Genomic DNA, 72,089 nt, shown 5'->3' with positions numbered 1-72,089 from the left:
TCATTTCTCTCCCCTTTTCTGTGCATCGTATCTGTCGCTGTTCTTGGCACTTGCTTTTCTTTGGAGTCTCGTTTCGATTCAGCTCTTAACGCCGGTCTACCCTGTTGCAGCCCAATAGGCTGACCGCATACAGGAAGAGACCCAGCGAACGCGAAACAGGCTGTCAACTTTATAGAGGGTACGAATGAAGAACACTGCTTGTCGACGCACCACTACCAATGGCGATACCAGACTAGTAGTACCGCAGGAACATTGGCAAGCAGCCACTATTCGCTAGGCATCAGGATACAAAAATAATTTGTCACGATGCTCCCAAAGTCGCCTCGTGCAGCCATCTTTGTCTGAACGCCTGTCTGCTATCTTTCATTTGATAAATATCTTACTCAGAGAATCAGCCCCCGGTCCCCTTTTTGTGCCTCTGGGTCTTTCAGGCGCAGTAAGCTGGAAGACCATATCAACAAGGGTACACTTTAGCTAAACAACGACGCTTATACTAGCGAAGGGACAGGATAAGTAAGAGAGATCCTCGGAAAACCAGCGAACAATAGTGAAGAGCCGCTAGCTGGCGAGAAATATCAGAATAAGAAGGACCGCTTGAGTCGTCCTATTATATCCTATAAACATGTATCTTCGAGTTAACGGCAGGAAAAGTTTGAGTTGTAAGTAGCCACTTACATCTAGCAGAAACTAGAGAGGAAATATGTACGCTTCCCGGTTCAGCGGTATGTCTGAAGCTAAATATTTGGCGCGAGGTTTTTCCTGAAGACTTTACGCGAACATTCGAAAGTGAAATTTTTACTGCGAGTCTTAAATATACTTGACAATCGATTAAACAGTATGCGCAGAGTGAACTTAATTACTATATAAAAAAAATAAATAAATAAAAAGCTATACATAGCTGCTGTTTTATAACACGGGCATAAGACGAATATTTTAGTGAAATGGTTAAGCTAATAGACGACAAGGAGGAAAGAAGGCACTCATTTTTCGACACGTACACAACTCTCCCTCAGGAGTACTCTATGACAATGCTTCACTCCTACCGTTCTAACAGTGCCACTATCGACAGCTACGAATTTTCCTTCGAGCTGACTACAAGAAATCTTTTGAAAGGCTAGATTGAGCAAGGTACGACTCGACTAGGCACTTTGATGGGGTAAGCCCCATATATATATACACCCAGCTTTTAATTTGCCTATTTTATGTACGTGCTTGTTACTGGGCAGACCGATACCGGCTTGTTTGGTTACTTCTAATGCTGTAGCGACATAAACGCTTTTAAACGTATGCTACATGCTTTTCATCATTAAACACCGATTATATGCAGTACTACCTCAGGACAAGAGATAGATACAACTACGACATAAACATAATTATGTTAATAAGCCGAACAGTGTGTTCACAAAGGGTAAAGTGGCACGGGGCTATCGAATAAACTTGGAAAATACAACGAGAACCAATCGTGTAGTTCCTATGCGTCGAGGTGAAAGCCTGTGCAAGTCGAGCAAACATCTTTTCCCTTTCAGAATTTGTATGGGATATTTGAACATTAACCCAACAAAAAACAGAGCTCTACTGATCTTTGAATATTACAGAGATCGGTAGATTGGTTAATCTAAGCAATTATATAGTACGACACAAAAGCTTATTCACTATTTAGAAGACGAAGCACTTAATAGTTCGATTGCGTACATCGACTTGAGGTCATAAGGAGGGCAAATGGCGCGGGCATTAGTCTAGTTCAAGAAAACAGTACAGCGCCGTAGAAAATACGTACAAGTGTGGTCCGGTGTCCGTGAACGGAACGTAAGTATTAACCTTTTGAGAAAAGCAAAAACGAAATAAACATCTTCCAGATCCACTGGTCTTAAACTGTGCTTCCTTACGTAATAGGCTAGTTTGTAAGGTGTAAGTTAACAATGAAGTTCCCGATGTGACACGAGGAAAATTCAAAGATGGAGATCGCACAGGGATCTCTATAAAACTTCTATTCTGAACACTATTCTATTGAAGTCTGCCATTTTTTTGGTGATTTAATTTTTAAAGTAACCTCAATAACACTTTTAGAGATTTAAATAATGTCGATTGGTGGACAAATTTTTACTGTGTACGTTGCTGAGGTGCGCTTCTTTTGCTCAACAGATATCGAATAATTATACCACCAGTGATTGATTACGGGTTTTTCCGTTTAAGAGGGGGAAGTAACATAGTGCCGTTCTCCCAATTACAGACTGTGAATTGATGTTCCCATGGTAGGTAACGTATCCGCCTGCTATGATTAGGAATAGCTATGGCTTAGATTCAAACCCGGCCATAGATACACTTCGTTTCGTGCTGGGAACCAGCCGTATGATGGAATGTTGAATGGCGGTGTCGGACGTTGAATGGCTTTGAACCATTGCCCTTTGATTTATATACGAGAAGTTTCTGATAGATCTATATGTAAACGGACGTTTAATGCTTCAGAGAAACTCATGATATAATATATACAGAAAAGATCCTTAGTTGTTGTTTGATTTCAATAATATCTTTTTATTAATTACTACCACTTCCAGTACAGAGATATTTTCGACTTTGCTTTATAGATATTTGTTTATAAAAAAAAAAAAAAAAACAAAGACTTAAGATCTCCATCGAAATATATAACGACAGCTTTCTCTTCTGCCTTATCAATATTGACTGTACCTTCCGCTCATACAACGTCATCACAAATGCTATCGTAATTTTCAGCAGTGACGCAATTTAGGTCATCTGCTGTGCTATGGCTTGATTTGTAAGCGATAAGCCAGATACGCCTGTGTTTAGAAATTGGGCATATGCTGCAGAGTTCATTAATGATCAGCATATCAAAATAGATAAAGGATGTAATCGCAATATTATCATAGCACAAAAAAAAATGCTATAAAAATCTTCCAAAAATAAAGACAAGCCGAAAATAGCTAGTGGACAATGAAGGTCGTACGCGAAATGACCTTGAAAGTGGTAAATTCTGAAGTGCGTAACTTTAAACGAAATGGTCCTACGGAAAATAGAACGAAGTTCAACGACATAGGCAATAGGGATTGAAAAAACGCTACAGCAGGCCACATATCACATGCAATTGTCGGTTGGGTGGGATTATGGAGACTGCCCTAATCCAGTGCGGTTAAGAAGTATCTCTAACGAAACAAGGTAAAATAAAGAAGTCGCAAAAAAGGTGGTACTACTCCACTTTACAAGCTCCTAGAGAAAAACGGAGGTTTACTGAATCTGAAGGCATGAACGCAAGCCCAACTATGCCGAATCGAAGACAGTGACCCAGAAACGCTAACGCGAGAGAAATAAGCCGCTCTCGAAGAATATAAAAGTACATCTGGTTAAAATGACAGATGAGTTATTAACGACTAAATAGAAACGTCCAATACGATTTGCAGCGAAGCACCGTAGCAGATGAAGCACCGTATAGAAAGCAAGCACAGCGCTGGCATAGTTCCCGATTTGCGCGTTTAGGAATGATCTGGAAGCGGTGAAATTGCATGTAGCTGGGTTGAAAAGCTCGAGCAGAATAGACGTCGTTACAAGCTAGTAACCAATTACAACTACAATCCATTGGCCTTCATAAATTATTCAAGCAAAGTTTATCTGTAGCAAGATCGAGTAATGGCTGGAACAGCAGGAAATTTTAAACAATGATGATACATCATTGATTCTGAAAAAGCAGGCGAGAAATTATAATATCTTCATACTGTCATATATGACACATTGCATACACCTTTGTCAAACCTACCGAAACATATCACGGAGACGACCGGGACAGGAAATATCATAGGACTTCGATAGATCCCATCTAGATAGCAATGAATGTGACTAGATTTTTATTAAAGAAAAAACGGCTATCGGGAGTGTCGAGCCGAAAAACCTGGATTGACTTAAAAACTAAAGACAGGATTTCCTACAGCCATCTTATTCGGGCACTGCATATAGCAGACTTGCGAGGACAACAGGAAACAGACGAATATGTAGATATCAGATTGGACCAAAACCTCAGCTGGTTTTCGGAGCAAAGCTTGGATCTTGGGAATAACTGGGTCGACAAACGTTGGCCAGATACTGTGAGTGTGTAAAATGTTGGAGATGTTTAGAGTCTGGTGGAAGGGCATAGCGTTGCCCAGCGTTAGATACGAGAACTCATGGCAACAGCTTCAAGAATTACTAAAAAAATTTGACGAGAGAGACACGGCAAATTTAGTCCGTAGGTTATAGTTGATTCCATCCGAATTTTTGGACAGTAAATTGCCATTGCATACTTTCAGTTCAGAGATACATTATAAAAAAAAACCCTTTGATAAAGTAAGCGTAATGTCCTACCAACGATGACTCAGGGTGTTGCCGGACAGACCGTTAGAAGAGGATGGACATAGCAGCCGAAGATCACGAGGTTGAGGAACTTATTCAAATGTGAACGAATTCAGATTCAATTGTCGGTTAACGAAAAATTACGTCTGAAACAGCGCTACATAACTATTAAACGCCAGGTCTCGAAAATGGCTAAATATCGACGACATATATATATATATATATATCAGGAAAAGTAAACTTGATCAAGCATAGTAGTAACAGAAACCTGACCACGAAGACAGCGCTCATCTACGGCATCGACGGATTTCCGTGTGGTACTGACACGTACAGAGATGCAACACATCCGTCGACACTTTGGACCTAGCATACTATTATGCTGTAATCCAATGTGAGTGGGACTTACATATGATACATTTACACATACGTAAACGATGTCAAAGTCTACCTAATCGTCTAGGCGGCAGTTTTGTCCCCAACAGCAGCCACCATCATCATCATCATCAGACTTCGAATGGCGGCATCTCCGGCTGCTTTTCGGTTAGTAAATAAATCAATATGTTTATGGAAGGGGATACATTAGTAATGGATGATGTCCATTTGGCTATTATCAATTTAGCTGACTTGTACCTGCTGTTGCTGCTGCTGCTGCTAATCCTCCCGCCATTACCTTAAACAAAACACTGCGGCGGCACGGAAATATGTGCTCACTATGAGTTTGAGTGTTTGATTTAAATGCAATGAACAATATTCAACGGTAAGTATCAAAAAGCAGCTCTCCCTTATTTACATCTCCTTTAGGCGGCCCTGCAGTTTGTCGTACGAGTGACTTAGAATCGAGTGACCGCAATCGATATCTGTGGCCAGAAGAGAAGCAAACCAATATCTCTCATTCGAGTGAAAATTTCCTAAATATTGGAGAAGGGTCAAGAATGGGAAAAATGGAATTGGATCAGTTAAACGCCGCCAACGGGCGCTAAACACAGCTGAGTCGGTCTGGCGATAGCAGTAGCAGCCTAGGGCCCCGGAGCATCTAATTCAGTTTTGCTTTGTACTGATATCACCGACTGGCAAGTGAACCGTGGTCGGCTACTCCGAACGCGGCAAGACGCGACTCTGATTAGTCGCACATCGATTCGGGAATATAAAGTCTTACTAGAAGGAGCAACTGCAAGAAGAACGGTAGCTTTAACAATGGCTCTTGGTCAGCAAAAACTTCCACCAACTTGTGCGTACTTCCATCACTCGAACGCGCGAGAAGTTCTGCTATTGCCGTAGGGAATAAATTGAGTTGTGACTGGTACGCCAAACATTCAACGCTCAGCACGCGGCGCCAGCATGGAGATTTTAATTGCAATCGTGATAGACGTTTCCAGCGAGTGTAGGACCTACGCAGTAGAATCACTAGCGTCTGATATAGCAGAGAGCGCAAAAAACTTCAATGACTGATCTACTGAGTTAAAGACGATTGCTCTCCGTGACCAGTCACTTTTCTAGCTTTATCAAGTGCTGATTGCCGGATTTGCTGACAGAATCATTTTCTGGGGTGCAGCACACTCTTCTAGTGATGTCTACTACCGCTGTCTTAGGCAACGGTTTGCAGAATCGGTGGACGACCGTCTGCGGTCTATAGCAGCAGCAGCAGCAGCATCGAAGAGCGCTAACGTTGGATTGCGTAGTTGTTGGGTAGACGAAAAGGTACGCAGAAAATCAGTCGGTTGTTATATGAAACGCCTTGACGATCTATTAACAACTACGGCGGTCGACTTTCTAGCCAACTGGTATTAGCGCATCGTAGCCTAGTTGTTTATTATCTACAGACGGGACACGCCTTGGCCATTGTAATAATGGCAATCTTCGTTACTGCCTGTTGCAACCTTCGCGAGTACAACAGCGGAACAGCTACATACATAATACTGTGAGAAGCCAAAGCGTGCCGGCGCGTTTCTCGTCGCTGTCAAATGGCCAGACAACGAAGCGAAAATCAAGTTATGAGAAGCAGTTACTTTTTTAGAAATTGCCCAAACGCAAGAGGGAGCGAAGCATCACTGATTCCGCTGGCGACATCTGGCGGCATCTGCTGAGGTTTACACATATCTCACGAGGGGGCGCCACTGGCTTCACGGCCAGCAAACAGTACAATGTTGAATAGACAGGCTTGTCTGGCAGTGCGAACAAGATTACGTTTCTCATAAAACAAGAAGGGATAATAGTATATAGGTGCGTGACGTACGTGGTAAACAAGTGATGAGTAGAAGTGGCAAATGAGTATCAAATGTTTACTTGGTTATTGTTAAGGCCATTGCTATTGTCAGTTGTCACTGTTGCCGCTATTGTTGCGGAAATAAATTTTGCTTCAATTGAGTGAGGACACACACTCAACGTACGCGAATAAAAACAATCGAGTCTATTAGAATTGTCTACAACAGTATAACCTGTTCTTTATTTATCGTTCGTTTAGAAATTTTTCATTTTCATACCCTATACCCCATGTCTCGTCAGCATTCCCCTGTACTTGCTAGGTCTCGTCACCTATCGACGGCTACCGAGTTGAGACGGCTTCATTCGCTGTTTGTAGCACAATCTTGCGTTTTTTTAAGGACAAATTAGTGGGAACTTGGACAATATCTATGTGCCTCTTTGTGGGTTCATTGCTCGCAACAAACAGGCTTTGATGGCAGCGACAGCCGGGGGGTGGAGGTCAGCGACGCGCTAAATTGCGCCTATTCGCAGCCAAATTAAATCACATTTATCCTCGTCCTGAAAACCTCTCTTTCTTTCTCTTTTTGTATCTTTTCTTTTGTTCCTTATCCGATCTTTTCGTTCAGTCGGCTGCTCTCCCCTGCTGAGGTTTTTCACTCAGGATCGTTCCTATTTCAGACGACTATTGTGTCATCATCACCACTCAGCATCCACAAGCATCGCAACCATCACTACTGAAACCACACTGCTCTCGTACGAATCATTGCCAGAAAGAAGAATCCTTGGGGACTATTTCATTGTGGCTGCTGCCATCCTCTCAGGTCGTCCTGTTCCGCACGCAGACTCTACTTTGATTTGGGTGCCTTGTACGCGGGCTTTTTGCACATCGGCAGTAAGCTTTCGTTGCAGTTGCCGCTATTTTGAGGTGACTAGCAGGCTTAAGCTCAACCTTTCTTCACCTTCAAATCTTTCGTCTGCGAGACGCCCTTATTCCAACCGCAGTTTCAACCACGTTTGTTGAGGCTGCAGGGGAACAAGCAATGTGTCTCTCTATTGGCGTTCCGATAGGCTCTATTTTGTACTAGTAGCTAGCCAGCTTCAGTGCTCCACAGTTATGGGAGCACCCCGCACTAGGCCTCGCGCACCCGAGTGCTCACTTGCGTCATGTGGTCAGGGATTTTTGTTTATGCCCTTTAATCATATTTGTTCGTGACTACAGTCGCTTCACTGATGCTTAGGGACGTTTCGATTGCATCAGAATCATCATCGCTATCACCACCACCACCATCATCATGACGATCATCAGCGCGACTGGAGTCTCTATAATCGTCATTACTGCTTTATCTAATGTGAGCATGGTGGGAAGCGTTTCGTCTGTTGCATTGACTAGCGGCAGTGATGGCAGAAAAGTCGAGTTGCTTCACGGTTATGTATATGTGTGTTCGGATCGTTCGTGACTGATTCAGAAGTGAATAGTTATTGAAGATTTCTATTCAGAAAAGGAGGGCAATTATCGTTTGTGTTTATCGTTCCATATTGTTGTTCCGAAGTACATCGCTGTCATTTGCTGTAGTACAATAAAAGAGTGGTAAAAATGTTTGTGGATGGAAAATACCGCATTTTTCATTATTGTAAGAATAAGTTATTATATTATGCATCCTCCATTACGACTTCCTCCTGCCCTTTTACCAAACGGTGTACTCCGTCTCGTCAAAAGCAGCATGCTTCGTCTCGAAGAAGTTCTCTATGTTTTAATTTCCTTATTCTCGCCTTAGGTAAATCGGAAGTAAAGTGAGAATTTGGCGGTACTTGATCCGGAAATATGGAGGTGGCAACAAAATCTTCCATTCGAAGTTTAGGAGGGCAGCTTCGACGACGTTTGCCGAGAGTGACCTGACCTCGTTTCTCGTATCTTTTTCCTTAAATAATCATCAAACTCAAAGCGGGAATATCTTCTAAAACCCGGAAACAATTTTCAAACTTGCGGAACTACTCTTGAATGAACCGTAGTAACAGCATCATTAGCGTACATAAGGCAAATATCCCGGTAGCGTTATTTCGTTTCGACAAAATGCACAGTATAGAAGATGTCAAAAATGTATCTTTTCCATTTAAGAATATCCATCTTTAAAAAGTTTTTCCGAATCCAAATTGACAAAATATCGTAGTAGGGTGACAAGGGCGCTCATGGTGTGAGGAGAAGTGCAAACTTTTCTTTAAAAAAACGCGCAAAAGGAATTTTTCCCCACCTCATAGAACCGGTCCATAACACTATTGAAACCCAACGGGTATGAACTTCTGTTAGCAGTGCCTTATAGTTGATTCATGACGAGTCCATACAGTCAGCAGCGGGAGCATCCCTGCATCGTCTTCACTGACGAAACTCCCTTCACCGCCCGGTGCGAGACCGGCCCGTCGTGAGTCTGCTTTGTCTAAAAGTGCAAAAGGAGAGGCTCAGGATATTTTGCGCGTCCGAAGGCCGTTGCCGAAGCGAACACTTCGGCAAATTTCTCCCAGCAAACAAACTCCCGATCAGCTCAAACGCCCCAATAATCTAAACGCATCGCCCGTAGTCTCCTACTAGAGCCTCATTACCTGCCCGGCCTACGGTACTGATAAAGTACACTCATATCGATATGTCAATACAACTAAGCACACTAACATTCGCAGTAGGAGAGATGAATAGTAGGCCTCCGTGTATGGCATTCCGCCATTGTCGGTGATGTAAAATTGATGTTGTCCGTCGTAGTGGCTTGAATGATACCTTTCATTCAGTAACGCATAGAAAGAATAGCGATGCCCGCACCTCAACAGTCGGGCGGAGCCTCGATGGATACAGTGTTAACTGTTGTGCGACAGAAACCTCCTTCTGCTGTTTCGCAACTTCGTCGCGATCTGACATCACAGCTGAAGTAGTCAGAGGAGAGTGGCGCAATGTGTCTCTTGTATTTCTTTTCATTGCAGCTAGTTCTAAGCGCACGCTGTCGAATCTCTACTACCACTAGTAGCCATAGTCAGTAGTTCCGCTAACCAAGGCTCCTGCGTGCAGGAAGCCATAGGCTTGCTGAGTTTCAAAATCGAACGTCTAGCCGAGAAAGGTCAGGAGTAGAAAAACCAGCCAGTGAGAAGTTAGTGGCCAATCGGGAGCGCTATCCGGGAATCAAGTGCAGCAAAGATGTGAACCAGCTAGTTTGATGCACCCACTGCTAGTTGTTGGCATGGCTGATCATCGCTTATGGTGTCCTTGTCGCATTTGATTTTCCGCCCCCCCGCCGCAGCATCGCCACCCTAAAAATTCATCCTATTCGGCTCTCCGATTAAACCAAACCCTCACGTCTAGAGGAGGAATTCATTTAGACTAAGCTTTAATGGATCGATGTGGCCACGCTCCTCCATTGTCAACGCGCCTGACGACAGGGTCGCCGCAGGACTTGACTGTGGAAAAGCCCGTATGAATAGCAAGAGACAGCAATGATGACTGAGAGCATTGTGGGTCAGTAGGAGCGTGGGGGAGTCAAAGAAGACAAATTCCTCAGTTTTTATCTCGTGTTTTTGTCGATAGTAATACTAGCTGTAGAGGTGGCATTGTGCCTGTGGGCTACTAAGTGTAATCAAATTCACCATAGCGGACAATGCAGGTGGCGAGATATCTCGTTACCAATGGCTACCGTTGTAGCAGTGACATGTCTTTTGCCTGGCTATGATATATAGGTACGATGGTTAGTTGAAAATCGAAACAGAGGCTGAATAATTTGTTGCCGGTGTTGCCAGCATTTAGATAGGCAATTTTAAGTTAAAAGTTATCGTATTAATAATATATACTGGTGTATAATATAAAATATTACATTTGTGAAGTCCAAGTTCGTCTGATTGCGCAATCTGGCATGTTCAGAGTATGAGCACGCCAATTCCCGAAGCATTGGTAAAGGATTACACGCGTGTACTTTTATCAGCATAGACAGCTTCATTTTTAGGAGATAAAAAATGATTGCCAAATAACCGTGACTGATCTGATACTTCAACGTCAAATGCTTCAATCAGCGGAAAATGTATCCATAAGCTCCATGTTGAATTAAGGTTGTCATTTTTTTATTGATTTGGATCAATATCGGCCACGTTCAAATCACTTCTGCCAGCGTAAATTTTTAATGTAAAACCCGCTACGATTACCAAGCTTTCCACACGATCTTTTTCAAATTAAAAAAAATTCAAAAGCGACGTTTGATAAGCCGACTCAAGCGCTTGTGCTGACCAAATACGTATGGGTATAGATAGATATTGAATTAACAAATGAAAATCGATGCACTCGAAGTTTTTAGCATGACTACATATTCAACTGACAACTATTAATTAAAATATTTTCCTACGTTTTAAAAATCCATCGACCTGTGCCTCTCTGACCCACGTCCGCGCACAGATGTATATCTGATCTGTTTACTTAGAAAACAGGAAAAATACACTCTTCATCATTAGCTGTCGCGCCAGTACTTCCTGTTCAAGTTTCTTGATCAACTTAAACGTACGTCAACCTCAGTCGCCTCACCCCGTTGACCTAAGCGGCTTACCGATATCGACCTCCCCTAGCTGGGCTTCGGCTACCCTAGCCAGAAAGCCGGAACCCGTCGGAGTGTCGCCTTCAGTCGTGTGTCGCCATGCTTAGTTAGTTGGGTCGTCCACTTCTTTAGCCATAGCTTCTTGTCGCCCGTAATGCTTAGCGACGTTGTACCTAAGGTTTCTTGCGGGTCCTATATTTGCTCGTTGTTGTCGTTACAGCCATCTTCATCATTGTTACCCGTCACTATGGAGGTCATGATGCATGATACATTAACAGTAAACATCAATGCATAGACGTGCCTTCTTGAACAATCTATGGCTGTGTCCCTGTCGTAGTTCAGTAAACACGTTGTAAACTCATCCGTCACTGTGCTAAATACAATTTAGCACACCACAACTTTAATTGACCTACGTAAAGACAGTGGTGCATACGTATGAATAGATGTTTATTTGTATCTATTCATCGCGGAAGCAAATAGTTTATTACACGGCACTTGGTGCATTGCGTCGCATGCGGGTCCGCGATATAGCTTATAGTTTCTACTCAAAACTCACCGATCGTCGTCGTTGTCGCCGTCGTCATCGACGCGATTTGGTTCGAATCGGTCCGCGGCTTTGGCTCCCCGGGGGGTCGTCGATTGACGTCCGTATCGCCTACAACGATGACCTTGCTCCCGCCACCACGTCGCCACTAAGGGCATGGACATGATCATCGGCATCATCATCGCCAACAACAACATTACCGGCGTCGTAAAAAATCAGTGGCCCGGAGAACTCCTCCAGGGGGCGAACGGGGAGCGGAATGGGGCAAGTTAAATACATATACCGCAAACAAATAGACGCCGATAGAGAGATGATTATCGCGGAGACCTACGACGAAAAGCGATCCCGTCGGAATCGCGGCAGCGGAATGAACGCCATGCCATGAACGGGCCTCAATTCGGCCAACAACAGCAGCAGCAGCAGCCTCAAGCGTCGCGAATTAGAACTGCACAGCTGCACAACAGCGCAATAGCAGTATCATATCGAGTGAGGTCGAGAAGTATCGAAGCCCGTCCGAGGTCTGTGGGTGGCTGAAGACAGTGAGTGAAGAACACACTCAGCAAATATGAAAAGAGCATGACAGATAAGTAAGAGACTGTGTAGGAAAGTGTAACGCGCGTAAAAACGACCAGTGAAGTCCTCGACCAACGAGATGGACTGAGGATTTTGTCAGAACAGAAACAACAACGACGACCATGCCGCCGCCACCGCCTAAAACAGCAAAGAGAAGCGACGGTCGCTCGATTTCGCGCTGGTATTCAATGAATACACCCCTACTTGGTTCTGAATCGTAGCTAAGTACATCGATTATGAGTCTGTCCAAAGAGACAGCCTGATACACCGTAACACAAACAGCCCGTAACAAACAAACGGTTACAGAGAAATATCACGCGGTTGCTATCGCCTCCGCGGCTGCAATAGATGATGAGGTTGCTAACGACTTCACTAAATGACGGCGCCACCGGGACAGTGAAGTAGGCGGAACGATACCACCGGCGTAGTCATGAGCCAGCGAACGATTCTGCCTTCGCATCGAACATAGTTATCAACGGGCTGCAACAGAAGCAGCTGCGAGAATACCAACAGCAGCAAACTTGTACACGAATACTTAACTAAGCGAGGTCTTCACCGGATCCTTAGCCTGCTTAAGAGACCATGTCGTGTGCTTCTAACTTAACGCCTCAAGACATTTACAGCGAGATAAAGATAGATGATACGGTAAACTGTATAGAGCTGTAAACATTGGTGCCTAAGAACTAGTAACGTACTGAAGTTTAAATTTCAGCCTAAATGTCACATCACCGTAGAAGCTGATATATATAACAGTATATAAGCGTCGGCGTATTATCTAGAGTTGAGTGAGAAGTTTATAGTTAGGAGAAATAGGCTTCCAGTTAAACTCATCATTGAGAACTTAGCTTTTTGCGTAAAAATGACAGGTATGTCTTTGTCTCAAAAGTTTAAAAGTCGCTATTACCTGGTTTCGGCTATTCGCTTCGGAACTGCTGCCGATATGAATTTCTTCTTTTTCCGTTCTTTATTCCACGGTAATCTAGTTAGTCCGATAGTAGTTTCTGGCGTCGCTGCCTCACCCAACATGGCTGTTTTAGGCAGAAATCTCCATTTCTTCCGTAGCTCTTAAGCTGACCTACGAAGTGTTTCTACTCAGCAACGATGATACGAAACCATGCGTCAAGGGCTGTTCGAGTTATAGACGTGACCCCCCTCTCAGACAGATATCCCTAAAACACAATCTTCAAGAATCAGGAGAGTTTATAGAGCCGTAACCTTGAGTTGAGTTATTCGTTCGAGAGCGTCAGCTCACCACCGACCAAGCAAAAGAGCCCCATTGCATCTATGCGTGACTCTACGAGCAGCAACACGCACGCCTCTAAAAAACTCGTCGTCGTTTAGCTTCTCGTTCGATCTTTTCGGGCTCCTGTTCATCTTGGCTTTCCAAACGACGCGGTCAATATTTCTTTCGATTAAAGCGCGAAACGGGCGAATCGAGTTAAACACTGTATTAACCATAATGATTAAGACGAGACCAGCGTCTTGTTTGCCATTGTTTATTGACTTTTAGTCTGGCTCACTCGTCACCTGATAATCTTGGCTGAATCTAGGTTTCTGCAGCTCTACCTACCTGTCGGTCGGCAGTAGGTATAGTCTAGTTTTCGCTTGCTCTGGGCCTACTAAGGAGATTCGGTACGTTTGTAAACTACCCCATCATCAACGGTTGATTTCGCTAGCGACTGGAGTCGCGCCGCTAGCGTAGCTCCACCAGGGTCCAGTGAGTCAATGAATAAGCGCTATACACTGCCCCACTGCCGTCACGGCCGCGGCTAACGCCCATACACATTACGACAAAAGCCGATAGCAGTACCTATATGACTGGTAACCGCGATGACGGAGAAATACAAATGCACTGACAAATAGGCGACACACCGTCGAAGCCCAAAGTCAAAGTCATGAATGTCTATATATATATATATATATAAGTTCGTGTCTATATATTTCAGAATAGACATCCCGCGGAGTCGACCCTAGCTTCCATAGTATTAGAGTGCGTCCATACTAGCCACCTGCCAGAGAAATAGTGAGCAGGAATAATGGATGGATACGCGAATTCAAGATACACCCATGGTAATGGGTACGCATCGATACACAGACAAACGGAAAAGACAAACAGAACAACAACAAACAAACGAGAAACGTACGGGTGGATTTTATACACTTATTTGTTATTATGTGTGAGGAAGGAAGTTGAGAATATTTGGCCTGCTTTAAGCCTTATGCTACATAAGTAAACATACATCATCGATGTATTTCAGTAGGAGCAGTATTTTTCCTCTCGACCGTAAGTTTCCCGACCGACCTGCATTTTCATTTATATCAGGAGAACATTATTGACATAGCGTCTATTAGTATGATTTAGAAAAAATCGTACCTACTTTCGAAGCAATTATCCAGGCCAGTTAGGCTATTACGATCGCGGCTTACAAATTAGTCTTCTATCCAGTATACCTGGACCACACTTGATTATTTTAGAAATACAGGCTTCTCGGATCTGTAAGTTTAATTTGATAATAAATTGAGTTGGATACGGTATCAGTAGGAAAAAAGAATATAAACAAAAAATAGCATTACATTAACAATTTTTCTTTACTAGACAGCATTTGTTCTGAAATCTATAGACGAACAGTGGCGCTCTTGAGGTAGACATGTACTAACGATGACAATTACTCTGAGATGTGTATACCTGGCTAGTTGAGGAAAGTAGGCGCAGGTTCAAGACTTAGTACGTAGCTGAACCCCTTAACTTAAATGAATTTTATTCAAATATACCAGCCCCAAGGACGCATCGGTCTGAAGTGGCGGAGAACAATCGCATTTACGCTAATTAACATACAGTAACAGCAAAACCACCGTGGACATTGAATTGTGACGAAGAACCACTGATCCAAAATAGGAAGGGAGCCGAACGTTTGACAACTGATGGTGTTTACAGGGGGTACTGGAATGATGACTTTAAATACGAGTTAAATCCGGCTATGTTAACTTCATTCGCTTTTATTGTCTGAAATAGAACAAGACTGCTTGATAAGATCTGCTTCACGTCTTCAGTGAACCGAAATAGATTCTTCTGGATCTTTTGTTCCAGTCGGGTAATGTATTCGCAAATCGGGCAGTAAGACTTGAAGATGTAAGAAAATTACGGCTAGAAGCGGAACAAGTGCGAGTGATAAAGCGACAAAATTTCTTCAAAAGATTCCGTCTCATTTTCAGCCTCTCATAAAATCCATGTATTAGGAACGCTTCATTTCCAAACTATCCGCTAACAGAGCGGTGAGTTAACGGACACGCGGCCATTGTATTCGACAGAAATAAACAATTATTGTTCGGTTTTGGTGTCACTATGGGATTGGCGACGCTTGTCACATGCCTGTAGCAGAAATCTGGACTTTGTTTGCCCTTGTAACAGCTTCCGACGCGTTCACGAAGCGTATGGATTGAAGCAGCTAGCGCTGCTCGTCGTCGCAGCGATGTCGCTTTACATATATATATATATATACCATCGGGCGTTATCCGATAGAGAAAACTAGTTATAGGTCAGTAAACGCTGGAGGACTGAGCGTAGGTTGTGCATATGTACAGATCGCTCGTGTGCCTCTTCAGCTTTACAACTAACATTCGAAGCGAGGCGGCCAATTATCGCCACTGTCGTCAGCTGTCCTCGGATCCGTTGCGGCTCTCGTTATCATCGTTGTCAGTTTCAATAGATCCGAGCGGAAGGCATTTATTTTTGAAACTGTCCCAAATTATAGCATGTCGGACGAATAGGCTTTGCCATTCCGGGAGACCGCTACTGTTTGTTTGGACGGCACCAGTAACCGAACAGAGCGGATCTGTGACTGTATATAAGTTAGGTAAGGTGTTCATCCGTTGACGCTGTCACGGCTGAGCTGTGTAGAGAAATGCACGATTGTTATTGGGAGCCGCGGCGCGTCTTGAGAAGGGGGTCAGTCGTCAGCTTCGGAGAATGAAAATCACGAATATATGTGTTGCTCTTGATCAGATTGGAGTTAGAAGCACGGTGAAATAAGACCTAGAATCTAAACGGCAAAAAGGCGATCGGCGTAAAGGCTGACATCCATATAAGTATGCATTTGTTATCCCGGCAAAAATAGAATTAGAAAGAAGAAGAATGGAGAATAGAAGAAGTGGCCCTAGCTAGATGAATACATATGTAAACAGCTTATCAGTTTTTGCCTAGCGACCGTGACCCTCATCTATTTCTGAGCATTGGGAAAGAAATCTATATAGGACGGGAGTAGAGAATAAAAGTGAGAAAAATAAATTTCTACTTATTTTTGCACAGTCGTATTTATTTGGTCGACGTGAGGGAAACAGAGCTCGCCTTCGCGTCGGCATTCATCTTCGTTCCCCGGTCAATGCTTTGGGGACCTGTGTGTTTTTGAGAAGATTACGTTCGCTATTCTTTTGGCCTTTTTTTGGCTCGTTGAAACTAGGCCTTGCAGTAACTTGAAAGCAATTAAAATTAGATTACATTGTGGTCTCCGAACTTAAATCTACGAATAGGAAATCCTAGACTATACTGAAATAATGAATGCTCTTGGACAAAGAAGTCCAGCAGCATCAGCTTGCTATCTTTGCCGAACGATATCGCTTTCGACAATATAGCTCGACGCGCAGTGAAACCTATCAGCATTAGCTCACGTGTTAACTTACGAAAAGCACGATTTTAGAAAAGCGGTACGTTTTTCCAGGCGATACTCGTATCGTGGGCAAATGCACCTAGATCAATGTCAGCCAAGAAAGTTAAGAACGAGCCATTCCTAACCTAATTTTTTCTCTGCGTCCCCCGAGTATGTTAAGCCAGGGACTTGATCAGGCCGAATCACTGAACCCGACTGGTCTACCAGCTTCGACTTTGCGCTGACGCTCTTGAAAATCATTGTTGTCGTTGACACATGATTTTTGGCTAGCGAACGATAGCCTAGTAACGACAAGCCACCATCGTTCGCTTGTACAAGTAGCAGCAGTTAGTCACTTTATGTTTCCGCGTGGATGAAAAAAGCCGTGCGTGATGTGCGACATACGTGGACATCTAGAGATGACACAACCCGACGCGCGGCCCGTCAGAATCTACGGGCAGCCCTCGGGAGCTCGCTGGGGTGGCCGACACGACGGCGTTTGGTGTGCCCGTGGCGAGTAAAAACGGATCATCCGCATTGTTGTGATGGCTCAAGCGTCCTGCTACTGCTACTGCTACTGCTGCTGCAGAACTGAGTCTGTGCATGGACCTATGGGGACCTGTACATGCACGCTGTTGTAGTTGAGGAAAGAGCAGCGAGATCTGTCGGACTGGTTGACGATTGCGCTTTGTACTACCACACGACCTCGAACAAACAGAAGCACTCATCTGCACTCTCCTACCTACTCGATTGGGCTGCTGCTTCGGATCGCTAGCAGTGGAGTTCTTTCCGTCCGTGGGGGTCTGCCTGAATCTGTCAGATGTAGAGGACAAGCCTGCTTGTCCGTCTACTAGTCAGCAACACCAGACACCGTCTGCGAATGCCACGGGAAACAAGCGAGGGATAATTTCCAACCAACTAGCTGCTGTGCTCGGATATCAGAGCGACAGAGGCAAGCGCTGATCGTGCTCCTCTACGCGATTTCTTCTTGATACGTGGAGATAGATAGTCACACAACTGTCATGTCTCGTGCATATGTGTTGTATGAACTGTAAGCAGGTAGAGACAAGAAAAGTTGCATCTGACGGGCTCACTCCTAGCAGCAGCTCGGTGAATATGAGGCGCTGTGACGAACATACCGTCAGTGCGAGCATTTACGCCCGTTCAAAAAGTACCGTCACCGTACAGTTCGATGTAATGGTTCTAAAGGCAACGATCCGAAAAACCCTGTATTGTGGGTAGATAGGTAGCTAGCTAACTTGACTAGTTAGACCGTTCTACTCATTTTTGGCCGTCTAGTGCTAGCCGACCAACAAAGTAACGCCAAATATATCGGTACAGGTTAAAGCTTACAGACTCTTTCAGTTGCTCAGGTGTAACCGAAATGACACAACGTCTGAGCGAGCGTGTACTGAGGAAACGCCTTACAAACCAGACAAAGACATCAACGCGAGTTGAACAGGCTGATAAGGAGTTAGGACAAAATAGGAGGAACAACGTGCTTGAATACGAACATCTAACGCGGGACTGGTTAGCAAATGTTAAATCCTGAGAAATTTGCATTTTCAATTTGTAATCTACTTGTCATAGACGCTCAAAGCTTTATGTAGGAAATACTGGGGTGTAACGTCTTCGAATACCTTTAGAAAAATCAGTTCAAATCTTCACAAGATCATCTTTCCTTATCCCATGAGTACTTGCTCTGAACTGGATACACCCCATGCTCTGCGATCTTCCCTTCTAAACATTGCTATGCCAGCACATAGAATCGAATATTTCAGCTTACTTCAAAAAAGCACAACGGGAAAAACACGAAGTACAAACGAAGTTAGGGTCCCAGCCGCCTACCCGCTAGTCAAGCTGGTGGCTACATATTCTTCGTACAGCCCAAGCTAGGTGGTAACAAACAGCTTTAGTACTGGCTTATTCATTGATCAGACGAGCACAGTTGATTAACTTACAAATCTTTGAAAGATTTATTAGCAAGCCATTGGAATTCTCTGCCCAAACAACCGAAACAGACATAACTAGCTTTCCGTTCGTACTACAAAGACTAATAGCCGACCCCCTTCATTTCGGCCCTAAAAGCTGCTACTTAGTTCGACGTTGTTTCGACCTTCTTATTGGAATTCAGATGGAGGAGGCGTTTTCCCAGGAAGGATATTTCTACCTGAACGCGTTGGCGGACTTCGTAGATTGATCAAAGCACAGCCCGTTTTACCAGGTATGTTCTGTTGGTCTGTATTAGGGCTAAAGAACTAAGTGTCTGTACAGGACACAAATAGGGGCTTAGTTGTGCAAGCCACCTAAAGCAGTGTAGGAAAGAAGTTATGCGCGCAAAGAAAAGCCGACATCCAATAGACGTCTTGGTTGGCTATTCTCCTTTTTTCACCGAGAAGTGGGCCAACCGCACTCAAAGAGGTGCCTGTGCACTTTCGGCCAACAAGGAAAAACCTGTTTCGATTTATCCAAGTAGATTTTGCTAAGCACGAGGCCACAAAACGATAGTAGTTGTGGGGCGAAAGGCGAGAGCCTGAGCCTAACACCTCAATTTCGACCTCAAAATGGTCGCATCGTAGACGGTAAATACACCACTTCGAAACAATAGAGCAGTCTACTACGGGGGTGTGTTTGCCATCGAACAGGAAGTGGAAATACGAAGCGTGTCGCCAGCCAGCTTAAGCGAGTTACTTCAAGCCGTGTTCGGTGTTTGCGTTCGATATTAGAGCTCTGTTCATTGGTAGGTCATTTTTGCGTAGCGGCAGGGCTAATCAAAAGCCGTGTTCTTTATGGCGGCGCTTGTTCATCAGCCGCTATGCAGTCTTTCTCTGATGTCAACCTTTTCTAGTTCCCGGTAACATTCAGACTTAGCATTTCTTTTTGCTGGCCGAGAGGGTTCTCGGTCGGTCTATCAGGCCGGCGTCGGTTCCTGCTTGAAGTAGCAAAACCAGGTGAACATGTCCTTCCTCTTTGATCGGGTCTGTCTATGATGAACAACTGTTTTTGGATGTTATCTCCTTCGTTTCAACGCAATAGACGTTTCGTGTTGGCAGAAGATTTTTTCTCCTAGCACCGTGGCCTCCAGGGATCGAAAGGCGCTATAGGCTTTTTTTGTTATTCCATGTGCAAACACAACTAGGGTGTGTACTGTCCGGATAGCACTACCCCACTATGCTGGAGGCTATCTATCTAAAAATCCAACTTGCATTTGCTTTCTTGGACTTCCCTGTTCACGTCGGTCCTAGGAGACATAGACTTGCTTGTCTTCTAACACCTGACCACCACATAACTCGGAATAGACGACGTCCTTGAAATCTAATAGTCCGTGTGAGCTGTTTGAAGACGAGACGTATGAAAGTGCAAATTCATTTGTATTATATATCTCAAGGAACACAATTGTACTGTAGACGTGAAACAATACAAATCTGAAACGCTGACCGAACGATTATCAAATTAACATTGAAAATAACTGCCGGTAGAAAATAGACGATATCGGGAATTAAGAAATGTTTAGGCTTAGGAACTACAGTAAGCAAGATCTGAAGACTACCCAAAAATGAAGGTTTACTAATGGATGATAACATTCTATCTTCTACTGCCATCGTTTCGCATCCAATCTCAGATACATGGTAGTTAGTTAGCAAGGAACGCGAGCTTAGACCTTATACAGTAGCGAATCTACGACCACAGTCGTGTTGTACATACTTTCCTTGATTTGTCATTTATTGAATCGCGTGCAACATGCGCTTGTAGCATTGGGTGTGGATAGCCAACAAAAGTGAGAGTTTCTAACCGGTTGCAACCTTAACTAGTTGACCCGTTTCCAACCTTAGATGTCTCCCCCAAAAGTATTCTCAGCTGCAAATAGCTGATTACTGTCGAAAGCCGAGTGAAGTGGCCAGCCTAGACCCAGAACCATCTTGTCCCATGGTGACTTTCATAGCGTAACTTTTCTAGTTAGCGCTGGCTCCATTGTCGGTTTCCGTGTTCCTGCGAATCAATAACAATGGCCCTGGTCTGTCGCATTTCGATAATAACAAGCTTCGACAACAACAACAGCAGCAGCAACAGCAGCAGCAACCGATCAAGCCTCAGGCCCAAGGACACTTTTACTGATACTCTTTATCTCAACGCGGGCTGTCATTCCCATTCACACACGCACTGAGCCTATGTACCCCTTATGGCTCCGTATGATAGAGGAGTCTATACGCAGTACTTGTACAATGTGTATTCTACGGATCCCAGTGAAAGCTCTCACAGCAGCCATATGCCTAGCTAGCTATCTGTAGCTGCGAGAAGGCCACACTTAGCCGCTTCTGACCTAATAGGACACGCTGTTGTTGGCTCCTGTAGGCAAGAGGACAACTACGAAGGACAGGAGGTCTAGACAAAGCTGAGATCGAGATGTGACTGACGATTGCTAACTCATAGGAGACCCTATGGCTATATTCCACGATCTGGCATCTTTCATAACAGGATCGGTGGCATACTTCGCTTGCACTCCGCTCTGAATATATACATCTGCCGGCATCCTTTCGTCGACCGTGACTCAACAGAGATGGGAGTAAACCGTGCTCGTAGTTGGGAGGCTCGCGTGTCAGTCAGCGGTTCAACCACATCGTAACTGAACTTCTTTCTCGCTATTCTTCTGTTGATAGAAATGCAGAAGCTGTTCCTGCGGACTAGCCCAGCCTGCACATTCAGTAAAGGAAAACAAGGACCACGAAGGAAGTTGGCAGGCACACAGCCGGCTGTCGAGGCAATTGCTCCAGCAATCTTCTTCGTGCTTACGGCTTGCCGAGGTACTTAACTTGCTATCCCAACTATAGCTACTAAAGAAATGATTCTTGTTTCGGCCATTATTTTGTTGATGACTTGGTTTCTACAAGTAGCACATTGTTACATTTCTCGGCATTGCTTTAATCGCCAGTGAGCAGGCATCTATCTCTTCGTAGAGATGAACGATTATGGTTTTTGCCTGTTTGTTTCACGCTACTGTTTAACTAACCAGCCTCACTATCATTAGCCTTGCATCGCACAAAGTTAGTGCGTTGTACTGAACGATATCTTAGGCCCAACCTGAAATGTTCGCGTAAGTTACCGAAACTATGTCGGAATAAATCGTATTTCTACATCACAAGATCGTATGTGAAATTTGTCATTCAATGGTTACCCAACAATGGGCATAGTTAGTCATCACACTGAAACAATACTGCATGTCCAAGAATTAGAAATGCAGGTCAACTCATTAGAAAATAAGAAATGAAAAATTAATAATGATTATTATGATAATTAATAATAAAAAATAAGAGAGATTTCATTGAACCATACACCTTTGTCCCATTTCAAATGCTTCCAACTATCATGTTGACATGCTGCAGAATAGATGGACTATTTAAAGGGAAATGATCGTAGTCTGTAGAAGTGTAACTACCACGAAAATGTCACAGTGAGTTCTCTAACTGACCCTTCACTATAATAGAGCTTCGCTGATGTACGGTACATCCATTCTCAATAAATACGTGCTAGTATTTGAAAATTGTTCACGTTTCTCATGCCTTTAAGTGTCTGCGGTTCGCTCGATTGACTCCTGTACGAACGACTGCTATATCCATCCCGTACTCAGCCAAAACCTCAAAGAGTCTCTCTCTTTAGGGCCATGACACCACCCCAGCCGCGTCAATTGGTCACTCTGAGATTTAAGGGCGCACGTTTAAACATTATTAGAAGGCTAAATGCTAAATAGATTTATTGCGGGCCATTAGAACGTCTATTACCTCGCTTGGCTTTGGCCTTAGTTGTTAAGCAAATATGGCCGTTCCGTTGCGCTGAGTCAGTCTAGGGAGCTCTACCCAAGAAAGGACCTTGGTCATCTCTGCCCGTTGTTGCTAGTTATCGTGCATTATATCCGTGTATAACCCTCTAAACCCTTTGAATTGCGTGTCCCCATGCGCCCATCGGGAAACGGGACATGGCCAGTTTAAGCTGTGTATCCTAAGTCTGTTCGATAAATGCTCGATTTGCTTTCCCGCTCGCGTTCATATTGAGTGAAGAAACCTTGGAGAAATGAAGGCAAGGACAAAATAAACGACTGATATAACTAGGCGATCAAGAGGCAATAGAAAGTGAGTACATGGAGTGTTGCTCCGTCGCACCGTATGTATTGCCTACGTTGAAGAACAAGCGAGAGCGAACAAAGGTCTACCGAAGGATCTGCCGAGATCTGGAGAATCCGGGAATTGAACTAATAATGCTCAACTGCCAACAAGCCAAGCGGCCAAACATGTAAAACCCCTTCGAATCGTTGTTACCTGTATACCAACTAGTGTCAAACGAGGCTGGGCGATAGATTTAATTCTTATCGGGACCTAAGGAAAAATAGGAAAGCGTATGAGAGACTTTGGCGGACAAGCCAATCAATGCTGGTGTCTACTCCGCATGGGAAACAACAACTGCTGGGGCGTAGCCCAGTTCTCTGGTGCAGAATCGAATCATTTGGCTTCACTTAGAGGAAGGCGACGGCGGTGACCAACTCCAGCTTAACGGAAAGCTCTATTTGTGCCTAGGCAACTGCTGTTGAGTGCTACTGGCCTTCGTCCCCGTAGCAATTAAGCGTGCGGGTCGGGCTTCGGGTCAAGTCGGGTCGAGTGGTCAGATGAGAACTGGACGGTGGAGTACAAGTGAAATTGAGCTCTATATGCAGGACAAAATTAGGGCAGTGACAGTCCGGCGAAACTGCTGTTTTCTGACGCGAGAGAGACAAAGTCTCAGGCCGAATGCTCCAGTCGGGCGTACTTGTTTCGTATTGTTCGAGCATTTTAGTTAAACACGAAGTTGGGTCGGCAAGGAAACCCACGAGGCGCCAGTGCAGTTAGCGACCAGTTCGCTCTCGTAACTCAGGAGCCACCCAAATTGCTTTGGCGACCCTACTCGGGTTAAGCGTTAGCTTAGCGGAGGCTAAAGGGAGACGAAACAGAAACACTTTTAACTAGGGAACCATTCCAGATCATCGCATCCACATCATTAGCTTACAAAGCTCGGATCACCTGATAGGCTTACGTGTCTCAAAACACATCATAGAGGGCTCTGGCATGCGACTTGCTTATTCAAAGAGCGTTCGAGGGTAGAGTTAGGTAGACGTTTAATGGGTGTATATATATATATATATATATATATTCCAGCCCGTTTAAAGCAATGTTCAATGGCAGCATCGAATCCAAAAACACAAAATAATTTTTTAGACGCCGGATATTTAAAGTCGATATTTTATTCAAGCACAGCGATATTTTGCATGAATCTTACAGTATATTTATCTAAATGCATAAAAATATTAAAATATATAGTTACGGCTATGATAAATTACTCGGACATGTGCGCTCCACTATATTGACAAAGTAAATTATTTGTAAAAGCAGTTTTTGCGTAGTAATTATCAGTGTGTTACGCAAGAAACTGCTCACATTGCTTCTATTCCCTTTAAAACAATGCTGAAGTAGCGCGAAGTTGGCGAGCTCTAGCCACCCTCTAACATCAATTGGCAGTAGAGGCAACCAGCAAATCTAATTCCATTAGCGTCACTAGATCATGGAGACCGACAAGACTAACCATTTCTATATCGTAGCAACTCACCAGCTTTTATAACGATAGCAACAGTGTTCTTGGTGATGGTAGGACGACGATGGCGGTCTAGGCAGTAGCTCGCTTCGAGTTCTTGCCACCTACCAGAGCGCTACCGCAGTCGGTAGCCAGAGGCCATATACCATCAATGTATATATGTGGCGATGTTGGTAGAAACTAGCGGGCGGGTCCTTGCGGAATTCGACGAGGAGCACTAGCTCACGCGAGCATATGGAACAGAAAGTGGGCGGCTTGACGAGAAGAGGAGCGCTCGTCTCGGTGAATCTAGATGGATGAGTGACCTTTTGTTTCTTATAGGAGATACACACACAAACAGTGTGGGACAAGTTTGTTATGGTGGTGACGAAGTAACGATAAGGTCGAAAGTTAGTGGTAAGCATGAGAGGGAAACTCTCCGCGGCAACGCTCTCGCTATATCAGTGCCACGTCCTGTATGGGGTCGTTTGGACATGTCTCCCTGCGAGTGCGTGTCTATGCGCATGTGTATAAGGGTTCGTTTATGAAAGAAGATACATCTTTAGCCATATAATAGGGGCTGTTACCCCGGATTCATCGGAGCGGGCAGACCAAAAGCCCTTTTGGAGGTCAAGAGAAGCTAGAGCTAAAATGAGAAAGGACTGCCTTTGTTGAGAGCCGCTTCTCGGAGAGCCTTGCCCCATACAGGTTCGGTGCGCATGTTTTTATGGGGGCTTCATGGGATGAATGGCCAACAGCGAAGTGGATGAAGGATCTGAGCAGATACAAGCGGCGCAAATAGCTAGCAATGATCGTATCGTCAAAGACGAACTGGCAAGCTGGCAAGACCGTCCCGTGGCCCTGTTTGTTTCGGCCTGTTGCTCTGAGCTGTTCTGTCTTTATGACAGGCGTCGTAATCATACAGTTGCACGGGAGCTAAAAGCCAAGATACAGTGGCGGCTATAAATATGCTAGTGGGCGAAAATACTTCAGTGGAATGAATACAATCCTCAGTTGATTCTGTGCTGTTGTGGTTGAGACATATTACGATTCTCATCTATTTAGTACAGTTGAAACAAATACATGTACTGCCATACACACATAGACATCGGATACCAGAAACATAGTATGACATTACAGGAAGTAGAGGCTGAAGGTTTCTATCAGGCACATAAACAAGCCTCAGGAACCTAGTTAGGTAGCTTTGTGATTGCGAAACGAGCGAAAGGGCTAGAAACGCTGTTTCAATGGTCATCGAACGGTTTGTCCTTCTAGAAATGAAGGGCAAACCCATTCCAAGTGCTAACGTTCTGGTCAATTCTATTGTTTTGTATATACGTTGTAGCAGACACAGTGTCTTAACTGACACATCGTATACGATACTCGCTCAAATGTGCGATGCACTGCAGTTTATCATAGAGGAACCTGCTAGGCAAAACACATATATTCCTACAAAATAGATAACGTAAGCTCCGCCAACTAACGACAAACTCAAATGATTTTCTTTGCGCTAAATAACACTCTCAATTATAAAAAGCCCATAATTTGTTCGATTTCAGCTGAATAGAATACAATTACTATAAATGACGTCATTGTTTTTATATCGTCATACCTAGAGAGGTTTCGTCGGCGAAGAGATGCTTACTTCTGAGACGTTTTAATACGCTACGACCCAAAAGCGTGTTGTTATTTTGTGCTCGGCCGAATTTTATGTTCGCACAGGCCATCTGTCGTTGTAGATTTATGGGAACTTTAGGTAGAACATCCAGTGAATGAATTCACACTTCGTGCAATGGTACGCAGACATGTTACATGACTTCTCAGATAATATACGATTTGTGCTAAGACAATATCAATCAGCGCGCGTCGAAGTAACGCTCTGAATGATCATAACGAGGCTATTGAGCTGAACGACCGCTGCGATTCCGCTCGATCGCAATTGCCTCTTCCTCGGACCCTTTCCAAATAATCTGTCCAAGGTGCTGTTCGATAGCTGTTTGACGTCTGATGTCACTGTTTTTCAGTGTGTTCTACGGTCAACAGGCAAACGCGATAGTCTTCACAATCTTCGTAAGACACGTGACCCTACTCGTTACGCGTTCGTTTGCTGGTTCTCCCCGCTGGAACTCCCTGTCGGCCATAGATCTTCAGTCGGCTTAGGTAACCGGACTGATTTGGTTGTCATTGGCCACCTCGTCTGTTGACGTAAGCGAAAAGTTAATGTAGTTCTCTTCGGGTCCTCTGCGTCCGGGCTGCACCCGATCGTCACTTTGGAACGGACACAGTTTGTAACTAACAATGAACATATGTACGTGCTTTGGGGAGAAGCCGGATATCTCATTTCTCATTGTTGTTGCAGTTCCTCAAAACCTATTCGTTGTGACAAAAGGGTGAGTGAGTTACGAAGATTCAACACGCTTACCACATCGTCGATGCTACACCAGCGAATGTACACAAGTAGACACTGATCTGTGCAGTTTTCGAAAGCCCATTTGCACAGCGGTGTTTTACTAGTGTCGACGAAGAACGACGAGCGGTAGACGAACGAGTGAAGATCGACCGAAATAGGCAGTTTGCGACAGTGTGTTACAAGCAGTTATAATCATAAACCCTTCTGCGTACAGACACATGGGTAAAGAAAAGTGTTTGGCTTTTACTTCATGACTGTACAAAGTTATCGAAAAGCAGATCTACATAAATTATCCTATTGACGCTGGCGATAGGGCACGTTTACAATAGAGCGTCTGCATAGTGAGACAATTATCTAACACGCGCACTAGTGGAAATGAGACGTCACTCACTCAATAACGTATCCGCTGGTTCCCTTCGTCAGAGCTCGACACCTTGCAGAAAAAGACTTCTTGTTAGCAGCTGCTAGCGAAAAACAAAAAGTTCAAAAATATTTTGAGTATCACTAACCTCCGGGACGTTCGACAGCGAACGAGTATTAAGTTTTCAATACATATACTTTTTTTTTTCCATCAATACGACCTCGCGTACGAAATGCCCTTGCTAGGATTAAGCTGTCTAGTTAAACGTTTTCATTATCCTATAAACTAAATTATTAAGATATTTTTCGGAGTATGCCCTCTGCGAAAAACTACAATATTTTCGTTTTGTAACTGGTAAGTACGATGTCAACGGACGCGATCTGCCAGTCAGTTTCCGTTTGTGGCCCTGGGCCAGTTGCAGTGTTCTCGACGAGCTACATTCATTCATCTGCTCATACGCGTGTAGCGAGTATATATCGCTCACTTATCGGTCTCTGCACGTCAACCCTAACCGACCAATTCTACCTCCTTCACAACCGCTCATGGCTGCCAGTTGGAGTGACCCAGCGAAGCGATGTTGACCCCCCGCCTAGTACACGCGCCCAAGACACCGCCCCGCAATCGAGATTAGGTTTTAAACGGTTAACCCCTCCTTCCACGTCGTATCACCACTGCCGTCTTCGAACTAGCAAGATTGGAGGTGGTTACAATCTATCTCTCCAATACTCATCTGTTTCTAAAAAAGATCGACAAAACCATATAGGTACTAGATGATGCATATCTTCTGGAACACGCTAGCCATAGGGCTACTTGCCAATCGCATTTCAATAGGCGATTTCGCGTTCGTTATCAGTTGGCGGCTCGATCCGACTGACCAGCTATCATCGTTTAGGGCGTCCTCTGAAGTGGTCCTCGAGAGGTACGTGAGTTTCATATCGGAAAAAGGAGCGCCCTTCTGCGCCGAAAGAAATTCTTCGTGGCACGATAAAGGTAATATCGAGATACAAGGAACAGGCTGGCTGTTCACGTTGTGCGTTGATGAAGATATGATTTTGTCTTGTTACGAGACAAGCACAGATGCTGTCTATGGTAAAGCACGAGTTCGTGATACATCAAAAGTGATATCGCGCTGTTCTCAATTAAGATGTGTGCTTCTCGAGCATCTCTATCGAGAACTTACCGCAAAATTGAAAGGAACACCGAATGAGATTCTAATATCGTCCTTGAAGGTCAACGATCGTATCTTTAAACGATCAAAACTAAACCACCTTTACAACTTAATTGTCACTTCAAGACAGGGTGAAAGCGGCCTCCTGCAGATCAGGCAACAATAATCGGTTCGCCATTACTTCTAGAGCAATACTTATTGCTCACATTAGCAAAACAATAGGTGCTAACTTAAACATGCCTAGCATTCAGTATGGCAAAGCGGTACCCCTTTGGTTATGTATTCACAGTTGTGCTTCCTATAGCAGTTTTTCGCTGACCGCGAAACTATGTGCGTGGCGTCAAAAACGCATTCCGTTGCTGATGGCCATAGATGCGCCTCAGAAAGATGAAATAGGTGCGAATCCCTCATTGATCTTGAGAAGCTCGTGCGCGCTAGTTCTTCTTCGATGGTCTTCACCTATTACTGTACATAAAAACGTATAGTATAGAATCCCTTACGATAGAACGTTGTGGGGGCATTTTTTCGCAGACCTCCGTTGCGTGACCTGCTCACAACCGCGAGAGTTTCAACATTTTACGATGTCGGCTCTGCGTGTTTTAAAACGCGTTCTGACCGATTACGGTCCTTCATCGTACTGGCTGTAAAGATCCTATGAATTAATCCCTCACCAGCGATAACACCCGTTCGCTTTCGCCTTAAAACAGACCATTTTTTCCTTTGTCGTCCACTGGCCGATCGTAAAGTTCACAAATTTTCACGCCTGTTGGGGCAAGAAACAGGGCAACAATGTCGAGGATTAACGGTTATTCATTACCAACTACTATATAGACGCGTTATACATGTGCGTGTGTACGAGCTGTGTACATGTTGTTAAGGCAGAAGAAAGCTCAAATTGATTTTTGTTGAAGGCTTCTTTTCGCTGAACTGACGCGTTTATCTGGACAATGTAAACGTTATGGAGGCGTATTCGGATGTATCTGGCCGCATATAGTCGAAAACAAGCGTGAACTGAGCTGGGTTTTGCCCAAATGTCCCAGCTGCTTTGAACGCTAGCTGTATCTTTTACCCAAATGAAAAAATGATTTATCTGTCTAGCCTTACCGAGTCACTTGTTAAGCGTACTTCGTTTCGTAAGAGGTTGTCGTTTTGACTCTGCCTTGTTTCCATACAAAGCATGGACGTCACTACGGCAATGGACCTTCGGTACGCCTAAAGTTACATTTTACAACTCGTCCTTTGTTATATCCTACGATGGAAGGGAAAGCTCGATCTATCAGTTGCCTGTGGGTAGAAAGCAGGTAACCAATAACCCGTAACGTAGCTTGTGATCTAACTTGTTTGAGAATGCGTTCGCATCCCAAATTGGAAATGAGAAATTCACAAACCTGTCAGCTCGTTAAATCGAAGTTTTACCATTTATTTTCACCTATTACACTTGCCTTTCTATTGTCATCATCATCGCCATTATTATATGATATTAGTGTTTATAGCCCCTAATCGTTCGATAACTCGTTTGTTTACTTGGCTTAGTTTCAATCCTTTTTCTCAAAGCGGTTACGGTGATAAAATCTCTTCTGTTATGCTTTCGTATTTAGATTTGTTTGTTGCACATACTATGGGGGTTTGATGCTTTGTAATACACATTTTCTATAAAACACTTCGAAGTCGTTCGTGTTTTTTATCCGCATCTTAGTTGTAGCATTGTTTCCTACCTCGATACGATAGTACCTAGATGATGTTTGTTTTTGATGAAACAGAACAAAATATCAAAATGTTTTTTTGCTGCTTAGCTATCCGTCTCAGACAGTTCATGATACATTTTTTTCATAATAACAACAATATTAATACATAGATAGTACTTGATGTGGGACTCGACGCTCTTATCCGGCAACCACGCACCCCCCGTCGTAGTCGATCTGTGAAATCTGTTTCTGTGATTTTTGCCAACGCCAAACGTACGTCACCTACACATACACGTGTTATCCACGCCGTTCATGCGGCTAACCGGGATTCTGTCTGTAATGTAGCGAAGCGTTCGGACCGAGGTGTCGGCCCTAGTTGACTCTAGAAAAACCTGTTCCGCTTGTCGACTTCATCATTTCATGTTGAATGCATTATTTCGGCCTACGCGCCCTCTGTTGCCTACCTGGTCAGGATTAGTAATTACACAATTGTAGCACGATGTGTTTGCATCTTTTTCTAGTAATAACTATACACCGACAATGAACTCTGTTAAATTGTTGCACTTATTGATCAGCTCGAGAGGGCGCAGCCTACAGCGAATGTTTCTCGTCGAAAGGCTTCCCTACAGCCGGCAGATCTTCGCAGCGATATACGCTCGTCAGGAAAGGTTGAAGCCCACATAGTTCTCCCTCTAGTCATTCACCATACCTCATATTTAGATTTGATCACCCCACTTCTAAACCTCTCAAGTTTTGGGTCGATTATTGCGAATCGGATCGCTACCACTGTTGAGGCTTCTTTGCTCCTTAGCCTATCCGTACACAATTCATTATGTTTTGAACGCTTGTCAAGATGTCTTCAAGATTTTTTCTCAGGAGGGTCTTTTAAGCTATTATCTACAGTTTACCAGTTCTAATTTTCCACAAGACGCTGTTGGTTTTTTATTCTAGTGGCTTAGATTTCAAAGGGGATACGTTGCTCTAGAGCTCGACACATTCTATGGCGGCTGTTGTGCATCGTTGAACGGCTCAGCTCTACTTCGGTATCTGCGCACCCTATACTGGTCACCATCCGTTTCTAGCTAATGGGAAAGTACGCCTGATCGAAGAGGCATTAGGCAAAGCCGATGGCAGACGTCGTTTTCGTGAGGACACGTCCGCCCCAGTGTGAGACCACTGTGCAGTTAGCGGTTAGCTGAGGGTACAGAAATCGAGAATGTTAGTTACTGTTACTATGTCAGTTGCTTGATCATCACTTGGGCGGAGACTGGCTTAGCAATCATGGCGGGCACATGATCGTTATATGCCCCTGACCAGCCAGCCTAAGGTCGCTCTGCTCAGCTAAGAATTTCGTCGTGACTACTTGAGAATGTTGTGCAATTGCTCAGACTCCGTTCGCCCAATAAATGATACGCGTTGAAATAACTGACTGAACGCAATAGACGCGCAAATGTACGGATACGCCTGACGAAGTACGGTAGATTGAAACAACATCGGTGCCAATTGGTGCCGTTTACACTATTACGATTCGTGGTTATCCACCCAGCATCGAGTAGCGTCCAGGCGCTGCTTAGCATCGTCCCTTATAAACCATGCGTAGATGGTACCGACTTTGTCGATGCTATCTATATTGTTACTGTTGTTGTTATTCCTGTCTCTGTATTTTCCTGGTCCTCATCTTGCCCAGAAGCTGTCTGTTTTTGTTTTAGCCTATGTTTTTGTGCGGCTGCTCGTTGTGTGTACCTATATTCGTTTGTTTATGTATGTATGTATGTACCTGTATATTTTCGTTCGAATGTTTGTCCATGTTCGTCTCTTCCTCCATTTCTACCATGCTGTGGATGCGTGTGCTCGATGTATATACGTGACAGTCTATGCTGGCTGTATCTACTGTACTGTCAGCCAAGCATACTCCGTAGCCTCGAGTCCCATACATGGCTAATATTTACATTATATATACATTAACAAGGTGGGTCGCTACACATGCTCGCTTGCCTGGCTGCCTGGCTGTCTACTAGCTTCCTTCGTTAATTCCATCTCGTTCTGTAGATCAGTAGAAGGGCGGCTGACTCTTTGGATCGCTGGTTTTCGTCTGTCCTTCTATCTCCGCCAACATCTGTCTGTCTGTCTGTCTGTCTTTCAGTCAATCGAGCTACGTCGTACGATCTGGGGGCGCCTTCGTTGGCTTTTACCGACCGGCCATTGCTCGCAGCGGCACCGGAGCGGACCGGAATACATTTACACGGATGCTGGTCGCACCTGCGAGCCGATGCTACAGTGCTTGATGATAGGAAACTTCAATATGCTTGTTGTTTTGCCGACACTCGCGCTCAACGCTAGGATCGCGCGGCCAGTTGCTCCTACAGCACACAAGGTGTGTGCTGTGTCTATGTCGATGTGTTTATAGCCAGATTGGCAGAAGTTGGTGGGTAGAGAATCCTTTGTGGAGCAGTAGCAGCGGCTCCGAAGCAAATTAGGCAAAAGAGAATTCTTTCGGCCGCGCGAGTCAAAGATTGAAAGTTGAGTATCGGTTAATAATGATCGACTGTGACGGTGATATTTATGATGATAACGATTAGGCAAGGGACACATTAGGTCCCCTTCGCCAAATGCTACAAGTGTTAATCTGCAATGGTAAGTAGTCTTGTCGGCAGAAGTATTTAAGTAACCGAAGTCGTATTCGAAGTGGTACTGTCAGAGCAAAAGTGGGTCCAGCAGTGGGCACGAACCGACTCGACGTTAAATACTGTTGCTGAATATAATGATCGAACGGTGAACAATAGTGCAATACTTCACAACGTGGACTGGCTGAAGTATTGCAATGAGGTACTGCTTCCCATATCTACGACGATGTCCATACTTGTCCCTGTACGCTACTGCTATTCATCGTGTTGCTCTTGTTGCCGCAAAGCACCTCACACGTTTGGCGCGTTGCTTAACTTAGTTAGATGGTTAGTTTTGTTTGACTAGAAGAGCGGTTTGATTGACAATTCAGTTGTCTCCAGCCGAGGGCGGACGTCCGTATGGGTTGTAACGGTTGGCCGTCAACTGCGACAATAAAAGACTCCGCATGGTTAAATGTGGGTCCAAAGTTGGGCTCGGTACGGACGTGGGCGGTAGCTGAGTAGATTGTGCGAGTACGAGCATTTCATGTAACTGCCGATACTGGGCTAGCTGCTGCTGAAGAAGCAGGTCAGGCAGAACTGGTGGTGCCGGAGGCGAAGGCGAGGCTGGAGACGGTGGCAGACCCAACATATTGAGGCCTCCGCTGGTTGATAGCGGCCCCGCAAAGCCTCCACATAGGCTGGTCAGGCGGTGAGCTCCTATGGACAGACTTGACATCGACAGTCCGTTAGGTGGACTTGCACTGGCGCTGTTTCGAATCGCTGGCAGGTCCTCAGGTTCCGATTCGTCGTCGGTGCCACTAAGTCGTGTGGGCAGTGTTCCGCCAGGCTGAAGACCGGCCAGCACTCCAGACTTTGACGCCGGGGGTAGAGCGTATTTTCTTTTGTCCTTACGAGCTGCGCCCGTCTCTCGGAAGCCTTTCGCAAACGGGTTATTGTCGATCTTCAATTGCGTAATCTGAAAGTGGAAAGAGACACCGAATGCGCACAAAGCCAAACCCAAAAGGTACATGGGGGTTAGTAGATTTCGACGATTACACCAACAGCTATGGCTTCGGTCCCGTACGAAACTCAAAAGAGCAAAAGACGAGCGGGAGGTTTCGAAACCCGATATATATCTATAGAAAGATGCTGGAACGCAAGTGGGTAAGAAACATTTGGGAGAATGTTGCGTCACTCTTCACCAAAGTGGCATAGGGTTTCCATGAAGTGCTTTGTTGACCTGATGGCTCGTGTGTAATGCCACGATTGAACGAAAATAAAATCGTGTGACGACGGGAACCGAACACATTTCGCAAGCAATTAGACATATTCGTAGGCATGTAGGTGCAGACCGAACAGAACATAATTTACATAACTATTTCTAGCACATCTTAAGGATGATACACAGCTGAGTATTGACTACTGAGTTATCAATCCAGGTACAGAATCTTATACTGACAAGCACACATGATAAGTTACTTCGAACATCAAGCGTAAAACTAAAGAACAAACGTAAAATCAATATTGCATAAAAATGACGAGGAAATCTATAGTAAATCTGAGAATACGATATTCGATTTATAAGACAAAAGAAAAGAAGCAAACGCAGCTTTTATCCGTGTTTCGTTATTGTGCAGTAATAATGCGTTTACTCATATGCCTACAGTCATTATTAATATTTCATTGAAAGTTGATTGTAATTAATAGAAATAGCCTTAATTACCTTCTCATTTTGGTAGGCAGTAACCGCAATGAACTGGGTTTCAGGGAAGACAAACGTACGGAACGTCGAATACGGCAGCTTTGCCAAATCACACGTCTTGACGAGATGGAACCGAGGCTGGTACTTGTGCATCGAATTAAGTATCGTTTGCTGTAAAACAAAAACAATGAGAGAAACTATTGGAGTAAATAGAGCCAACACGGACAAAATCAAACATTTTAAGAAATCCGTTATAATAGATCCTGTGTTCACCCTTTGATCAGGGAATCTGTGGCCATCTTTTGTTAAGAAACTTTCCAACCAATTACTCAATCGTCCAATCGTCTTTTGAGATCGGAGCCATTAGCAATGCCTTTGCTGTCGGCGCAAAAGCTGCCTCTACACGTCCTCAAGGCAGAAGCGTGCCTGGCTGGATATCAGCCTAGGTCGCGGCGATAGCAATAGAAGAAGCACTGGTCGTTGTCTGGCTGTATACTGCTGCGCATTCGCATAGCCATAGAGAATTTGCGGGTACAATGCTCCCTTCCGTACTGTGCTACGGATAACGGCGCTCCCATTTGGGATAAAAAAAACCCGGAAGAGAAGAGGTTGGGCCTGTTTGAACCTGGCTGAGTCCTACTTTGGGAAGTGGAGCAGGCCAATCTCCACAGTCTCGTTGAGACCTCCCACTCGTCGCTCAACGAAGCCGCTGCGCTGGAGCCCTATGTTGCAGCGATGAACAGCTTCTTTCGTTCAGTTTCTCGATGGCCTAACCAACCTCAACACCCAGCCTCATCCACAGAAAACAGTTGAAGTCAGTCGGTTTACCCGTTGGTATTTACTCTCTCTTTCTCTCTTTGCGCATCACCCTCGACCATAGCGCTGCTCCATCACTAAACGGGCGGCCACTAAACCGCTGACGCTGGTGCCTTTCCCCCGCTCCTCTTTGAAAGCAGCGCTCACTAGACATAGCCCCGGATCCCGTCATCAACCTACCTCTCAGCGATCTACACCCCAGTATGTGAGGGCTTCGGATCATGCGACGGGGTGGCGAAAGCTGGGAAAGAAAAAGGGAATTTGCCCCTGCTGTTCTCCCTCAATACGTCCGTTTGCCCTTTCGCTGGCCCCTTTCCCCTTTGATGCGGTCGCCAGCCCCGGACGGAAACCGAAGCAGATTGGGCAACCATGAGCGGAGGGCAGGCGCGTCCACAGCCCACTGCACTCGTTTCCATGGCAACATAATGAGCTACGAAGATCTTTGTAGGGCGGCTACGCGCGGGTAGAGTGTGAGCGACACTGAAGCCTGAATTAAGGGAAGAAGCAAAAGAGGGACAGATAATGGGGGGGGGGGGGGGGCAGATGACGCCGCTCATGTAAGAGTGCTTGGCTCGCCATCATAGCCAAGATAGGGTGGAGAACATCGTGATGTTCTGTACCATGATCAACGAATAGCGTGGGACAACCAGCTGCAGCAAGAACGAAAGAGCCGCACATCGAACCGACATGGTCGCCGGCACGGCCTGGCCATCAATACAGACTCGGTACAAACGAGATACACAAAGCGAAAAGGAGCGACAATCGTAGTCCTCTTAAAGGAAAAGCCAGTCGAGGGCAAACGAGCAGAAGATGGGGCTAGAGGGGAGGACCCGGAGATCTAGGCCGATATGTGGAAGGGCAGGGCAAGCTAATTGGCATCAGCAACGTCACAAACAGTTGAGAAGGCGCAAATGGATTTTTCGTCAAGATAAGACTCACTGGAGATGGGTGAAAAGAGATTGAAAGACTGCCGTTAGTGGTCGTGCCAGCGCTAGTTGTAGTTCCAGATGTGGGGCCGGCAGACGGCTGGGTTCGAATGAAACAAACAGAGGACGTAGGGAAATGGGGATATCCCATTCTCTTGGCAAGGAAGCAGCTATCACTGGGGCAGCAGCGGCAAGCCTTGGAGAGGGAACAGTACCAATGACGGGGGTAGCAAGGGCGTTTCCCCCCGACGGAGCGCGAGAGATGGAGCTGCGAAGGGCCATCTACAAGCATGATATACTCAGCTATCCTTCCATTGGCGTTACTGAACCACGAAGAGGAAGCTCGAGGTAGCCAACCACCCGAACCAGCACCAGCATTGGCAGCGGCGAAAGGATGACACAAGGCGCGGCGGATGCTGCTCCTACTGCAGCAGAAGCAGCAGCAGCAGCAGCAGCAGTTACAATGATGACGGGAAACAGCGGCTGAAATTGGGAAACGACTGAAGATTGCACGCAGAGAGCGATCGAGGGACACAGCAAGCGGCTTGATTTGGCATGCACCCTCCATCCAGCACACGACAACGATTGCTACTACGACTGTCACTGCTATTTGAAAATAAGCGCCCTTTGCACGTACCACTGCTCGCCGTTACTGATGATGCGATCGGTCGCCAGAATCCGTCAATGTCGCTAGCATCTAGCTAACCTATGCAGTCAATAAGTTAGCCAGCAGGCACCGAAACGAGTAGACAGCGAAAAACTGTCGGTGGTTTGCCAGTCAGTCAATGCTGGACTTGGACAAACTGAGACGAGAGGGGAGCACTTTGGGACACGACACGGTTGTTGGAGGTTCGGAGCCGAGTCAGCATGCAGAACAGGAAGCAAATGAATTGGAGGTGAACGCGCTGATGTGCACTAAAATCCGCTGTGTTCCTTTGCTACTTTAAAGCTTGCTGAAAAGGGATCTCTTTATACAAACTCCCTACGGCAGGGACTAGGGGGAGTTCGTGTGGAACAGTTAGATAACATAGGGGAGAAAAAAATTAGCAAGACTTGAATAGCAAGGATTGAATTCTACAGTGGGGGTAGTGCCTAACCATACCCTACTCTAAGTAGAGCTTTGGCTTCAGGTTCGCTTGCCACCGGTCGGTTGACGAAGACAACGCAGCCTCGATTTAACCCGCTTCAGTATGTGTAGTGCTACTCGGAGAAGAATATTGTACACATACAGCTCAGGGTAAAATGGAACAGCGATAAGAACGATCCACTTAAGGAACTTCGCAAATCAAAGATCTAAAGTTTATACAGCTGCAGGTCGTGATGGGACGCAAAAACACGTCTCCGTGTAAGCTTGGCTAATTGCCTATGAGAAGGTACGTGTAAGCTAATATCAGGCCGAGCATAAAAGGAAAACATACTTACAAATCCGTGCTTGTCCGAAATGTTGTTGGTAAGTTTGAGTTTATGAAATGAGACAACCTTATGCATCCATTGCTCTCCGGTGGCTGGCGAGTCGGGGTGAATGTACATTCTCTTGGGCATCTCTGGATCGGCTTTGCCTGCCACAACCCAACGCCGGTTCTGGAACTTGTAGCGACAATCGTCAGCGGCCACGATATCCATAAGCATCACGTACTTTGCTTTCGGCTCGAGACCTGACATGCGAACGCGGAAAGGTGGAAACATTCGTCTGAAAAAGAAATATGAACATTGAAAACGAAACGTTATTAGATGTTCATTTGCATGTAGTTTGCCTGTTTGTAGATTGCCTGTAGACCTAGGCTTCATTGCACACGCACACACAAACAATTATATATGTACGCCACACTCAATTCTGTGTGCAATTTCTTCTTCGCCATTACATCATGGCAAGTACTCGCTTACGCTTGTCGACGATGACCCATTCCACGTGATCGTGTCTGTTTTAATGGACAGTCCATATGGCCGAATCTAATAAAAACTCCAATATACAAGATGCTGATCAATTTCTGTCTAGTGCGCCTGTAGTAGGCCTGTGGACCAAGCTCACTGTCGCGTGTCAAAACTTTGCTTGAAGATTTGTCCCTTTTCATTAGCGTTCGCATATTCAGGAACTGCTTGCGAAATGGCTGCTACCACAACAGCCTTTGCCATATCGGCCGCTATCGGTGTTCGCTTTGGTCTAATATGTTAAAGTGGCTAAGCTAGATCGGGCCAGAGGAAACAGTTTCGTGATTTGCGATTTGTGGCAAATCATGGCTTATAGCCGCTGCACAATATTGAGAACCAGCTATACGGCCCCAATACACACAGGAGCTACGATGAGATTTGCTCCTTGTCAAGCGACTACCACTTCTAAAGCTGTTAGCATCTCTACCGTCACGCGTCGCTTTGATGGTTGATTGCCAGTTCGCTTTATCCTGTGGTCCGGCGAGACCCCATCGAAAACTTCCAGTAAACCGAGCATAAGGCGAGTTCGATGGGCCGGAAGAACTGATGTCGAAGTCAGGGAAGAAGGAAGCGCTGTCGTTTGAGGTTGCTTTTCTTTAGTAGCGAAGACTTTTCGCGTGGGGGGTCGCAGTTCGAACGCGACGCTAACGCCACCCTACGACCTCTCTTGTGGGCGACGTTTACTGAGGTTATCCTCCTACAAGACAACAGCGCGGTATCGGTTCAATAGCTGAAGACCGCTGTCGTAGCAGCTACAACTTTAACATCAACAATAACATCACTAGCCACAGCAAAATCCCTTGCCTCAACCAAGCTTGGCTGAACAGCAAAGCCAATGCGGTCGCGTACAAGCCGCCGATGATCTGTGTATGTCACGAGAGAAATCGCCTACTTGGCCGTCTGCCCTCCCCGCTTGCTTTATGCTGCTGTGGCTTATCTCGCCTTGCTGTTTAGTGTGCTGTCATAAATACCCGACACTGAAATACACCATAGCCTTTACCCGTGCCTCCATAGTTGCTGGGGCTGCGGAGGCCATCGGGATTTAAGCTAATGGCCTGGAACTATTGTGGCGACTGGCCCGCCGCTAAGAACCGTGCTTCTTCTGTGGCGCAACCATTTCATAGGAACGTACAACAAATTAGACCTGCTGCTGGTGCAGATATCTGGGCTGGGGAGTTGACGGAGCCTGCAAAGCTTCAATATGTGTTTCTGGAATTGCACGTGGCCCCTCGTGGTCGAAGGTGGCTTCGACTGCGGACACGCGTTCAAAAACAGTCGGCGTCAGTTGACAGTAGACTAAAAGAGGGACAAGCCGCCAGACACTCTCGAAAGGGAGACAGCTCAGTGGCCTAAAGCTAAAGGAAATGTGGAACTTGTTTGTAAATTTTTAAATTTTAGCCGTAAACTTTTATTACGAACGTATTAACTTTACTTGGTCACGCGAACCCAAGCCACCTTTCTGGTTTAGCCGGCCCAGTTATTATTACATCTTTATCCGGCATGCCAAAAGTTGAAATCTGGCCTAATTCCCGGGAACTTGCAACATCAACATGTTTCAGCATTATCTTACCTTAAGAGTAAGTCAAACCATCTATTCACTTCACTGGTATGCCCATCATTGTCGGTTTTCAACATTTGTAAAGTTGTCTAAAACTATCTTGAAGAAAAGGTTTTTTACATCATATTTGATATCTGATTCCTAGGGGAAAGCTAAGACGATCATTTCGATGGGCATTTACCATTCGCGGTTAACAGAAACACGAAAACAGTCAATTCAATCGTTAGCTCTGCTCGTACGATGATGTCGTTAAAGTCGATGTTTATGGGTTTCCGTCGCGTGATTGCTACCGTATGGATTTGTACTTTTTGTGATCACTATTTGCTTTTTCCTATCGCTCCTTTTATCGATACATATGTAATATATATAAACAAATGGCCAATTTCTGTCACAGCGGTACGCGCCTATTACTTCAGTTGTGATGAAGATCATAACAAAGAGTCAATTCTTCGATGGCAGCAGACCAGTTTTTTTCTAATCCTCTATATATATATATATATCTACGAATCGTCGGGTGTATAATATTGATGAGGAAAGTGAACATCTAACGTGCCTGCGTTCACCGATGGTCGGATGACGTTCCGCCTCCATCTGCCCGCCACAGCGTCTACCACAACCTTGGCTATATCGTAGCATGTGTATGTAAGCTGGGTCTCGTTGCTTGTTGTATCTGCGTGTTCGCCGCCTCTGTCTGTTGTTGCCAGGATTTCAGAATCGAGGATACAAAACAAACAAATGTCGCTGTATATATATATGCGTGTTTTCTATACAATAATTTGAAGCCAAACACGACAGAAACTACTGTTACTATAGAAGTATATGACACAGCAGCTTCGTTTTCCCCTATGTGTCACTCGCCGACCAACTGAGGAGCAGGCGAACGAGGCAGACATTACATTGCATTCAGACCGACGCCGATGACAGCGGCGACTGAAGTCAACGACTATTTCATCATAAAGCTACATCGTTGGAAATCCATTACGAACCTATCCATCGCGTTTGCCAGTCTGGTCGCCGCTGTAATTTCATCTTGACCGCTGCATGACATCAGAATACTTCAAAAACAGATTTTTCACTAAGCTTATTTCAACCCTTCGATTTACCTCTCATGGCCATGTGCTTTCTGCCCGGCAAACGTTACAACGCTGCTGAACGAACTATACGGCTACACAAAACAGCAATGTAGAACGTAGCGTTCGCTCATGTAGCTAGATCAACGTCTATTTAGGGGCTCACTAATACATCGCGGCTGTCATTCGCGCTCCACCGACTTAACGCCCGTAAAAGTACTTCATGACATCTATAGACGATTTGAGCGACCGCCCTGCAACGTCCAAGGAGGCGGTGATAACATCAACTCGGCGTAACCGTAATCACAATGACCACGATGTTCTGCGAGAGTCGCTTTCGCTGCGTGTTACAACCATATGCACGCATTTATATGTGTAGCAAATAGGGATGACGCGAGAGGGATATCCAGGAGGGTGGGCGTTAAGTATGCCCCAATCAAACATGAAGTCAGAGAGGGCGCGACAAATGGGCGTCATTCAAGTTGGCACTGTAATCGCTTCCGCAGACACTATGTAATCATGTGCTTTCCGTCTTGATCTTCTATTTTTCGGATGCTGCTGCTGCTGCTGCTGCTGCTGCTGTTGTCGATGATGATGATGATGATCTTGATTATAGAGTCATCGTTCTTACCATTTGAACAGAAGCTATGCATGCAGCTATAAAAGCAGCCAAAGAAATCAACGGGCGGTAGCTGCATGTTGTGTTGGTAATTACCCTGGTAGCACGAGGAAGCAAAGGACAGGGACACGGGCCGACTGGGATAATATCTGCATTATACATACGCGTCCATATTGTCAAAAGGCTCTGTTGGCGGCATAATTAGCCAGACTAATATAGTAGAAGCAATATGACGAGCTATCAGCGGGTCAACTGTTGCGGCTGTTTATGTTGTTCTTATTATTTAGCGACCGCATCCTCCGTGATCGACCACGTAACGGCTGACGCGAGAATACATGTAAGCATCTATCTGTGTGCCCCACATTGGAGTCAACAGAACGGGTCGTGTTCGCCTACTTGACCACCTACCGGCAGTATTAACAAGACATTCGTCTCCTATAGACCTCGTCGGTCAGCGAGACAAAATGATGGCCTACGGAGCTGTCACTCCGAACTTCGTCTCAATCAAAAACACTCAACAAGGCCCGCCAAGCCCAATTCAATTCGAGGCGTCGTCATCATATCGGCCGGCGTCGCTGCTCCTCGAACGGCCGCTGGTAATCGACCGCTTGCTGAAGCCGATCACGCCACCCAGTTTGAGAAGGATGGAGCCCTCCTCTATACTTCGCTAGCTGCGTTGGCTGAGTAGAAAAATTGACGCGTCAATTTGATTTCTCGTCTTCATCGTAGACTCGTCTACGCGCAATTTCTGTTTGTTTCGGTCTAGCCACGCTCTCGGTTACTACAACAACGGCATCGGCGACGGCCACGGCCACGCTGACTGCTTTTGTTGCCGTCGCCGCTTAACAAACCTCGCGCGAGAACGGGCTGCAGCAACAGTATCCCAGTCATCATCATCATCATCATCATCATCATGCCGAGCGACCGCTTAGCGACAATCCAAGATCGATCGTCGAGTTCCGTCGCAGTCAAAGCATCTTCGCTTCAGACAACAGGCATCGTAGACGCTAGCATGTAACAGTGTGACGATAGGGCAGCGGCGTTTGCACGCTCAACGCACCGCGTTAGCTGGCCCGCTTGTGGTGGTGTTGTTGTTGTTGTTGTTGAGATCGTTGTTTTGGCTACTAGTCACTGGAATCAGTCATTGGATTCGTTGCGGGTCGCTCGACGACGTATTGGTCGCACGTATAGCCAGCTGAAGTCACAAGACATAAGCCTAACTATAGACCACGAGCGATGCACAGATCAAGAAAGGGAGATGGGGGAAGAATTTTACACAGACAAACAACTACAGGTAGACGTATACACACAAACTGGTGCACACATACGCACTAACGCGCAGGCACTCACAAGCTGACATTCTAACACTCGTGCGTAGCCACTCGCACCAAAGATGTAATTTTCTGCCGTTTTTTCCTAACAGCGTCAGTGCCCACAGCGGTAACGGCGGTGCCAACAAGTCGCGGAATCCAAATGAAGGCCGGTCTCTTCGGGCCGTTTACCGTCCCCGACGGGTACCGAAAGCCGAAGGCCAATAACCGAATACGGTGAACAACGAGGACAGTCTATTTACTTGGTCTACTCGCTACTACCTGGTCTTTAACTGCTGATTGAGGGTTGCTGCTGCTGCCGCTGCTATGACGACTGAACGCTCGACTCGCGCTGCCACCGCAGTAGTAAGTATGTATCATACAACAAAATTGGCCAGGATTCCAGTAGGGATTGTAGGCGACGTAGAAATACGCCTGTCCGCACACGCAGATTTCGAGACTGATGGATGGATGGGCTGACACTAAAGGGCGAATCGATCAAGGAGTCGAAAATCGCAAGATTTGCGAAAAGCCCAGTCGGTCATAGGATGTTTACCAGCAAAAATAGCACTCGCGACGGCGGCTACAGACGTGCTGAAATAGATCAGCTGTTGTGAAACTCGCGTCACGACTATCAGAAATACCACCTCGGAGACGCTAGCTAGAGACGCTGGCTACAACATCACCTAGACAAAGGGCAGTTTCGCCCCAGGAAATAATTAGACGCAGGAGCTGCTCCTGCTGACTTCGTTGTTGTTGTTGTTGCTGCTGCTGCTGCTGTTGCTGTTGCTGTTGTTATTATTGCAGTTATGACAGTACCTAGATGAGGCCGTTGTCAAAGCTAAACACTGCAGTAATAGCGCAACCTGCTCGAGCAATGCTGACCGTAAGAGACGAATAAGCTGTCTGACAGCTGAGAACATTTTTGATCCGATGGAGGCCGGGTCAACGTCAATGAGCATTACCACAGACGATATGCGACATAAAGCTGTGACAGTTGTTAGCGCGACGAAAGGGTTCGACGGTACGGTTCTCACTGACGGGCTTCATAGATGTATATTGGTAAATCTTCTCTATAAGTATACCTTTTTTTGCCTATCGCTTCACAGTTTGGTTCGTTGTTATTCTCACTTCGTCACTGTTGTATCCCCGGCCTATTCACCTGTGCGCGTCCATGTCCTTGGCGAAAAGTTATCGCTGAATTTTCAAAGCTCACAAGAATGTTTCCGACCCAGACCAAGATTCAATAATACCCGCTTACAATTTTTCACCAGGAATTGACGAGGGCGTTCTCTAGCACATCGAGTTTAGGTAGATATATATATATATATATATGGTTATACATATGCAAATAACTCACTGAATTCTCTCCAATTTCAACCAGTTTCTACTTCTATTATATTTTTATTAAATTTTCCCGCCCGTCGACCCGCGCTCCCTCTAGATCATCGGCTCTAACTACTCATCGACACGGCATGCGCTATCTATCTATCTTCGGTATGTTGCGGAAGACGTTGTTATGCTAATAACAACGCATTACTTACTACATCTTGCCGCTACTGCCACTAGTACTACAAATAGGACAACGATAGCTTTCTTGTGTTCCCTTGCCGGCAGAGCTGCTGCTGCTGCTGCTGCTGCCGCCTTCGGCTGTGATTCGTTCGTCGTCTGCTATTCACAGCGATTCATTCGGCAGCCTCTCTAAACGATTTTCCCTTTATCCTCAGACTAAGCTTGTTGTGTTCTAGACAACGGCGGCGTTGCTGACAGGCGCGAGCTGGCGCCGCCGTGTCTGGCCCCGAGCACATAAAGGTAGCTGTTGTTGTGCAATGTTATTATAATTTAGTGAAGCGACTCGACGCGACCAATTAGGGTGAAACTCATGTCGCGACAAGGGTACGATCGCGTAACTACCAGGGAAGAAGATGGAGCGCGCTGATGGAACGAATAGCTAGAAAGGAACGAGCGCATATTAGCTGCTGAGGACAAAAAAGGCTTGCCTGCCTGCCTGCCTGCCGGCCGGCCGACACGCCAGAGCAGAGCAAATAGAGTAAGTCGAAACAGGCCACCGTTATTGGAACAATAACATGTAATGTGCACATAGCTTTATTCAGAGCCGCCCCCTAAGAATACGGTCACATATGTAGATTAGAAATACACCATAGGTAGCATAGACCTGCAAAGAGCATCCATCCATTCCTATAGGACGAAAGAACAACGGACAATTGACGCAGGATAATCGACGGAATACCGGACGGTTTAGGCCAATACTGTTGTTTCAGAGTTTTCTGGAAGAGATGAGCTCCGGATACGCCGGTACCGCTTCTTTCGGAAGTAGAGGAAACCGATCTGCTTGCTCAGCAAAGTCGAAAGTCGAGACACCGCGGCGCCGACGGATCGTCACAAGCAGCATCATTAAGCTCGCAATTCTCTGTCACTCCGTTCTGCAGAGCGTCTTAATGCGTTTCTTACTGTCATTCCTGTTGTTGTTGTTGTTGTTGTTGCTGTTGTTTCCCGTAAGTGGACACCACGTGATATTAGTCCTAAGGGTGGGAACGCTGGGCCGACTCAAGGCCACGCCACGCTCGTAGAACATATTAAGCCGAAGTTTCTTTTCTCGAAACGCTGACAAATTCGTGTGAGATAGAGAAACCGGTCGCTCGTCAGCTTGCAACTTAAAATTTAATCAGCGCCGCAAGTAAACACTTTTCATTTCGTTGTTATTCCCTGTCGATATGCCATGATTTATGGTGTCTAGCGGCAGCTGGAATCGAATCAAGTTCCTCTTTTTCGTCTCGTCTTTGATCTGAAATTCGAACAGGTAACGACTCGTTGACGCGCCAGTGACGTGACTGTTTCTCAGTTAGTGACAGGTCATTGAGCGGGCAAAGAAGAGCGACAACGATTACACGCCAATATAGGAAATCGCTGGCTGACTTTTAATTTTCGTGTTCAAACAATCACGTGAAGATTTCTGTTACTTCTCTAAAGCTATGACGTTCTGCACGACCCGTGTCATTAGCTTGATATCCCAACAGATCCCTTGCGTCTTGCCAGGTCAGCTTTGGCCTGCCTTCTTATTTACCTGCATGAAATCAATCTGAGCACTTAGTTAAACACAATACCCGGACGTGGCTTTTTAGGACAATCATCACACACCGCTGTTACGCGTGAACCGACAACGTCTTATTTAGCGTACTCATAGAGACATGCGTAGGCAGCTCGAGTTTCGTCCCTGCCCCTCGAGTGCATACTGCCAATTGGTGAATTGCATAGACACTGATCCCCGGATGTTCCAGCGAAATGGATGCGATGTTGTTTGGGTATTTTCGTGTAAAAAGTCTGCTTCCCTACGACCGCGGTAACTGAATCTTGTGAAGATGGCTATAAGCGGATGGCAACCAGCAATCTTATCTCTACACGTAAGCAACACTTAGCCCTCACCGTCACTCAGAAAGAACGACAGTCTCTTACTCGAAGTTACAGAAGAGCTATCGGTGTCTGAAGGAATCGAGTTTCCGACATAGTTCAGATAGTCGCCAAGCCACCGACAGGGCCCACGTACCGCTTCCACCATAGTCAATAGCGTAATGTGCCTATTAGAGCGCTAAGAGCGCAGCTTGGTTTTTTTTTTGTCTCAGCCAACCAATAACAACAACACAACGAATCAAAAATGAATGAAACAGCAAAAGCGGTCCCGACTGATGTTGCTGATTCGTCTGCGAATCAGTAGGCGCTGTTTCATCTCTGAGAAATAGGCGATCAACTGATATGATCTGGAAGCCTGAGAGCGAGATGCCGGTGGGCCATGAAATGTTTAAAAAGTCGTTATCTTTTTTCCGTGAAAAAATCAATTGTATAATTATCTTAGTTGACACCAAGTAGCTTATTTCTGCAACAAGTCAATAGATACGAATTGCCCAACGCTGTTTTACCAGTGAAACATTTGCAACTGTCACAAGCTGGGGCAAAGAAGAAATTTTACATGATTATCCGCTAGTAGCTAGCGTGTTCGTTACCCATCCCGTTTCCTCAGTCTGCCTGCCCGTCTATTATACTAGACATTACCCATAACCTAGTGTAGTGGATATCTACAGTCACTTGGTGATGCCGGAACCGGCCACTCCACGCAGATGTGTTACCAAGCCAGAACTATACGGAATTTCCGTCTGAACGCTGCACTTTCGCATTTCCATTGATAGGTAGACTTATACATGGTAAAAGTTGAAGAACACCATGACACCGTATCACCACGTTGACAGATTTTGATTTCGATATTGGCGACGGCTGCGCGTTCAGTAGTGAAGATGTTCGTGATCGGCGCAACGCAAGCAGACTTACATCCGTATCTTTTTTCCCTTTCCTCGCTATGATTTGTCAGTCAATCATGTCTGTGTCGATCTGCCGAACCTCTATCCTACCCGTTCCAATTCGAATGTGTTGTTGCCTTCGCAAAGGCCGATTTCTTATGATTTGTGTTCGGGGAACGGCGCAACCTGAATCCGCGCGCGACGCCAACAGACTGGAGTCTCCTCTCGAAAGGGAAGTCGTTGTCGGACTGCTCTAGACAAGCAGGTCCGAGCCAAGCCGAGGACGCTACATGGCCACTCCGTCGCCGTTTTGCGCTCCGCGCTATCTGGAACGGAGAGCCACAGTTCTTGGTCTTGCTATAGATATAAGCGCTGCGAGTGTTTATCCAGGACTGTTCGTGGTAGCATCAGCAGCAGCCGCTTCGGCACAGCAGACGGGTTTCCAGGAGTACTGGCGCCCAGGCAGATTCCGTGTCTGGCGCTGCCTGTCTGGCCGGCTGACACCGCTGAGTCAGCCAATGATGGCGATAATAATTTAACACGCACGCACGAACAAACGAACGAGACTCGAAAGCGAGATTACCGAAAGAAGTTCATAATTGACGCCTCAGAATAGAGAGAAAGGGGAAAACATCGGTTTACAACAGCGACGTCAATCAGCAGGCTCTGGAAGCAGTTGACTACTTAGAGCTAAAGACCTTTGCCTGGGGCAGGTTTCATATTCGAGCTTCGCCGGTAGTTATCGAGGCGAACGAAAATAGAGTCTAGACAATCAGCTATAACAGATTTCGTTCAGGTTTCAATATCTGATCTGACGCGGTTCAAAGTCCACATCGGAAGGGAGACGACCCACTTGGGCTACCGATGCTGTGACTACTGGATTCACGGTTTGACGAGACGCTTGATGCCTTTTGGAATCAAGACAGTCTTCAATAGAGCTTTCGTTGAAAGCGCGGCTACCGGGACGGAGAAAGGTTTACTGCAGCGTCTACACAGATTTACATTTACGTCTTTCTGCAAAATTCTACGTGATCTTTCTCAGTACTTAGTCAGCCCGGTGTCTCCTAATTTTGCGAGGAAACAATGGAGCAGCTTGGTATGACGGTATGTACAATAGGAAGGGCATTCACACATATCTATTGAGACAAATTAGGCAGGATTGCGCACGTGTCGACAGCCACACGCCGAGAGCCATCGCGGTACGGCTCTTGAAAACGCAGCAATTCATTTGTCTGTTGGCTCGTATATTACCAGCTTGGTCATTACCACATAGACACACACATCAGCCGCTAACTCCAGTTCCGTTCCAAGTGTAGCACAACTATCGAACCGACTGCATATTGTACGGTAGCAGGTTAGGTAGACTGCTTTGCCTACCCCACACAGAGGTCTTCCTTCCCACAACGCGGCTCCCAGACCGGCAACAACAATTTCTATTGGAAATTGCTGCGGGCCAGCGATGCTTTGAGGCCTTTCTTTGTCTAACGACACACGAGCCCGATGTCCTAGCTGGCCAGCTGAAGGGAACGCGGTGAGTGTTTCGCTAAGCACCCGCTTGTTGTATTACAGTATGAGCTAATTCGATTTGGTGATCAGCAACGAACGGCGCTTCTTTCTCGGCGCTTTCGATTGTTCGGCTCTAGCGACGAAAGGCGCTACACAGCGAGGGCAATGATCGTCTTATTCCCTGTGTCTGTCCGCTCCCTTATGTAGAGTGATAAAATCCCTAGAGGGTACAAAAGCTTTGCTGGCAATGCCGGACACACTCGCCATAGCAAAAGCTTCTGTGAGACCCCTATCCGTACACAACAGCTTCGCGGACCTGCTAAACTGGCTTGAGTTTGAATCGCACCGATGTATAAAATCTGCTAAGTTGTGTCACTTCGACTGTCACGGAGTCTAGTTAGTTAAAGTTGCCGGCGCTTACGTAAAACGCCACGCGTTAGCTGGCAGGCTATGGTATTAACGTAATCGAACAAGAAGACAGTCCCGCGCTTTTATCAGAAAACTAACCTATTCAATATTATAGAATTTTATTTATTACTATTCATTTGCTACAAAAACGACATTGTTTATCAACGGTATTGAAAACAAACATAACTTGTGCCATAGCCAAGGTTCCGGGCAAAAGGCAATGGCACCCCAGCCTGCTCATCAGATACAGCATGCAACCCACCCGATCTCCGAGCACTCAGACACTCACGCTGATTCTAGGCGCTCTTATCCATGGTGATCGTGGTCGAAGTCTCGTAGACTAATTTGTCACCGCTATCAACGGCACCCTACCAGGCGCCTAAATTTTCCATGCCGCCCACTTGAAGAGACATTTTGTCTTTTTGTGTGGCAGTGGTACACTTCGCCTGGCTCCCTGATCAACGCGACTCTGTTTCGTGCTGCAGAGAGTCGAAAAGTGGATGGATAGCTGGCTCGAAGTAGCAAACGAAGCATGTGCTCAAATTATTGGATACTGTTCTCGCTCAGGAGCGTACTAGGAGTGTTATTGAATAAATGTAATGAGAGAACAAAGATGGACTCAGAGCGCTTGTCCTCGCGTATCGACTTCAGCGGGCGTCGGCTGAGACGCCTGACACACAGGCAAGTCCGGCCGAGTTGATCGGTCCAGTTAGCCATCAGCACGTCTCAGCTGCTTTTACTCCTCGAGTGAAAAATAGCAAACTGCCCGAACCTCAGGCAAGCTCAATAGCACCGGCTACGGCCGATGACCATTGAGTGACTTTGCGACAGCCTGTGAAGCAACTTATGGCACGTGTGGCATCGGCAGACAGCAAACGAGCAGATCTATTTAAATACACGAAGCAGGCGAAAAATCTACAGAGTCACTCGACGACAGAATGGCCCAATAACATAATGCCGTACACTTGCACTTTATCCATTTTAAATTCTCCTTTATGTCTGGCTGGTTGTAACCTTCTTCGCCACGGGTCGGGTCGTCGCCTGGCGTACTCAAGGCCCAGTCGCTCTCGGGCTCGAGTCAACGGCGACAAACGACGTGATATCAACCTGCCGTTACAGTGAATAGGTGGTGACATCTCTCGGCGGGTGATTGTAAAACGCAGGAAAAGAGGAAAGCGGAGCTGACAGCCCGTAATAGTGGCAGATGGGGACGAGACTAATGATTGTAATGGTGTTAACCAAACCTCTTTAGTGCATTGTGCAGAGTGTTCAAAGGGATCCGCGTGACGCCTGAAGAGGAGTGGGGAGCGCACACAGTATTTAAAAGCCTGTGAACATCCTGTGAGCAACTGGCGACTTGCTTTAGCACGCCAGTGGTTATATGACTTTAATTCATTATCAGTACTACGATTGTCGTTGCTATTAATGGTGACGTTATGTACAATGAAAGTTAAATTAAGTTAATGTTATGTGAGATATGCCATGTATATAGGCTGTAAAAAAGCGGTTGGGCTGAAAGGGCGGGACAGAGATATTCATTACAGCAACTCTTTAGCTACCTGTAAAAAGAAACGATGGCTGAAATTGAAGTTTACATTTTGTTTGTTTGTTTGTAACGCTGGGCTAAGCGCGCCTCAGGTTCAGGACAAGCAATTATGATTCAGCCTGTTTCTTGTTACTTATTTTCTGTGCTCGACCACACCCGGCAGACACAGGCGACTGAAATATGCTTTTCCATATTAGTGAAGTAACTCACTTTATTTTCCAATATATGCGTTACCCATAGCGTCTATGTGATACGCGTCCGCTTTACACGATCAACTAGGCCAAGCCTACTATACCGATAAACGAGGATGGAGAATCTTTCGAGTGGACCCGTTGTTCCCTGCTGGCTTTTCAGTGGATAGAATAGTACGGTGGAATAGCGAACCGCAAGATATCATCATCGTATACATATATGCCATACGTAGACCTCTCCCCCAAGCTAGTCGTTGATGATGCGTGACGTGTACACATCGATACCCAGGCCGGCCGAGCGTTGTCAGCTTGAAGCCTCTGGACTTTTTGGGCCATGACGTCATTACACTGTGGGAGACGACCAGGTAATCGAAGAGCTATAGGTGGGGGCCGTGCTGATAATACTCGATGTATTAAGTGGCGATCAAACGCCAACAAAGATCGCCTGATAATTAATGATGCTATGGCCATATTTGTCGCCAGCGTCGCCCACAGCAGCGACACACTCAAAAACAGCGAGCAATTCCCAAACAAGCGCTGCTATCCGACCATGATAACAACCGGAGTAGATGGCCCAATAGCAATAGTTCGAACGATCGCTATGGCGACGCCACATAACGGACCTCCCCCAAGCGTTCCTCAATTCTCGGCTAGAAACACTAGGCACAAAAAACGGACGGCATCTAGGAATTCGGATCATTCCGCCTACGCTGCGCATGAACTGCTAGTACTTTTCGTGGCAGTACTGGATCTGTTCTGCAGTATTACGATAGTAGAAAATTGCCTTTAATTGAATTAGTTTCAGAGCATCTTTGTTCATATCATATGATGAACGCTGGGTGAATACGACACACCGATGAGCGTTTCGCTTGCTAAAGCAACAGCAAATGTATGCCAAATTGCCTAGTTCAGGCGTGCCCTTTTCTGTCCTGTTGTGACGCTCAAAAAAATCTATACATTTCTACCCTGAACAACATCGTGTGGCCGGCTTCGAGGCCTAATCTTGCTACCGCCACCATTACTACGGACAACGTCAGCCAGCTTCATAGCGACTCGATAATAACGCGTCTGCATATTGGAGGGTATTTGCAAAAACCGATCAACATCATTATCACTTCAGCACGTTATACTGATCTTGACTTTTTCAGCCACAGGCCATCTTCTCGTTATTGTTCAGTTATACATGGTCCATTAAGAAAAACAGGTGCTTTCTTCCTCGCCTCCCGTTGTTTATCCATCTCTTTCTGTCGAGCTCATTATTACTAGCGTTCGATCCGGGCGTCTAGGCCAGCGTCTTTGCGCGCGTCTGTTTATTCCGCGACATGCCGTTTTTGGCTAGATTCGCTGCCGTCCCTCGGACTAATCCGTCGATGTGTTTGATAGTCAACGGGACAGGGAGCTCATTTCAATCATTCAACTCAACGCAGTCTGACCAAATATTGATTTGAACGACCGTGTACGATAACAGCACGATGCTTGGCCTGTGCTGCTAGCCGCCGCTGTCACAGAGAGCGATTCTCTGACGTTGCATGGCCGGAGCGAAATGAAACTTCGCGGTACAGTTTGACAAGCTGCTGCCAAAACGGAATTATCGCTACTGTGTAAAAGCTGCGGAGTGATCCCGTCATCAATCTTACAATTACCTAATGAAACGTTGACGCAACAGCAGCTCTCAGCGAGAGGGACCAGCTCTAGGGAAGGACCGTGACCGCCAATCAACCGCATTCATTTACCGAGTGGCCGGCCGGCGGGCCGCTGAATTGACAAACTCCGAACGATCGGGCTCGAGACTGGCGAGGACCGTGACAACAGGGTCGGCGCCATGTTAACGTGGACAGCGGCCGAACCTTCGCTTGAGTCAGCTTGTCACACATGTTCACCTGTGAAGCTTGTCTACTAGCAACTCTGCAAAGACAACAACAACAACATCAATAGCGACAACGACTATTGCCACAACAAGAGGTGAGCAACAGGCAACAAGCGAACTAGAAATCCATGATCTCCATCAGTGGACTACGGCAAGGTGACTCTGGCAGAGTCACCTTGCCGTAGGTCCCTCCTCTACATCTGTATATATGCATATATAATATACATTTGCTTCTTCGAGGTCCTAACGAAACAGATGTCCCGCTAGCTTCAAAACAGACGAGAAGCATAGGAGCACGATATATAGAACTGTCAGCGCATTCAATGGTAATAGAAGATAGCTAGTTTGTGTGGCTGTTACAGGAATGAGCTTTCCAGCCCTTGGTCTTCTATTTTGTAGCGGCGTTAGCAACAACGACAACGAATCCCTCTTCGTACGAATAACGCCAACGCTCAGGGTCACCTTTGGAGTCCTGAACGCGACTCGTTCAATGACGTATTAGCTGTTGTTGATAGAGCATTAGTATTAAAGGCCGCAGGATAGATTTTCAGCCTTAATGTTTCTTTTTTCCAACCTTTTTTTTTTTTTTTTCGATCGGATTTTTAGCATTCGATCATTAATAATTTGCGTACGCGGTACTATTAAAGGTCACAATTCCTATCTATTGGCCGCACTGTTATACTTCTCGCCTCCAGGAATTGTCTACCCATGTAGATATTATAGCTGATAGAAAAATTGATATCATGGATATGGCTTCTTGGTAGGTGGGTCATTCTTCATTTGACTCTTATTAGATCCCAATGCGCTACTCCGCTGTGTTCAGTTGTCTGACATAGCTATTGTGTAAAACGTTTCGATATTTATCAGATTTTCTGTGGATAATCGACCATCTGTCCCCGCTACGACAGTTAGCGATAGTTGAAACGATTCGATGTAAAGGAAAACTACTCGAAAGGTGCTTGTCAGTGAAGCTTGGCATAGAAAGGCAACACACATCAGCCTGATTTCGAATGCCTTTTTTGCAAATCGTGCTACAGGACAAACAAAGGAGAATTAAGGAAGCTGTTTGCTCAAACGAAACTACGAGATTTAACCTTAAACAAAGGGACGGCCTTGCCTGCCGCGTTTTGCCGTACCGCTCCGCAAGCCACATGCACAGTAAACAATAGTTTCTGCGCTAAGCTTATTACTATCGTTAATATTCGTAGAAGCATGTCCAAATGGCCAGCACCTTTTCGAAGTATGGTAGCTGAAAAGTTCTTGTGTAACGCAATGCGCTCTGGATGACGGTATTGAAGTCGGTGGACCAGAAGCGAGGCCTCCGGATCGACAGTGGTCGTGTCGCGGTAACAGCAGCAGCTGCCGTTGCCTCAACAACTATATCATTACCACCAACTGGAGGCTAAAATAGCGACCGGCCACGCTCCCACTCATGCTTCAACGTAACGTGTACACACTTACAAAGATTCACAGAGATACGTATGAACCGGATAAAGAAGCGCCGCATACATGCGTATCTATTCACTGTGATCAAGCATCAGTACTGCTTTAAATGCGTGTCGTAGTCGAACGAAGATGAACTATGAAGTTGAGTGAATATGAAGGCAAGACGACGGGCAGATGTTTGAACAACGATAACGCCTGAGATAAATGTAGCAAAGTAGCAGCTGCAACGCCACCATCATCGACGACGACAAGTAGACTACAACAAGGGCAGGCAGCCTTAGCAGTCGCAGACCCTGTCAGTCAGCAAGCAGAACGTTAATTACCGTCGGCGCGCATCACGGCAGCGACGGGGAGGACGAATAGCAACAGAGAAACATACGGTGAACATGATAGCAATAACAACAACAACAACAACAACAACAACATATCAGGTTAACGATGATGATGGTGGTGGTGATTGTTGCTACGAGATGGGTGTATTGTCTCTGTTACTAGAGCTCGCGGGAAAGGAGCGTACGGATGGAGTATGGAGAATGGCTTTGAAGGGCCATTGATGTAAGTGGAAAACGTAGAATACGAGGCCATCGCGTCGGGTGACCGTCGACGGGGCCTGGGAGTGGGGGGACGAACGGAATGATTACTGCTAAACTACATCTAGCTAGCTTCTTAGTGTATAATCTCGAAAAGAAAGCAGTGCTGTATGGTACTTAATCGAACAAAACGTGAAGTAAAAAACACCTTCGACAGAACTTTCCTCGTTTCAATGCCCCCGACAGATGCAAGACAATTTGATATTAATCGTTATTTGCTACTCATACAGCCGGTGTCCGCACAGCTCTTAATGTTATTAGTCGCTGATGGCGTAACAGGTAGCATTTATCGCAGATTAAGCGTTTTCTAGTCTGCATGGATATAAGACCTCGAGACGATTTCTCGTCTCAGTATCGTTCCGTTGTATCGCGTTATAACAAAAACACTAATACCAATCAAATTTCTTAATGCCGCTATGTGCCTGTGTCCTGCAGGTTTGCCAGTTGGCATTTTCCTACATTGCGGCGCCAAATTCACTACGCTTGTTGTTCGGCGTTTGTGCGCCGGCATCGCCAGCGTGTACGGTAAAGCAGAGCGAAGTTCGTCATTGGCGTTTGAGCCAGGCGATCTTCGATGCTGCTGTAGTTTCGTCCAACAGCAACCGCTCCTAGGTGAATTTCTCGTCTGTTTGGAGCCTGCCCGGGGCAGCGACGCCGTCGCCAACTTGGCGACGGAACCCGTCGTTGGCGGCGCCGGCCAGTCGCTCCGGAGCCATCTCGGTTGCGTCCCACCGTCGCTCGTGTTCTTCGTTCATGTGCTGAGCCGAGATCGAACGAACAACGTCGAAGAATTAGAAAAAAAAGGGTCTGGGGACGAAGCGTTAGCAGTATGTTGAGTTAGCTGCCCATAGTATCATCAGCAATTTACTAATACTCAGCTAAGACAAACACGAACTCACATCGCACCTATGTAACTACTATTCGATGTGTTTGTACACCTATGGATATATATATACACACACGTAACGCTGAAATCGTAGACAAATCAGGGGACGAGACAGATAAATGGATATTATGGAACCTGCCAGTTCATGACGGTTGACCCGACCCTTCGCGCTGAGGCTCGATCGACTCTATCGACTTTCTCTTTTTTTCGGACTGGGGGGCTATCGATTTGGTGGCGACGGCTTTTATCGACACGTCGGAGCCTTAACGTTCGTTGACGACGAGTCAATTGGTATTTGTCTGCGTGTGTGATTGAAATTTGTGGCTTGCCTTTGTTGCTGTTGATTTTTTCAACGCCTCATCTACTTCACGAAGTAGAGAAAAGCCTATAGTGCTGAAGGTGCCTGCGAGTCAAGCTATATCGGCGGTACGAGATGAAGTAGTGTCAGCGATACTGAAGGCAGCCTGCTGACACGGCAGTCTACTCTGACACTCGAAATAGCTAGCGATTTACACATGCTTAAAGACGATGCGTATTTGTAGCAGAACGAAACGAGGTCGTCAGGATGCCTAGACAGTTCTCGTCTATTCAAATGTAGCAATTTATGATATAAGAGAAAAATTGACGTGGGTGTCAACGTGGATGCGCGAGATATCATATATGGTGGCATAATTCTGCAGCAATAATGTGTGACACCATCTTCTTTGAAGGACAGAGAGGCACTAAAAGGCGGCAAGTTAGCATAGGTTTCACTTGATTTGGGGTTGGAAGAATCAACGGAAAGTACCTCAGGGAAAACTAGCCAAGGATGTGTCCTTTCCAATCCGTTAAGTCGATTTTAATTGCCTGTTCTATGACTAGTGGAGCATAAAACGATAACCGACCGATCCGTTTCAATACGTATGGCTTACTGCCGATATCAGAAAACAACACGGGGAAGATAGATCACTTGGTCAGGACCAATCCGTAGGGAATAGGTATATCAGAAGATGATGGTTAACGAAACCACACATGTACATCTCGTACATTAACTGCTGCAAACTTTTACGAACCAGGTCGCCACTATGGTGATAAAGATCTCCCATACGCGGTAAGTCCGTCGTTGTTCCATAAGAGTATCTCGTCCATAGAATGAAGCGGACCATTGGCGCGACGTGTGCATGTCTGAGCTTTGTTGTTGCTGTTGTTGTTGTTGTTGTTGCTTTCCCGCCTTGTCTCGAAACAATCGTGATAGAATTCAGCCGATTAGCTTCCAACCACCACGACGGAATCGCGGATTGATCAATGAAGACTCGTAGAGGTGCGAAGCGCGGCTCACTAATGAAGCCTCGCTCAGGACACAGTCAGAGCTTGCTAAGAGCATTTGATCGCTTTAGCGAACACAAAATTGCCTGTCACTGGTAAAAATCATTGCTGCCTGGTGAAAAACTAGCATATCCCTGAGTGTTTTTAACAGATAGCAGAAACGAGGAGCGGAGGGGTTTCATGAACGTTGGGAGCTCCTGACTATTTTATTACTAGGGGTGAAGACACAGTTACCCGCAGCAGACATCGAGGCAGACGTGTTCAGTATGTAGGAGGCGTAATAACAAGAAGCGAAAAGTCTCGAAACACACTAGCTAAGTCAACGGATACTTTACATCGCTTGTTACAGACGTCATCAGATAAGGACATCAGCTTGTCGTAGCCGTCAGATACAAGCATGTGAAAACAAGGACAGCAACTACTAGGAGTACGGCGCAAGCGTCTATGCATGTCGGTGCTATACGTGAGTGGCTTCATCGTCGATACGCAGCCCTATCTACCGTTAACACCTTTTCTTCTTAAATGGTGACGGCTACGTTGGCCACGGGACCATGATTGGAATGCATACAAACTGAAGATTTGTACTGGCCTAACTTCGATAGGGTCAGTGTGTGTAGTTAGCAGTAATTGAAAGCCTTCCATTATCTAAATAAACAATAAGAAATAGACGACTAGGGGTATATATTGTTCGAAAACAATGTTTAGTGATTTAGGATCTGACGAATTTTCGCTTACAAGACCCTAGAGAGTGTACAAACACCGCAGATCGACACAATGGCCATCATGAAAGCATCACTTTGTTTAGGTGAAATGTTACTAATAGCGGCAGCAATCTTACATCTGTAGTCGAATATAATACTCATATGTTATGCGCAGTGAAGTAGAAGTATTTTGTATCGGACATCAGTGAGGACACAATTTTACAGGTGCATATTATAATCAACGACTCTTTTCTTTTATAATTAAGGCGATTAAATATCGATCGACTAGGGTATTGTACACTGGCTGTAGTGTGTAGTGAAAGTGATCTCTTGTCCCATTTGTAGCGGAAGATTTCGACCACTGATATCGGTGGGTAACCATGAATACGTTGAGGAAATTTCCTGCATTGGACCAATCACCGTAACTACTAGCTCGTCGTATTTCTTCAGCCACTTAATTCAAAGCGTTTTAAAAGCTTCCGAAGCCACTTTCTTATACGTACGTTTTTTGATCAGAACCAAATTCATTTTATCATGCATAATTGTCTGTTGAGCAATTGTCTGATCAGCTGATCTTCCCACTCACCTTCCTGATTTCGTGATGATCATTTCCGTCCCGAGGTTGTGGAAATTTTCCCACAGTTCCTGACTCTCCAGCACCACCTTTGGCTCGTCTTTGTCCTGAATGTCGGCCAGAATCGACATCATGCTAAAATCTGATGTTCTACGCGGAGCCGCAGTCTCCGTGTCCTTTTTATCGGTACCGTCCTCAGCCCGCATTTTCACTTCCCTACAAATCATAGGACGTAACTTCACAACAACTTAGCAAAACCGAAGCTTCCTAATCTCGATTTGTTATTTGCCTGCACCCGATCCGCTCAGCCTAATCACGTCTTCACTTTAATGGATACGTTAGAGGGCAGGGGGAGAGGGAGGGGGAGGGGGGGGGGGGGGCGAACGGCGGTGGATAGTATCGAGGATCTACGTTGGGTAACGTAATCGTAGATGAGCGGATGCCTCTCAGTACCCCGAATATATGGGTTTCTCACACTACATAAGGCCTTCTACTCGCGCACTTGGGGGGGGGAAACACATGGATGCAACAAATGCGAACTAACAGTTAACGTCGTTGGCACAAAATTCGCAAACCTATTTGCGCAGCAGCAGCAGCAACAGCAGGCTTAGCTGTTACAGAGCTGCTTGTAGCATCGATCATTAATCAAGACCAACACGTCCTGAGGGAAGATCGCTCGAACGCTTCACGATAGCTGGCATCAACTAGTTAGTAATATAGGATCGACTGCCAGCTCTTCCGTGCCATTTCGTATTTAGTACGTTTCAGTAAACTAGACTGCCAGAAATTGCACCAATATTGCTAGCAGTTATTGTTGTGAGGGCAATTCTCTTGTTGCCAAATGGACTTAATTCTCACAGCATTCGCACTTGTCCAATTCGCTAACGATTGCCCTCTGGCTCTCTTTGACACCTTTACGTTTTTAAGGCTCGAAGAGGATTCTGCTGGCGTCAGTGGTCGTAATCACTGGCTGGACGTTTTTCTCTTTTCCGCTCAGTTTCAACGGTTACTGGCACTATTTTTTGGCTTATAGGTGCTTCTCTCCCTCGTCCTGCTACTGTGCCTGCTGTTGCTGTTGTCTTCTCCGCGCACGACGTACGTACACTGACGATCGGAGTGGCGGCTCTTGCACCTTCTTCGCTGGTGTCGTCAGAAAAAAGGTGGCGCTCGCTATTCTTTCTGTCTGCTGCCGCCGCCGCCGCCGTCGCCGCCGCAACTTCTGCTGCCGCTGCTGCTGCGACTTCTGCCACTTCTGTCGCTCCCTTCTCTCTCGTCTCGACTGGTGTCGTTCGTCGTCGTTTTCGTTTTCGTCGCTGCCCCGGTGCTTTGTCGCTCCGAGTCTCTACTGCAGAAAATCTCACGCCTCTCAAAGCGCTCAAACAGCTTCTGCTGCGGCTGCTGCTGTTGTTGTTGCTGCTGCTGCCGTTGGCTGCCGCAAGTCCTCTCGTGTCGAGAAGTGGAGAAATGTGTGCGCGGGAGCTACAGCCGTGTGTGGGGTCCTGTCGCTGTGTCGCTCCTGTTCGCTGCGCAGTGTTCAATAACCGCCCTTTCCCTCCTCGGCGAGCGATGGCTCCGCCCCGCAAAACTCTCGCAGTCGGCTGCCGGGTGGGTCCAGCCCACGTCGTTCCGGTCGGCGCCGCGATAATGCACCGCTGCCGCTGTCTTTCAGCCACCCGCTCTAACAGAAGCTACTCGGTGATAGCTGCCTGCACCCCATCATTGTGGATGCTGTATCGTTCGTTGTTTCATGTCGCGACCAGCGACTTCCATCGAGCTCGGTTCGGCCGCGGCGACGCATTCGTGGCTCTCTCACTGTCGTGCCGCCAAAGGGAGCTGAGTGAGGCTGTAAGCAGCCGCTAGGAAAGACTATAGCAATGGGACTCCGAAAGCTGCAGGCTTATCCCCGCCGTCAGCTGCTACAGCCGTGAGCTCAGTTCTCAACATGTTTGTTCTTTGGCTGGCTATGAGCAGAAAAAGCAAGAGAAAGGGGGAGTATGCGCGGAGAATATGCGCGGCAGGCCGCTGGAGCGTTGGGTGATAGTCGCGTTCGGGGCGGTGCAGTGGCTGTAATAGAACGTTCAAAGTTGTCGACCAGGGCGAATTAAATAGAGCAACTCCAGACAAAGAGGAAAGTAGTGGACCGCTAGTGCCGTTACGTTCAAGTACTACTTCGATCGCTGTCATTGTCAGTGTCGGGTAAAAATGATTCTGCAGCGAACTGCTAGCTTGACGCTGGTTGGCTAAGTAGCTGAATATGGCGGTAGCAGTCGCAGCTTGCTGTAACGGCAAAACGCGCTATTGCTGCAGCATAGTCGAACCGTCAAAATGGCCGATCTGTTTGAGTGTACGACGGCGTCGATAAAGACGACGCCAAAGTACTGCATACGCGGCTGAACTCCTGCAGCTAATCGGCGGGCCGAGCTTTCACTGTAGCACGAACCCCTGTTTTCGCTTCATCTTCTTTACGTTAGCATAGCCCCGACAGAAACATTAACCGCGACATCATGGAAGCGCTGCTAAAGAAGCAAGTTCAGGATGGAGCGAGCGCTTCACGCCAGGCCGTCACCAGGTCTTTATCGGTGGCGCCAAAGAGCCGTTGTCAGTTGGGCCGCTCAGCACTGCTGGGTTCTTTCCCTGCACAAGGGTCCAACCGACAACGAATGCACCGTAAGGCAACTAGGTAGGGCATATGATACAAAGAGACGGGCGCACAGCCAAATACACACATACATGCACGAAAATATATTCTATACAGACATGTCCACATTGACAGACACACATGATCAAAGTGGGGTAAGATGGCACGTCGACCGCAGTTGATTGCAGGATTTCCAGCTTTATTCGGTATACGAGCACGGGTATGCCAGGCGACTGAGTAAGCCAGCGCTTCTGGGGGCTGCCAAAAGCCAGCGGGGGTCCAACGAGGAGAACCAGACGTCAGGCAAACCCAAAGGAGGCCAGACTCGGCGCCGGCGGGAATGCCACCCCGTAGCAGTGCGCCGTGTACGGGCGGTAAAGACAGCACCGCTAAAGTGATGTCTGAGGCTGCTAACGCCAAGAGTCAAGTGAAATAATAGAAAGAACAACAACAAGCGACTAATAACATAACAGGACATGATGTTTGTGCCGCTGCTAGACAGACAGGTTCACTATCTACACAACATCACATCGCTATGGAGAATGAGGCTACTCATGGATAACTAACTGCGTATCGGCTCTAGGTAAACCGACGATGAGTACACCTTGATCATTTATATTATACATACCAACATTGGACTTCATCGGCGGCGTCATTCGTGAGTGGCAGCAGCGGCTGACTGAACCGCCGGGAGAGAAATGCTGAGTCCATGAAATGCTTTGGTGCCATTGACGCCAAGGTGAGGTAACTAGGAACGCGCTCGAGATAAAGTTCGCCGTCAGCGTGGCGCCTGAAACTTCAACAGCCACAGCGATGCGTCTGCGGTGTTGCCTCACTATTGTCGAATCGGCATTACCAAACAACGGAGCGGAATAGCCAATACAAATTGTTCAGAGGCAATCAATCCCTCTAGAACCAATAGCAGCAGCAACAACTGTGGCGGCTGTGTCAGTGAGAAATGCCCCTCTGCACTCGTCTTTCCGTCAATAGGCTTCTGCAATAGAACCAGCAGGAGCTGCTGGTTGGCATCAGCGGCACCAACTTAAGCAAAGCCGACCGCAGGGGCGGCCCCGCTGTCGCAGACGCCGACGCTACGACGTCAGCTAGCAGCTCCAACTTATGCTCCTTGCTTTTCGTAGGACGTTAGCGGCGTGTGCGGCGACGAGAACAACAGTTACTGAGCCGACAACATCGGTTATCATAGCGGCATTTTGCCACGGCGGCATCCAGACTGAGCAATGGCATATCTGTACGCGGACGTCGTTGTTCTGACGCCAACGTAGCATTACAGCCGCGTTCCGCCACTATTTCGACGCCACTTCAATTCTGCTGAATCTGTCTTCATGTGGTTTCTTGTATTGCTTCTGATGCTGCTGTGGCCGTCGTTGAGGCATTATTTTTTGCCGTCGCTGTGAGCTTCTGAGCGACTCGAGTACGCGAGGCCACATAGACAGGCCGCGGAGTTACGCGCCCTGCGAGAACTCCCGACTGCGGCGATTTCTGGTATTGGCGATTTGCTGCTTTCGCTGCCGATGGGACTACTGCCGCCAATGAGTCTATTCACGGTTCTCAATCGATTGTACATTGTGTTTGTACACAAGGAGGTAGACAGATGGGTTAGTATTACCGCGACGGGTAACGAGGGCACGCAGTCGCGTGGTGCCTGGCAACTAAATGGCCACCAGACGATCCCACAATATAAATCATATAACTTTGCTTCGGCGCGTCAAATCGTAGGGTGGTTTGCTGGTCCGTCCGTATGTCTTTGCTCATATATGTATCCATCAACCAGCCAACTGATTGGCTGACAAGGGAAAATCGTCTAAACAGTTACTAAACAACAGATATCATCTCAGTGAGAGAAGCTAGCATCAAGGAAAACGTCGGCTTCGCTGTTGTCGAGGTCTCCGCCATCGTTATTACCAGCTTCATGTCCGACAATAACGATTCACGATATTTCCTAGGGCCGTACAGGCGGCGCAGGCGCCGGCAGTCGACCAAACGAAGAAACAAAAAGAAAACGCGACTCGTTAACGCGCTCGAAATCGCAACAAACAACGCCGACTAACGAAACACCGCTATACCACTACTATGAAACCCTCAATCGCGTCGTCCACATCCTCGTCAATAGTTTGGGCAACGCGTCCGTACAGTGGCGTTGCCGTCGCTGCTAAAGATCTGTAGACGACTAGCAATATCGATGGCAATCAGGAGATACCAGGACACAAGCGTTGGCGAATCGCTGATGACCGCGTGGATGACTTCAAATCAATTGCCAAATGGAACAACCCAATCCCACCGGAAAAAGAACAGGCTTAGACCTACGTGGTTCGCGATGGCCGACTTCGATCGTTCACTATGACGACGACGATGATAAGCGTTGACAGTGATACGCGCCATCGCACTATTTTGTCCTAAACATAACTAGCACCGTAAAGCTAAGTAGTGCGAATAATAAATGGACTCTAACGGAGCTGTATGATGAAACGGTGGTATCGTGAACCACCGCCAATGACTCTAAATAGCCGACTAGGTAACGCATAAATGAGAGATTCGACTGAAATAAAAACGATAAGAAACATTAACGAAAAAGACGCCACTCGGAAGGCTATCCGTCTTGTCGCTCATTCCAGATATTCCGATCGGCTGATTAAGTACAGAAGATTTTGGGTTGATCGCGAGTGCTAATTACGTTATCTGGGTTTGATTTCAGAGGGTCGAAGTAAGTAACAAGTAACTTCAGAGGCGTTATTTGAAGGCAAGAGCGATAATACACTAATGGTGGTTTCGGACCGGTAACCATTGAGTGTGAACCAGCGGGCAATGCAATTTTAACCAGTGCAGCGCGGATGTGAGCAAATCGAATTTGCGATGAGACGGTGAAAGGCATGGAGACAGGCCCTACGTGGTGGGTCCCATCAGCCGATCATAAATAAACAGCCATGGGCTGTTGGGTAAATTCAAACCTTAGTGCCCAAATATGTATAAGGTACCACCATCGTTGTGTGAGCAAATTCGACGAGTTGGCGGCCTTTTAGCTAATTGCTTGATAAAATCTAGAGCGAACACAGTTTTATTTCAAAATGATTTATGATTTTATAAATCTATAAATAAATTTATAGATGACTTTTTAGGGACTCTGTAGAAGACGACGACGCGCTGTTAGCTTCGGTACTTGTCGAGAAAACTTACCCTGTTTCCGGTATGCCTTCTGCAAACGGAAAGTGTATAAAATTTCTATCAAGCAAAAACGCCATAAATAAGAGACTGTACAACAAGGATGTAAAATAACCATCCATTCCATCTGCGTTACTTAGCGGGGCTATTTATGTGTAAAACACTAGAGAAATATAAAAAATCTGCTCAAACTAAAGAAATTGTGATTTTTTCTTAATACAGTGGGCACATATGTGTTGTCGTAATTTTAGGCAATTTTTCTTTTTTTAGTCAGGTTTGCGTGAGAAGTAACTTAAGGCACACGTCGTTGACCTTTGGTTGTTTATCGAATTATATCTCGGTAGACAGCCGGAGTGGGCCAAGGTTTAAAGATAACCGGCTACGAAATGACATTGATGTTCAACATTAAATGCCCAAACATTACGTATATTAACTGACCCACTGAGAAAATTTTAGCTTATTCTCACGGTGAACATCTACGATCATGAAGAACAGATTTAATGGATGATCCCGAATCGGAAAAATCGTTGACTTTTTTAGCGGAGATGGATTGCAAACGCATCACTGGACAATACCGGATTGGCATGATACGTCAGGTCATACCCGGAATAATGTGGTTCGCTCACCCGGTACGATGGGTCTTAGTTCGTCGAGAACATAGCTACAAAATACTGTCTGCCTAAAGCTGCGCTCTCCATTAGCTTGGCTTTGCATTGGTTGGTACAATAAACTATCCCGCTATATAACTGCCCCCAGACCTATAGGCGATGGTCATTCAGGCTAAATTCTCTTCGCCAGCCACCTGCATCGTTTCCAGACAAACCTTCCAGGCGTTGCCTTCCAGCGCGGCCCCTTGTTTTGGTAAAACTTTTTCGAACAGCACTTCTTTCTTAGAACCTCCTATTCCGCTGTTACTTCTTTTGATTTTGGCATACAAACCACAGGCGAGCCATCCGATGAACGCGAGAGCAATTTCTTCGCGTGCTTCGCTGCGTCATACTCTGAAGGCTCGTTTGCGCGAGAACTCTGGCCAAGTCAGCCCAACGGGCAATAAACACGCTTGCCGGACAAAGTCTTCATTTAAAGAATCATTCCGATGCGGCACAAATGTAATGGTTAACAATGAATACAGTATCTTGAATACAGTTGAGCATTATACACCAGCGAATGATACAACGATACGAAGAGGCGTAGTTCTTCTATAAATTAGACATTTTCAAAAGTACGCGCTTTATGAAATGAACATGGTGCGCAGACATATTTAAAACGCAGATACTTCTGATCATCGCTTGCAAAAGTTAGTACCATCAATTCGCTGTTTGATTATCTGTAGTACGCTCCACATTGGCGGTGCATTGGATAGGCTTGTAAATCAATTACCTACAATAATAACAAATACTTGAGTTAACCTTCATCGCCATATATTCAATACTGAACATTTCCATTTAGGACAAAGCTACACAGATTCCTTCTGTGGCCAGATCTCAGGAAAGGACTCCTAAGTGAAACCGACAAGAGATCGTTCGACAATAAGACGGCATGACCATACAGATACCTGCTTTCGTTCTATTATTAGAGGTCATTTCGAAAGACTTCGACAAAATGAACCGGCGTCAACGACGTGTGCTAACGTATGAGCGGGAATGTTCAGACACCCTTTCGTGTGGACTACGTGTCTATAGTCTAGTAGTGGACTAGTTAAGAAATTCATATATATATATATATATATATATATATATATATATATACAAAAGTAGATGAAAATTATACTTATTTTAGATGGCAATTGCTAAAGGATGATTAAAAATGCTATTTTCATTAGCTTTATTTCAATTCAATTTCTAATTAGTTAATAGTGTTCTAGTCTTCAAATACTGCTTAGGTTTCAGCGCAGACGTACCAAGGGGACACGAACATGCTGCTTCGTGGAAAGTCGTACGAGCCATTAGAGGACTTTAAGCGAAAACGTCAATTTCGGCGTAGTGTGTACCTAGGCGACGCGTGTGGTCGACCCACCCGGTCCGAGTCTGAGGAAAGCCCCTTAACTGTGCCTCGCTTAGCTGAATTAGTCCCCCCGGGTGGGGCTCAATATTATATATACGTCGTGCACCTTAAGAAGCCGTCATGCTAAAATGGCCACTCTAGTCATCATAGTAAAATCCAGTTAGAAACATTCAGTTATTATTTAAAAAAAATTGACGAATATGCCTAGACACTTCCCTACACCGTGAAACATGTACATGTGATTCAATATAATTTTACTATATAAACATTATTGATATATTAGCGTTCGCGTTCCTACGTAAAATCCGTCTGTGTCTAAGAAGCATGTTGTAGCATTATTAAAGCCATTAAAGAGTAGCTGATATAGCCGGTCACTATGAGAAAAGCCAACCCTTTACGTTTTGCGCATAATCTATTTCTTGTCTGAAAACCTTTAACGGTGAACGTTTCATTGTGCCAATTCAAAGTGACTTTAATTTAGTATGAAAATACCCTATAACAGAACGACGTAATTATACGATCCTTCGTATATTGAAACGTAGATGCTTCGTTACTCGGGTTGAACACCATCAGGAACGTTACAGCTAATGAGATTCTATATAACTTATTCACACAAGTTATTTTGGGACTAGTGTAAATTCATAGCTATAATCTTCGCTTAACTTTAGCAGCGTTCGAGCCATCCGTAGTCGTCTTGGTATAGTAGCCTTGAATAGAAAAATCGTTTGTGGTTTGTATAATGTATACTTGAAGTTATTTAACTTCTTTTAATCAAGCAAAAAAAACACGTATAGAATTTCATCATGGTCACGTCTGCCTCATTACAGATCGTCGATCTTCGTCGTCTGTCTTACTAGATAGGAGCTGAGCGTACGTCGTGTACGTTTGCCGGTCTATGTGGCATACGCGACGAGAAGCAATAGCTCAATCTGTTCGTATATGTGGTAGGTAGACATGTCGACATGAAGATACGCAACGAGATAACTAGACCAGAGGGCACATTCGAACGAACGGTTCCGTATAATATCCCACAATTGGCTACGTGTTACGTAATAAGTAGAACATAGAGAAACAATATTGTGTACGCCGTTTTCCTGATCTATATGTATATAAACAGATCAGGTGAAACGATAATTTCGATGCAGTAAAAGGCAATTTAGTGTCTGGAACTTTCTTTCAGTCTTCTGACGTTGTTCCGACAACTGCATTGGATCTGGCAGCAGTACCATCTTTGTATCCAACAAAATTTTGTTGGGTCATTTTGATTTATTACTACAATTCGCAGTAACCTCGTAGTGAACTGGCAATTGTTGATGTAACAAAAAAAAAACATAAGTCTTATGTTGATGCTACACGTAGAAATGTTTACGGCGGCGAAAGGCACCTGTATGGGAATCATTAAAAATTAAATTTATTTTGAAACGTGTTCGAGCTTCATCTAGAGCCTAAGTCCAGGTAAGCGAAATTGATGCTGGACCAGCCAATCACCAGGACCACCACGCCATCGAACTTATCGTTCTGTTCTAAGTTTGCGTACAAACGTTTGTGACACAAGGTATCACAAATTGTGTTGTACTACAGTTGCTAGTGCTATTACTGCTTATTTTTTTTTGATAATACGGAGCGTCTCCCTTCCCTTTGAGTGTTGAGCCTATGAACGTATTCAAATGCACCTTTTTCTCTACACGTGCATCATTTGAACATTCTCATGCCTTCCTAACGCAGCGTGGCCGATGTCTCTCTCAGCCCCAAGGAGCCAAGCTCTGGGGTGTATTCCTGCTCATTTTCAATAGTTCATCTCGTTGACTACTTCGCTTTTTCCTTGAGGATAGCCTTCTGCTCCTACGCCAAACGCTACTCCCGTGTTTGCGATAGCTGTCGTATTCAATCTAGCCAACCGTGAACAAGCAAACAATGAACCATCATTCCCTGCCCAAGTCGCTTTTCCTACTCTGTATTTCTCAGTGAACGGTATCTTTCAAAGCTCCTACAGAACTCATCCCCGCCGACCCTCGACATCGCGTCCGATTCGCTTCTCCTCTCTGTCACAGGATCCAGGAGAGACAAAATGTGGTTCTGTGCAAATGAAGCCGCGTCCCTGGTCGCCTCCCCATTGTCTTCACTGATCGCAACGCCGGTGCGGACATCACCAGTGCCAACAGCGGCTGCAATATCGGCCATGTTATCTATACTCCGCTCCTTTGACATATGCATGTGCATATGAGTGTGCCACACTGCCGCGCATAATGTGGGCTTCGGCACCCCGCCGCTCAGCTCGCTATTGCCAGTTATAATAGTTTGGGCTGAATCAACGGGACTCAGAAAGGCTGAAAAGTACAGGGGGAAGTGGTCGAAAATTGAGGCTCAACACCCGCTCGCTGCTATCTATCCCAGTAGCAGCGAGAGCTCTAGCAGCGGCGGCGGGTGACAAGCTGTGCCAGTTGTTGATCTATTTTCGGGTGGCGTCGCAGTCCGACGTTTCTATTACCCCGCAAACAGAGCGAAAATTCAAGAAAGAAATACAGGCTGAGAGGAAAACTATACACACTTCAAGTCCCTCATCTCTAGTTTGCCGCGTTCCTCATGTCGTTCGCTGTTTAGCGCAGACAGAAGGAAGATCTTGTTAGATCTAGAGCAAACCCGAGAATCTAACCTAAACGTAGTAGTGAAATTTTCAGTTCGGAACTAGTCTGATCGCCGCTGTAAAGCCGGATCACTGGATTTTTAGCAGTTTTTTCATCCGATGTATTGGTGTCGTTCGGCTGCATAGAAGCCTGATATCAGCAGGCTAGTCTCTCCTATAGGGTCTTGATGATGACGACCATGCATGTGGAAGATATTCTGCTTTCAGTACGATGCTCGTAATAGTGGAGATGCTGCACGGTGGCTAATGAAGCTTCACCATTCACTTATAGCATACGGTTGTAGCAGCCGAGCCGCATAGCCCTTCGACGCGTCGGATGGGCGAGGGTTGGTTATAGAAAGCGGATCCGCTTATGTACCAGCTTCTCTGGCGGATATCTTTTGCCTGTTGCATTATATATGATCAGAGGTGGCAGTTTTGGTGGGGATGATGCTGACGATGTCATGAATATTTTCGACCTGGCTACCTACGTACCTACCATCTGCTGTTTCGGGCGGGTCATGGCGCCTTGGCCGCCGCTGTTGCTGTTATTTTGGGCGCGCTGTGAATACAACAACCTTTGTGTAAATGGCTATTGAGAACGACTTCGGTAGTTTTTTTTTACTACCTATATTACTACGTTTCGTTCTGACTTCAGCTTGGCAGCAGTACCGTTACGAGATGGCCGGCTGACATAGAGGATGTCGTGTTGTACGGCAGTGCTTAGCGAGACAGACGTAATGAAAGTAAACAACGTAAGACTGATCAAGGACAAACTAAATGTATACCTAAACTGTAATAGTGTAGATTATTTAAGACGCTGCTTTAGCCCAAGATCTACAATGAACCCATAAATTGAACTGTGATAGTGAATATCTAGGACGATATAGCTAAATCCGAAATTTGGTTTGCTATGTTTGATATGCTGTCGGATTCCAGATACGGATTTTGCCAGATTCGGTAGGACTCGTCTGGCGAAAAAGACCTTGCACTTTTACCATTACTGTCCCCTTGTCGTTGTCCCGTTTTACGATAACTGGTTATATTCCTTCTATAAGAAAATAGAATTTCTTTTTATATAGTACATTTAGCATGTTATCGGCTATTAATGTCCTTGGGTCGAGGCTCGATATGAAATTGTTTCTTTACTGGACATGTTCGCAACTGGCGTTCCGCTCCCTCCGCAATACCTACACCTCTAAGTTATCTTAAATGGGAATTCGTGTGTTGTAGCTTGGCGATTATGATGGTGCCATTATCCTCAGATTGTTGCTGCTCTCAATATGTGAAGAGTTTCTGTCTCCTAGTAGCAACATAACACTATTCCAGGGTGAGAGAACCATTTTTTGAACGAGATGTCAAACTAGCTTGCCTGCATCCTGATGAACGCAGCGGTATCAACGGTTTTGCTTTGAATCTGCGAGAGTCCCATCCTACGGTTCCTGTAAGCGTGCTGTTGCTAGCATGTATTATCCCAGTATTCACAAGTTGCTGCTGGCATCTTCGACGGCTAGCCTAGCCGCCAGATATGATAGCGATGGCTGACGGCGGAAGTTGTCAGCAAGAACATTAACAGCATCAGAAACGACAGGAGAACCGGCTGGAGAACCAGAAACAGCCAGCCACCCCGACCGCCCGCCCGCCCGCCCGCCCGCCCGTTCGCCTGCCTACCTTGTTCGCAGCGTGGTGGCAGCAGTAGCCCCGCTGTAGTCGTGATCCCGTGTGAGCGGCTACATTATCACCAGTTTCAGGGCCGTCGCTAGAGATATAAGCAGCAGCAGCAGCAGCAACTACGATGGTAGTCGATTCATGGCAAGAGCCTAGACGAAACAACGACCGCGATTGAACAAATTCAAGCATCAAGCCTCAAACAGCGAAAAAAAAAGAACAGACAAGCCAGGCGAATCGTGTTCGTGCTGCTTGCTCAACCAGACGAAGGGCGGTCCGCAGCGGACCGCTCGCTCCCTCACTGATTCGAGGGGCGTATGCTGTAGTTGTCTGTGGGTTACAGGCGCGCTTGGCGTCGACGACCATTCAAATATCGCGCTCTTTCGTTCTCTCTCTCTCTCTCTCTATCTAGCTCTCCCTCCCTTTATCATCCTCTTCTTCTTCTTCGGTTGATGTATGTAGCTGATGCACCGGCGGATGGTGCTTGTCTATGGGTCCACTGCCTGGGTCTGTCTATCATCTATGGCTGTTGTATCTATGTGTGCATATAAAGGCCTGTTTGTGTGTATCGAATGAGTGAGTCTGACACTGTACGAGGGGATGTTTGTCGGATCGTTGAATTCGCTGGTGTAAGTTTCTTTGCCTGTTTGTATATTTGGTTATGTAGAGTTTAGCAGAATGGTGAGTAAGTGTAAAGGGCGACCTGAGGTGCTCCTTGTCTAAATACATACATACCCTATACTTAGTATAATCGGGGGTACGATAGTTCGAAAGCTCTACATTGCCGCTCGCTAACTAGAAGCGGATGCGTCGAAACCGACCGGCGGGTAGACGAATGGACGGGTTGTAGCACGAGGGTAGAACGATGCTGATGGTAATCCTATCCTGTCCCCTTCAAGCAATGTCCTGGCAACCCTCCACTGCTGGAACAGTACAACAGTGAAGTAGCTTAACCAGATAGCCATGTGAATCCGCTCAGAGTTTCTGGCTGATTCATTGTATTTGCTCCTGTTGCTAGCCCAACATATCATACCCACTCAGGCAGCTTTCCCGAGAGAGAACCGCTGGCAACAGATAGCAGATACTTGCACACAGCTGACGCACATACGGGTCAAGTTATATAGAAGTGTGCCGCAAGCACGAGGTGGTAAATCTAACGACAATGGATTTATCGGCGCTAAATGTCAACACGCTTCTCGGTGCCTGCCTCGACAACTTAGAAAACATATCTCAGTTCATATATATATGTATAAGGACCTTGTGGCGTACGGAGCTCATTTATGTGCTCGGTGATACGGCGTATCACATCGCTTACGCAATACATCACCGCTGAATAGCTAGCTATACGTGTTACATGATAATGGCAATGACGGTGGATACTAGCACTAATTACTGGCCAGCGGTGTTACATTCCGCCTCTCTTCCTTTAAACGCACAATGAGGTCGGGAGGTCTTGCGCCTCACGAGTGTGTAAAGTGCCATTAGGCTCAAAGTGAAATGGATCTATGATTTTTTCGAAAACGATACTGCTCTGAACAAGGATGCACACATTGCCTGCTATCGCTCATGGGCTTAACCGTTTGGCAAAACAGTAGTAAACCGGTAGCTAGTAGATGGTCCTGTTCTGGTAGGGTTTGTGTCATAGCACCCAATGACACTTGCAACGATACAATGGGTATCGTGTATGTATGGTTTGATCAAGGAATATTTCGACAATACCTCATAGTAGTCTTCATCGAGGTGTGGCACACGGTGCCTGTTTAATTACTACAGATGAATCTGCAATATTCGATCCTTATTTACTCACGACAGCTGTGAGTGACATAATGCTCATTGATTGAATTTATGACGTATGACAGGATGTGACGACAAACGGTCATGCCGTCGATGGACGGTTGTGTTCCATAAACAACTCCCGACTCTGGTCACAGATTCGGTACATCAATACAACGTCATATTAATATTTTACTATATTTATAATTACGGTTAATCCACCGTTTTATTCAGTGGAGGGCAGAAAATGATAAAACCGTACGTCCCAAATTT

At 45.9% G+C, this 72,089-nt stretch overlaps 1 protein-coding gene and 1 long non-coding RNA gene across 5 annotated transcripts; one reads left to right on the top strand and one right to left on the bottom strand.

Moving 5' to 3' along the window:
• Window positions 1–29,773: 29,773 nt before the first annotated feature.
• On the bottom strand, window positions 29,774–59,538 carry LOC111252474 (T-box transcription factor TBX2-like). 3 transcript variants are annotated; one of them, XR_015329752.1, is made up of 5 exons: window positions 57,946–59,538; window positions 37,540–37,807; window positions 34,397–34,546; window positions 32,063–33,649; window positions 29,774–31,262 (listed from the first exon to the last, which is right to left on the bottom strand). XR_015329752.1 is itself a non-coding variant. In XM_022810444.2 (4 exons), exons 1-4 carry the CDS (start codon window positions 58,158–58,160, stop codon window positions 33,059–33,061), a joined length of 1,224 nt encoding a protein of 407 aa, XP_022666179.1. In that variant the 5' UTR covers window positions 58,161–59,538; the 3' UTR covers window positions 29,774–33,058. The 3 variants fall into 3 exon arrangements, 2 of the variants coding, with proteins under 2 accessions (XP_022666179.1, XP_086848340.1); XM_022810444.2 differs by having other exon boundaries at window positions 29,774–33,649; XM_086992214.1 differs by lacking the exon at window positions 57,946–59,538 and adding an exon at window positions 38,002–43,434 and having other exon boundaries at window positions 29,774–33,649.
• LOC147754892 (uncharacterized) lies at window positions 44,340–63,942 on the top strand. 2 transcript variants are annotated; one of them, XR_015329755.1, is made up of 3 exons: window positions 44,340–44,653; window positions 57,008–57,261; window positions 63,285–63,942. It is a non-coding gene; the product is annotated as an uncharacterized LOC147754892 (long non-coding RNA). The 2 variants fall into 2 exon arrangements; XR_015329756.1 differs by lacking the exon at window positions 44,340–44,653 and adding an exon at window positions 50,484–52,526.
• The last annotated feature ends 8,147 nt before the right edge of the window (window positions 63,943–72,089 follow it).

The sequence above is a fragment of the Varroa destructor genome, unplaced genomic scaffold, assembly GCF_002443255.2.
Source record: "Varroa destructor unplaced genomic scaffold, Vdes_3.0 BEIS01000006.1, whole genome shotgun sequence".
Classification (NCBI taxonomy): domain Eukaryota; kingdom Metazoa; phylum Arthropoda; class Arachnida; order Mesostigmata; family Varroidae; genus Varroa; species Varroa destructor.
The sequence above is the reverse complement of the archived record's forward strand: the minus strand, read 5'-3'. Positions and strand labels throughout refer to the sequence as shown.

Bases quoted from the DNA above. Each gene is read 5' to 3' on its own strand.
- LOC111252474 (XM_022810444.2), bottom strand. From the start codon at position 58,160: ATGATTTGTAGGGAAGTGAAAATGCGGGCTGAGGACGGTACCGATAAA. The intron at 37,808-57,945 runs GTGAGTGGGAAG...TTTCTTTTTCAG, and splicing joins ATCATCACGAAATCAGGAAG to ACGAATGTTTCCACCTTTCC. The intron at 34,547-37,539 runs GTAAGTATGTTT...TTTGTTTTACAG, and splicing joins TTTCGGACAAGCACGGATTT to CAAACGATACTTAATTCGAT.